This window comes from Ictalurus punctatus, chromosome 18, assembly GCF_001660625.3.
Source record: "Ictalurus punctatus breed USDA103 chromosome 18, Coco_2.0, whole genome shotgun sequence".
NCBI lineage: Eukaryota > Metazoa > Chordata > Actinopteri > Siluriformes > Ictaluridae > Ictalurus > Ictalurus punctatus.
Window position 1 is genome coordinate 18,960,503 of NC_030433.2, and position 63,396 is coordinate 19,023,898.

A 63,396-nucleotide genomic window follows, 5' to 3' on the forward strand; every position below is an offset into this window, starting at 1 on the left:
TGGTCTCATCTGACCTCAACACTTTCACCCAGTTGTCCGCTGAATCATTCAGATGTTCATTGGCAAACTTCAGACGGGCATGTATATGTGCTTTCTTGACCAGCGGACCTTGCGCGCGCTGCAGGATTTCAGTCCTTCACGGCGTAGTGTGTTACCAATTGTTTTCTTGGTGACTATGGTCCCAGCTGCCTTGAGATCATTGACAAGATCCTCCCGTGTAGTTCTGGGCTGATTCCTCACTGTTCTCATGATCAATGCAACTCCACGAGGTGAGATCTTGCATGGAGCCCCAGGCCGAGGGAGATTGACAGTTCTTTTGTGCTTCTTCCATTTGCGAATAATCGCACCAACTGTTGTCCCCTTCTCACCAAGCTGCTTGGCACTGGTTTTGTAGCCCATTCCAGACTTGTGTAGGTCTACAGTCTTGTCCCTGACATCCTTGGAGAGCTCTTTGGTCTTGGCCATGGTGGAGAGTTTGGAATCTGATTGATTGATTGCTTCTGTGGACAGGTGTCTTTTATACAGGTAACAAACTGATATTAGGAGCACTCCCTTTAAGAGTGTGCTCCTAATCTCAGCTCGTTACCTGTATAAAAGACACCTGGGAGCCAGAAATCTTTCTGATTGAGAGGGGGTCGAATACTTTTTTCCCTCATTAAAATGCAAATCAATTTATAAAATTTTTGACATGCGTTTTTCTGGATTTTTTTTTGTTATTCTGTCTCTCACTGTTCAAATACAACTACCATTAAAATTATAGACTGATCATTTCTTTGTCAGTGGGCAAAAGTACAAAATCAGCAGGGGATCAAATACTTTTTTCCCTCACTGTACACAGTAGAGAGTCAAGTGATCATCGATCAACAGATACAGTCCCCTCTGAAAGTGTTGGAACGACAAGGCCAATACTTTTGCATTTGCTATACACCGAAGACATTTGGTTTTGAAATCAAAAGATGAAAATGAGTTGGACTAATCAACTAACAACCTCCACAGGGCAGGGCTGAAAGTATCACAATCCACTATTAAAAGAAGACTTTTGGAGCAGAAATATCAAGGCCATACCACCAGATGCAAACCACTCTGAAGGCCAAACTGGAATTTACAAAGAAATACAGAGATGAAACACAAAAGTTCTGGAACCCAGATTAACCGAAAGTGACGGAAAGGCCAATGTGTGGAGAAAGAAAAGATCTGCTCATGATTCAAAACATAGAAGCTCATCAGTCAAGCACAGTGGAGGTAGAATCATGACTTGGGCTTGCATGGCTGCTTCTGAAATGGGCTCATTAATCTTTATTGATGGTGTAACTCATGATTGTAGCAGCGGAATAAATTCAGAAGGCTGCAGAAACATTGTGTTTGCCAGTTTCCAGAGAAATGCATCCAATATAATTAGGAGGAACTTCATCACGCAGCAAGACAATGAATTGCTTGGGGGCGGGGGGAAGGGTAGTGGAAGGTTTTAGACTTAATGGTCTGCACAAAGCCCTGATCTCAACCCTACTGAATATTTTTGGGATGAACTGGAATGCTGACTGAACCCCAGACCTGCTCACCCAACATCAGTGACTGACCTGACTAATGCTCTTGCTAATGCTAATAGGCACAAATCCTCACATCCACCCTCCAAAATCTAGCGGAAAGCCTTCCCAGGATAGTGGAGGTTATTATAACAGCAAAGTGGGGACTAAATCTAGACTGGGATGTTCAAAAAGAACATATGGGTGTTATGATCAAACTTTTGGCCATAGAGTGAATTTACTACAGGTTAGATAATCAAATAAGGACAAACTAGCATCATTTAAAGGATTTTGCTTTAATTCAGTTCAATTCCATTTTAATTGTGTAGCACTTTTTACAATGGTCATTGTCTTGAAGCAGCTTTAATGAAATATATAAACAATATTTTTTTTTTCTACACTAAAGTAGTATTTTAATTTATCATCTCTTGCGTTTGTATTTTAAACTGAAACTTTTGATGGTGTTCTGCTGCTTGGGCTCTCGTGAAATAAATTTGACATTGGCATTTTAGCAATGAACCAGAGCAACAGACACTATCTAACACCTGAAAACACAATAAAAACACAACAAAAAAAATCTTTTTTTGGCCTCAACAACAGTTTTGCAGCATTGTAATGGTGATTCAGGACACCCTAGATATGATGGCCACAAGAAATATGCCTATGTGTGTAACCATTAAAAGCTCAGACTTACTGGGGGTGTACTGTATACGGTTATGAGAGAGTTGTCCCATTGGTCATTTCATTTATCAACTACATTTTTCATGATTTCATGAAAAATTTCATGATTTCATGATTTGACAATGCTGTAGTAATATAACATATTTGAGGTTTAAAAAAAAAAAACAACCAAGTAAACAAAAGAAAAAACAGTTATTTTAAACATTGTTTTTGCCTGTGGAGTTTTTGATCTGTTCTTTATGAATCCCATAAAAGGCTGCAACTTTTTTTTTTAATAATTACTTTTTCTTTCTTTCTTTCTTTCTTTCTTTTTAGAGGGAGAAACCGTAAAAATATACCATGGTATTCTTAAAAATACACCTTAATGCATAGGATGATTATCATACAAGAAATTTATTACTATTACATCTCTAGTCTGTGTTTGTTCTTGTGTGTGTGTGTGTGAGACGGTGTGCCCTTCATTTTGAACTTGGCTTATTATGGACATTTGAAATTCTGCCGCAGTGCGAGGTTTGAGCAGGAGGGATTTACGCGTCTGAGATACGCCGCTCTCCGGAGCGAATTAATGAGAAACGAAGGGCTTTTGTTGTTGCGAAATTCTCTTTTCTTCTGCAGGAGCTCCTCTAACCGCTTCCTCCTGACTGAGAAAAAAATTAAAATAAATAAAAAAAAGGAATGACATCTAATACCTGAGGGCACTTTCTTATCTCCAACCTGTCAAAAACAGACATGCCTATCATTCAGCCGGGCTTTAGAGCGCAGGAAAACTCACAGAATAGGCAATAGCATGCAATGTTTCCCCATTGTAACTGTGCTACCATTTTATCAGAGGTTTTTTTTTTTTTTTTTGCCTTTTTCTCTCTGCTTAAAGGAAAGGAACTGACTGGGTTTCAGTCTTCTGCTGAGAAAAGCAACGCTAACAACTGGCTTCCAAACCACTGTTACCTGCTAGAATCTAAAGTTTGGTAGCTGTACATGCTTGGCTTTCCATGACCCTGACCCTAACCCTAACCCTAACCCCAACACCAGTCCCTCTAGATGTATTTAGTGCCTTTAATTATTTATTTATTTATTTATTTTACAAAATCATAAAAGTAGTCTCCACAAATACCAACCAACATCCAAACCTGATTGCATTTTTATCTGCTAGAATCTTCATTTTGGAAATTCTACATTCTTTGGTTTCCATACATACAAAAATGTTTTTAAAAAAATAAATAATGAAAGTAGTCTACACACACAAAAGAAAATCTGCTTCCAGAGTGTTTGCATCATCATTTGCTAGAATATTAAGCCTGGAAGCTGTTTCTGTAACCCTAACCAAAGCACCAACCCTTAAGTCTATAGGTATAATATATCCCAAAATTGTTAAAAATCATCAAAGTAGTCTACACAAAAAAAAACCCACTTGACTTCCAAATTTATTTGCTTTCTTATCAGCTAGCATTTTAAGTTTTGTAGCTGTATGTCCCAGCCCCAAAGCCCACCCACCCATCCATCCATCCATCTTCTGTATCGCTTATCCTGCACTGGGTTGTGGGGGAGTCTGGAGCCTATCCCAGTGAGCTTGGGGAACGAGGCGGGGGACACCCTGGACAGGGTGCCAACCCATCACAGGGCACAATCGCACACACATTCACACACCCATTCACACACAATGGGCATTTTAGAGATGCCAGTCAGCGGGAGGAGGCGGGAATCGAACCCTCAGCTCCAGAGATGTGAGGCAAACATGCTAATCACTATTCCTAAGCCTATAGTTTAGCTAATGTTAGAAGCTAGCTGGTCAACTTAGATATAAGCTTAAAGGGCTCTTACCTTTTCCTCTTTAAAAATCATATTTTTGTTTTTCATTTTCTTTATTTACACACACACACACACACAGCCCAGTGTATTTGTCTGGTTCTTATATAAAGGTTTTTTTTCTGTGTAAATAAATGTTCACGTGCTGCTCATATTCCAATAGGATAAAAGAATCGGTGCAGGTAATCCTCCTTGGATTAAGAGCTCCTTCTCTTCTTTTTTTTTATTACTTGCTGAGGCTCTGATGTCTCGCCACTGTGACGGAAAACACGCAGAATATTAATAATAAAAACCTGACAGAGAGGCTGGTGTGCCTGAACACTGATCTCAGAACAACTCCTGATTACGAAGGAGTCAGGAACTGCTCAGTTTATTGTTTAACTTCTATCATCATTTTTATTATTATCACGATTGTGTGAGGAAATCGCTCTGTTCTCAGCTCAGATCCAAACACAACTACACTATAGTAGCAGTGAGTAAGAAAAAAAGCAGAAAGCACTGTGCTTTTTGTCCTTCACGTCAAAGTCGGCCAGTGAAAAGGGAGAAAATCCAGTTTTCACCTTTTCCAGGTGACCACGCTCCAAGTTTTTCCTTTTCCCAGAGTTAGAAGTCTTTCAAAATGTTAAATTCTCTACACTATTCTCATTAAAGGCCTTTTCAGTTGTCCCTCTGGGGGGAACCCTCAAAGGTTCTATGTTTTACCCTACAACAGAGTGTTTCCCTATCTTACGAAGCTAAGAACTTTCTGGAAACATTCTTGTAAACCACATTTCAGTGTTTGCCACGTTCTTAGTTCCCAGTGTAAAGGTCCACTCACTGGTCCAACGACGGTATCCAATGAGGTGGTAGAAGGATTCCTGTGTGTTTCTGTCTTCCATCCATCCATCCATCTTCTACCGCTTACTCCTTTTCAGGGTCACGGGGAACCTGGAGCCTATTCCAGGGAGCATCGGGCACAAGGCGGGATAATACGACATAAGAAAGTCAAAACTTGCATACCTGGTAGGGAAAAAATACACACAGTAATCATGTGGGAGATCTGTCTACAGATTCCCAGAATCTTTGGCCAGCTCTCCACCAAATACCCAAATCTTCTGTGGGTCCACCAAATGGTGTTGTTTGTGATTATAATTTGATGTTTGTGGAAGGATGTACCGTATTTACATACAGGAGGTAAGAGTGAGGGACCCTGGGAGGGCATGCCTTTAACGGCATGCAATATTTTTTCTTTGAGCTGCTGTTGAGGGAATAAGACCATATTTTCCAGACGCACTGAGACCTTTTATATGATAGCAAACATGTATAGCCAACTTCTGATTCACATTAAAACATGTTATGTAATGCATATAGACCTTGGGTGTGTTTAAGGTGATCTTGTCACAGAGAGAGAAGGGTGTGAGGAGAGAGGAGGAGGGAAACAATGTAGTGACGATCTCCTAGTCTCCATTCAGCACGATGTGCTAATTCAGATAGAGATGCTAATTCTGTGAGAGAGAGATCGAGTGATCGTTCTAGTAGTAGTCCTTCGTCCTTAGAAAGTAGTTCTCTCTAGGTTCAGACATCTCTGTACCAGTCTTACACCAGTGTCCTTTTCTGATTATCTGCTGTTCACATTTCACTGCATGAAGATTTTATTAGGAACACTATGCTAATACTGGGTAGCGTCTTTGTTTGCTCTCAAAACATTCCACAAGATGGTGGAAATATTCCTTTGAGAATCTGGTCCATGTTGACGTGATCGCATCACACAATTACTGCAGATTTTTCAGGTGCGCGTTCATGCTGTGAATCCCCATTTCTACCAGATCCGGTGACTGGGAAGGCCATTGAAGAACACTGTTCATGAAATGTTCATGAAACCAGTTTGAGACGACTTTTGCTTTGTTATCATGGTGGAAGTAGCTATAAGAAGACGGGTGAATTATGGCAGTGAAGGAATGCACATGGTCAGCAACAATATTCCAATATGCTGTGGCATTCAAGTGATGATTGATTGGAATGAACTGGCCCAAAGCGTGCCAAGAAAACATTCCCCACAACATTACACCACCTCCACCAGCCTGGACTGACACAAGATAGGTTGGGTCCACGAGTTCATGCTGTTGGTGACAAATTCCGACCCTATCATCTGTGTGCGTCTGCAGAAATCAAGATTCATCAAACCAGGCTACATTTTTGGTGAGCCTGTGCCCACTGCGGCCTCATCTTTCTGTTCTTGGCTGACAGAAGTGGAACCCAACATGGTCTTCTGCTTTTGTAGCCCATCTGCATCAAGGTTCAACGTGTTGTGCATTCTGAGATGCAATTGTACAGAGTGGTTATGTCTTACTGTAGTCTTTCAGTCAGGTAGAACCAGTCTGGCCAATCTCCATTGACCTCTCTCATCAACAAGGCGTCTGTCTGCAAAACTGCCTCCTCACTGGGGTTTTTTTTTCTCCTTTACTGCACCATTCTGAGTAAATTGTAGAGAATGTTGTGCATGAAAATAATAGATCAGTGGTTATAGAAATGCTCAAATCTGCACATCTGGTAGCAACAATCATACCACGGTCAAAATCATAGATTCTGATGGTTGATGTGAACATTATTGAAACTGCTGGCCCGTATCTGCATGATTTTATGCACCGCGCTGCGTCCACATGATTGGCTGATTAGATCATTCCACGAATGAGTAAGTGTCCAGGTGTTCCTAATAAAGTGTTCGGTGAGTGTAAGCTGAATATACACTCATCAAACACTTCATTAGGAGCACCTGTACACCTACTCATTCATAGAATTATTTAATCAGCCAATCATGTGGAGGAAGCGCAGTGCATAAAATCATGTAGAAAAGGGCCAGCAGTTTCAATAATGTTCACAACTTTAAAAGTTCTAACTTTAATATTCCCAAACTATATATAACCCAAAATACAAACATAGTGTGATTTATAATCAATAAGCAGAGAGAGAGAGAGAGAGAGAGAGAGAGAGAGAGAGAGAGAGAGAGAGAGAGAGAGAGAGAGAGAGAGAGAGGAGAACAGTTTATCAGTGTGTTGATTCTCTGGAGAAAATGCTGCACTTGAATCAATTCAGGTCACTGTTGTCATATTAATGTCATCTCTCTGCCTGTCTGTCTCTCAGAGAACACTCTCTCTTTCTCTCTCTCTCCGCCTGTCTGTCTCTAAAGAACACTCACTCTCTCTCTCTCTCTGCCTGTCTGTCTCTCAAAGAACTCTCTCTCTCTCTCTGCCTGTCTGTCTCTCAAAGAACTCTCTCTCTCTCTGCCTGTCTGTCTCTCAAAGAACACTCTCTCTCTCTGCCTGTCTGTCTCTCAAAGAACACTCTCTCTCTCTCTCTGCCTGTCTGTCTCTCAAACACTCTCTCTCTCTCTCTCTGCCTGTCTGTCTCTCAAAGAACACTCTCTCTCTCTGCCTGTCTGTCTCTCAAAGAACACTCTCTCTCTCTCTCTGCCTGTCTGTCTCTCAAAGAACACTCTCTCTCTCTCTCTGCCTGTCTGTCTCTCAAAGAACTCTCTCTCTCTCTCTGCCTGTCTGTCTCTCAAAGAACACTCTCTCTCTCTCTCTGCCTGTCTGTCTCTCAAAGAACACTCTCTCTCTCTCTCTCTCTGCCTGTCTGTCTCTCAAAGAACTCTCTCTCTCTCTGCCTGTCTGTCTCTCAAAGAACACTCTCTCTCTCTGCCTGTCTGTCTCTCAAAGAACACTCTCTCTCTCTCTCTCTCTGCCTGTCTGTCTCTCAAAGAACTCTCTCTCTCTCTGCCTGTCTGTCTCTCAAAGAACTCTCTCTCTCTCTCTGCCTGTCTGTCTCTCAAAGAACACTCTCTGCCTGTCTGTCTCTCAAAGAACACTCTCTCTCTCTGCCTGTCTGTCTCTCGAAGAACACTCTCTCTCTCTCTCTGCCTGTCTGTCTCTCAAAGAACACTCTCTGCCTGTCTGTCTCTCAAAGAACACTCTCTCTCTCTGCCTGTCTCTCTCTCTCTCTGCCTGTATGTCTCTCAAAGAACACACTTTCTATCCACCTGTCTGTCTCTCAAAGAACACGCTCTCTCTCTCTACTATTATTAAAACTCTTACACACGTTGTCATTTATTATATTTATATTTATCTGATGGTGATTTGTTGTCTCAGTGTCACTTATAATGTGTGCAAAACAAAGACGACAGCTCTGGATGGTCACCGTGTGTGTGTATGTGTGTATGTGTATGCGTGCACGCGCTCTTTGTGTCTGTTTTGACGGCCGTTGTGTCATTCTGTGCGTTTGGCTCATACCATTCCTGTGGGAGACGGGGGTCAAACCACTGAGGAGTAAACAACCCCCCCTAGTGGGCAAAACACACGTACACACACACGCACGCGCACACACACAAACACAGGTTTTCTAGCTTCCTAGCTTGTTAGTTGGCTTGGTTTTAAACTTACAGTTACACACTTTCATATCTTCTAATGTCCATCATATATTATGAGTTGGTGTTGCTGTTTGTATTATTTGTATTAATTATTTATTCGTTTATTTTATTTTATGAGGTCATTATGGAATGTATTTCCTCATGGAGAGATAAATCTGCTGTAGAGACCTTAGTGACCACATGGCCATATTATTGGGTTTGACTCATAGTCTGACAGAAAAGCTGCAGCTAATTTTATTCAGTAAACAGATTTTAAACTGGAGGAAGAAATTATATTTCCATTCACATAGTATTTAACCCAGTGAAGGTTAGAATTAGAGTAAAATATTAATGTGAAAACTCTTTACATTGTTGTGTGTGATGTCGAAAAGGTGGCAATGGGTGAAAACGTGTCAAATAAAAATGCACAATAACACAAATGTAATCAATTTGAGTATATTTTCAATTAAATTATCTCAGGAATGCAGTCGAGCAGACAGAGCATTTCACATTAGCATAATCGTACAATATAAATAATATCAAATATAACTGTGAGAATAGATTTGGTTTATAAAATTATAATAGAAATATTTACAGATCCACATATCCAAATATACAAATAAAAGTTTTGGAAATAATTAATAAAGAATTTTCTACAAATACCCAGCAGTAATGTTATACCAAAGTCCGAAAAATCTACAGCTACATGTAGGAGTAAATACAATTTTCTCAGTTTTTACCCACATGCAATAATGGAGGGTTTTAGAAAAAGATCACAGTCGTGCGGAAAAAAGAAAGAAAAGGAGAAAAAAAGAAAAGCATTATTCTGTTTTTTTCTTGTCCTTCTCCGTGTCTTTGCATTGTTCTTGCGGAAGTGACGAGCCATTCGTGACACAGGAAGTGCTTCTGGCTTCTGAGCTGGAGCAAGAAGAAGCGATGTTGGAGTGGGAATGGCTCTGATTGGTCAGGGGAGAGCAGGTCATAGGTCGTGCAAACAGCACCTCATACAGAGCCGACTCAAACCCAGCGAACAGAGAGAAGGAGGAACCCATTAGCATCATCCTTGTCTGCAACACAAAGTATTATTATTATTATTATTATTATTATTATTATTACAGAGAAACTGTCAAATAAATAAATAAATAAATATTCTGCATCTTACACCAAACTGAACATTTTGTTGCTTTTATTGCACAGATGATGTGTAGAAGGTGTAAAAAGGTTATGTAAAAGATGTGTAGAAGAAAAGGTAAAAGTGTATAATAGGTGGGTAGAAAGGGTTAAGAAGGTGTGTAGAAGGTATGTAAAGGTATATAGTAAATCTGCTTTGTGATGATGTCCAGTTTTAAAAATCGCTATACAAATAAAATTTAATTGAATAGAATATAGATTGTGGGTAAAAGTGTGTAGAAGTTGTGTAATGGTGTACTGAAGTTGTGTAAATTAATGTAGGAGGTATGTTCAAGTGTGGAGAAGGTGGGTAAAGGTATATAGATGGTGGGTAAATGTGTGTAGAAGTTGTGTAAAGTTCTATAGTTGCTGTGTAAAAAAGGTATGTAGGAGGTGTGTGTTGTATAGAATGTGTGTAAATGTGTCTAAAAGGTGTGTAAGATGTGTAGAAGGTCTGTAAAAGTGTATAGACGGTGTGGAAAGGTGTGTAGAATGTATATAGAAGTTGTGGAGAGGGGTGTAAAAGTGTGTAAAGGTTTGCAGAAGATATGTAAAGGTGTGTAGAGGTGTAAAGGAGTGTAAAGGTATACAGAAGTTGGATAAAGGTGTATAAAATTGTGCGAAAGGGTAAAGGTGTGTAGAAGTGGTTTAGAAGGTGTGTAAAGTTGTGTAGAAGGTGTATAAAGGTGTGTAGAAGGTGTGTAAATGTATGTAGAAGGGGTTTAGAAGGTGTGTAGAAGGGGTTTAGAAGGTGTGTAGAAGGGGTTTAGAAGGTGCATAAAGATGTGAAGAAGATGTGTAGAAAGCGGGTAAAGGTGTGTAGGTGTGCAAATGTGTATACATGTATGTAGAAGGGGTTTAGAAGGTGCATAAACGTGCGTGGACGGTGTGTAAAGGTGTGTGGACGGTGTGTGGACGGTGTGTAAAGGTGTGTGGACGGTGTGTAAAGGTGCGTGGACGGTGTGTGGACGGTGTGTAAAGGTGCGTGGACGGTGTGTAAAGGTGCGTGGACGGTGTGTGGACGGTGTGTAAAGGTGCGTGGATGGTGTGTGGACGGTGTGTAAAGGTACGTGGACGGTGTGTGGACGGTGTGTAAAGGTGCGTGGACGGTGTGTAAAGGTGCGTGGACGGTGTGTAAAGGTGCGTGGACGGTGTGTAAAGGTGCGTGGACGGTGTGTGGACGGTGTGTAAAGGTGCGTGGACGGTGTGTGGACGGTGTGTAAAGGTGCGTGGACGGTGTGTAAAGGTGCGTGGACGGTGTGTAAAGGTGCGTGGACGGTGTGTGGACGGTGTGTAAAGGTGCGTGGACGGTGTGTAAAGGTGCGTGGACGGTGTGTAAAGGTGCGTGGACGGTGTGTAAAGGTGCGTGGACGGTGTGTAAAGGTGCGTGGACGGTGTGTGGACGGTGTGTAAAGGTGCGTGGACGGTGTGTAAAGGTGCGTGGACGGTGTGTGGACGGTGTGTAAAGGTGCGTGGACGGTGTGTAAAGGTGCGTGGACGGTGTGTGGACGGTGTGTAAAGGTGCGTGGACGGTGTGTAAAGGTGTGCAGGTGTGTAAATGTGTATAAAGGTGTGTAGAAGGTGTGTACATGAGAGGATGTATGGGTCACGGGTCTCTTGGCTAACAGTGAGACGGTGGTGTATAAATAGCAGCATGGGAGCGAGAGGTGAGCTAACAGCATTTTGAGTCTGCAGGAAGAAGAGAGTGATGCAATTAGAGGAAATGATGAGGCAAAAGACGAGAGAAAACGGAAAGAGCAATGCTGCTACAGCTCCCGATCAGATGGGATGAAGAGGAATAAAATACGAGACGGCAGATCATTAGCGGATCATCATCCAGCAGTTAATGACGCAATCAGGTTTAATAACAATCACATAGCCAAATAAGGAGGAAGCCTGCCGTGAACATCTACACAACAGAAGAGTGAACAACATCTACACAACAGGAGAGTGAACAACATCTACACAACAGGAGAGTGAACAACATCTACACAACAGAAGAGTAAACAACATCTACACAACAGAAGAGTGAACATCTACACAACAGGAGAGTGAACAACATCTACACAACAGGAGAGTGAACAACATCTACACAACAGGAGAGTGAACAACATCTACACAACAGGAGAGTGGACAACATCTACACAACAGAAGAGTGAACAACATCTACACAACAGAAGAGTGGACAACATCTACACAACAGAAGAGTGGACAACATCTACACAACAGGAGAGTGAACAACATCTACACAACAGGAGAGTGAACAACATCTACACAACAGAAGAGTGAACAACATCTACACAACAGAAGAGTGAACAACATCTACACAACAGGAGAGTGAACAACATCTACACAACAGGAGAGTGAACAACATCTACACAACAGAAGAGTGAACATCTACACAACAGGAAAGTGAACAACTACACAACAGGAGAGTGAACAACATCTACACAACAGGAGAGTGAACAACATCTACACAACAGGAGAGTGAACAACACCTACACAACTAAACACCATCTACAGAACAGTGAACAGCTTCTACACAACAGGAGGGTGAACATCTACACAACAGAAGAATGAACAACACCTACACAACAGAAGAGTGAACATCATCTACACAACAGAACAGTGAAATATTACTGACCTCACATAAAAGCATTAACATTATTACGATGTATGTTATAGAGAAATAACCCAGAATGAGATGTTTTATACGGTGCATTATATAGGTACCCCTTATATAGGGTTACAAACTATACCTGAAATAGACCTAATTATGTGTGTGTGTGTGTGTGTGTGTGTGTGTGTGTGTGTGTGTGTGTGTGTGTGTGTGTGTGTGTGTCATGCATCTACAGAAAATGGCCCATAATACTGATGGGAGAGGAAAATCAATAAAGTTCGCAAAACAGAACAGTTGTGATCGCATAAGAATTCACCCCCATTGAAGTGAACCCCCTAAATTTGTTTTGCTGCAATCAGTTACAGTGTGCACAATTAAAATTAAACACAAACTCAATATAAATACTTCTACCTGGAAGGCCTGGGAGTTTGTTAGAGAACAAACCTAAACAAACAGCAACATGAAGACCAAGGAGCTATCTCAACAATATAAAAAATATATATTCCAAATTGTTAATATCCAAGCACTGTTAAATCCATTATAAAAAACTGCAAAGAATACATCAACCGTGACTCTGCCTTGAGGAGGCTGTCCATCAAAATTCAGTGACTGGGTAATAAGGGGATTAACCAGAGAAGCAACAAAGAGGCTTCTGTATCATGTATCATCTGTTATGTATGTAGCTTCACTGCACTGAGGCTGGTTTTGTTATATAGCTTTAGAATTATAAAGTCAGACATCATCTAGTAGGTGGTTTGTTCAGTTTGACTGTTTACAGTGCTGTGAAAAAGTATTTGCCCCATCCTGATTTCTTCTGTTTTTGTGTATATCTCATATTAAATTGTTTCAGAAATTCTAATAAAATCTGAGATAAAACAAAGGCAACCTGAGTAAACACAAAACACAGCCTTTAAATGATAATGTTATTTATTGAAGTAACACCCTGTGCCAAAATTAAAAGAAATTCCAGAAATGATGAGGAAGAAGGTGATTGAAATACATCAGTCTGGGAAGGGTTACAAAACTATTTCAAAGGCCCTGGGACTCCAAAGAACCACAGTGAGAGCCGTTATCTCCAAATGGAAAAACTCAGCACTGTAGCGAACCTTCCCAGAAGAGGCCGCCCTTCCAAAATTCCTCCAAGAGCACAGCAACTACTCATGCAGCAAGTCACAAAAGAACCAAGGACAACATCAAAAGGACCTACAGGCCTCTTTTGCATCAATAAAGGTCACTGTTCATGACTCTGGGCAAGACACTGGGCAAAAATGGCATCCATGGAAGAATGGCGAGGTGAAAACCCCTGCTAACCCAGAAGAACATTAAGCCTCATCTGAATTTTGCCAAAACACACCTTGATGAATGTGGAACTGTTTAGAAGACAGGGGTCCAGTTATGTCTGGTGTAAACCAAACACAGAAATCCACAAAAAGAACATCAAACCTACAGTCAAGCATGGTGGGGGAAGTGTGATGGTGTGGGGATGCTGTGCTGCTTCAGGGCCTGGGCAACTTGAAATAATTGAGTAATACATGAATTCTGCTCTCTACCAGAAAATCCTAAAGGAGAACGTCCGGTCTTCAGTCCGTAAGTTGAAACTCAAGCGCAACTGGATAATGCAGCAAGACAATGATCCAAAGCATAGGAGTAAGTCCTAGTCCTAGATGTAAGTGAAAGACTGATCTCCAGTTATCAGAAGCGTTTGGTTGCAGTTATTGCCGCTAAAGGTGGCACACCCAGATTAGTTTTTCATGGGTGATAGGTGTTGGATAACTTTTTTCACATCAATAAAATAAATAAATAAATAAAAACTGTATTGTGTGTTTACTCAGGTTGCCTTTGTTTTGTGTTGTATTTCGTTTGAAGATTTAAAACTATTTAGTATGAGATGCACACAAAAACAGAAGAGATCAGTATACATACTTTTTCACAGCACTGTACATGATGTAATGTCCGTAGGAAGGTGTGCAAGGTATTTGTAATTCCCCTACATAGTGTGCTACATAGTAGTAGTGACTGGTGTAGGGTACAGGATGTAATGAGTGTTAATGATGTGACCTTGTTGATGACAATGAAGGCGGTGTAGAGGAGCATCAGCTGTGGCTTGTGTACAGGGAGATACTGACACTGCTGCAGAGAGAACAGTACTGAGCCAATCAGAGTCACCTTAGTGGGGCTGTAACACAAATACAAACACAAAAGTCACCGAATGAGCTTTATATAGGTCAAATCAATGAGACGAGGCGAAAATCAGCTCTCAGGTCAATAATAAAGATAGCTAATTGAGGCGACCTTGCCAGCAGTTAATATAACATGTTTACATCTCATTAAAGCTTAGTTCACATTGCACAGACAGACGCAGGTCAACGCAGACAGACACGTTTGTCGGGTTTTGTCGGATCAGTGTGTTAACCCTGTCTGCGTCTGTTGGAGTTGGTCGGAGTTTGTTTTCACCGACTGAACATGTTCAATCGGCGTCTGTCGGTCGTGGAATGTCTGAGCAGTGTGGTATAATTTTCCAACAAACTCTGATGTATTCTGTCCTGGGCACGAATCGTTGCCATGACGGAAAGGCAAGTGTCCCTGAAAACTCCATAGAAACTAAAGCCCATGCGCTAGGTGCTAGGCGTGCTAAATCGCAGTTGTGGGTAAAATGGCAGATATCTGGACGAATCAGAAAGAAAAGGATAAATTATTTATCGGTGTGTTGTTTAAATAAAATAGTTTATTTTGACCCCCGGTGAGGATCATCTACTCTTGTGTTCTGGTTTTATTTTCTGTATTCTGTTTCATGAAGTAAGAAGCGAAATCGCAACAAATGTTTAGAAGTTAGATTTGTGTAAAAATATTATTCACTATGGATAACCTAATAATGGTCTTAGCTTACCACATAGCCTAGCTTAAGATGACTTTCTCAGATTTGCTGAAACTGCCTGGGGGCAAACTGACCAATATTATGAAAGCTCCACACATCCTTTGTCTGCAGTTCTCTGCATGAAGTAAATTAAGCTCCCTGACTCACGATACAACAACCAAACGCTTCACCCACAACCTCTTTCTCACTCTTTGTCTTTTCAGGGAAAGAAAGACAAGTGAAGACATTTAATATATTAATACATATTAATAGTAACATTTTGATTGTGGTAAAAGGATCATCCATTTTTAAACCAGTCTGATTGTGCATTAAAAAAAAGTTTGTTGGTCTGTTGGAGCAGTGTGAACATGACAGTTGTGTTTCCCGACATTGTAAATCCAACAGTCAACTTTTAAATGTTGGTGATTGTCTGCGTTGGTCGGTGTCTGTCGGTGCAGTGTGAACTAGGCTTAAGAGTGCTTAGAGCTCATTACAGTGGGTGTAATACTCACTATGTCATCTTCAACAGCTCATTGGTTTCAGGTTTCCAAATACCTCGAACCAGCTGCTCAAAATTACTTATCAGACCTCCACCCGCACCTACGGAGAGGAAGAGAGAGAGAGAGAGAGAGAGAGAGAGAGAGAGAGAGAGAGAGAGAGAGATAGGTCATCTTTGGGCCTACTGTAACTACAGTATTTCATCCCAAGGTCAAATATCTTGACAGAGTGTAAAAACTTTTATTTGAGCAGGAATTTTTACAGTGTACCTGCATTAGCCCACCCATAACAAGTCTCTTTTGGATTCATTAAGCAAAGTAAATATCTTTTATACAGAACAAAGTAGATAAAACAAAGAACATGCCGTGATTTTAAACCAAAACCATATCCATTTTTCTCTTTCTTCTTACTATTATTATTATTATTATTATTATTATTACTACTGACTGCAGGTTTTACACTTCTAAACATACCAGATATTCTACCTATGAATCAGGAATATGACATGAAATATACAGTATCCTAACAAAAGTGAGTACACCCCTCACATTTTTGTAAATATTTGATTATATCTTTTCATGTGACAACACTGAAAAAATGACACTTAGCTACAATGTAAAGTAGTGAGTGTACAGCTTGTGTAACAGTGTAAATTTGCTGTCCCCTCAAAATAACTCAACACACAGCCATTAATGTCTAAACCGCTGGCAACAAAAGTGAGTACACCCCTAAGTGAAAATGTCCAAATTGGGCCCAGTTAGCCATTTCCCCTCCCCGGTGTTATGTGACTTGTTAGTGTTACAAGGTCTCAGGTGTGAATGGGGAGCAGGTGTGTTAAATTTGGTGTCATCGCTCTCACGCTCCCTCATACTGGTCACTGGAAGTTCAACATGGCACCTCATGGCAAAGAACTCTCTGAGGATCTGAAAAAAAGAATTGTTGCTCTACATAAAGATGGCCTAAGCTATAAGAAGATTGCCAAGACCCTGACACTGAACTGCAGCATGGTGGCCAAGACCATACAGCGGTTTTACAGGTCAGGTTCCACTCAGAACAGGCCTCGCCATGGTCGACCAAAGAAGTTGAGTGCATGTGCTCAGCGTCATATCCAGAGGTTGTCTTTGGGAAATAGACGTGTGAGTGCTGCCAGCATTGCTGCAGAGGTTGAAGGGGTGGGGGGTCAGCCTGTCAGTGCTCAGACCATACGCCGCACACTGCATCAAATTGGTCTGCATGGCTGTCGTCCCAGAAGGAAGCCTATTCTAAAGATGATGCACAAGAAAGCCCATAAACAGTTTGCTGAAGACAAGCAGACTAAGGACATGGATTACTGGAACCATGTCCTGTGGTCTGATGAGACCAAGATAAACTTATTTGGTTCAGATGGTGTCAAGCGTGTGTAGCAGCAACCAGGTGAGGAGTACAAAGACAAGTGTCTTGCCTACAGTCAAGCATGGTGGTGGGAGTGTCATGGTCTGGGGCTGCATGAGTGCTGCCGGCACTGGGGAGCTACAGTTCATTGACAGAGCCATGAATGCCAACATGTACTGTGACATACTGAAGCAGAGCATGATCCCCTCCCTTCGGAGACTGGACCGCAAGGCAGTATTCCAGCATGATAACAACCCCAAACACACCTCCAAGACAACCACTGCCTTGCTAAAGAAGCTGAGGGTGAAGGTGATTGACTGGCCAAGCATGTCTCCAGACCTAAACCCTATTGAGCATCTGTGAGGAATCCTCAAACGGAAGATGGAGGAGCACAAGGTCTCTAACATCCACCAGCTCCGTGATGTCGTCATGGAGGAGTGGAAGAGGACTCCAGTGGAACCTGTGAAGCTCTGGTGAACTCCATGCCCAAGAGGGTTAAGGCAGTGCTGGAAAATAATGGTGGCCACAAAAAATATTGACACTTTGGGCCCAATTTGTACATTTTCACTTAGGGGTGTACTCTCTTTTGTTGCCAGCGGTTTAGACATTAATGGCTGTGTGTTGAGTTATTTTGAGGGGACAGCAAATTTACACTGTTATACACGCTGTACACTCACTACTTTACATTGTAGCAAAGTGTCATTTCTTCAATGTTGTCAGATTAAAAGATATAATCAAATATTTCCAAAAATGTGAGGGGTGTAATACTGTATGTCAGAGAACACAGAAGTGGGGTATACTTTTTTAAATTATTATTTCTGTGCTTTGAGTCAGATATGTGTAAACTGGAATTAAGCTCATGTGTCATCCTGCACCCGATCCATTTTGTGCAATTTTGTCTAACGAGTGTCGACTCGAACTTCTGATATTTCACAACGTATCTCATCTCTGAGGTGAGACACGGAGCCATTTTAATAAAAGATGATGTGCCAGAAAAACCCGAACCTTTAAAAAAGGGAAAACAATTCACAAAATTAAAATAATTACATGAAATCATTTCCTAGTCTCTGCTGTCTACAGACACCGTAATGCATTGTGAGACTTTATGTGTGAATAATTTCTCAATTATAAAATGACCATGTAGCATGTAGTAAAAAGATACAGCCTGTATTCTTTAGTACAATATTTTTTGTCTGTCCTGTCCGTCTTACCTTTAGACCAGCCCACTGCAATCATAACAAACAGGCTGTCTTTGTACTTCCTGCTCGCTTGTGTAACACCACCCAAAACCTTCCATGTACGTGTCACTTCCTTCATAGCCGTGAGGACCAATCGGATGGGCAGGATGGTGGCGCAGGAGTACGCCACATCCTGAGGACAATAAAACACCAAGTACCTGCAGAGACACCGAGAACTTTAGGAACTGAAAGGACAAAATAGCATTCGTTCACTGTAGACAGCTGTAAATGTTACTTCCTGTGTTTTACTTCCTGCTGCATTTAATATAGGAATACTTGTTACTGTTTGGAAATCTTACAAATTACATATCATTGTGGTCTACCCATATCTTGCTGGCAATGTCTTGGAGATCAGGACTGGTGCTCTGATTGTGAAGTGAAGATTTCTCACCTCACTGTACAGTGTACGTGAGTGAGGCAGGATGCAAGTGTGTGAAATTAGGTACGATGCAGTAAAGCGACAAATCAAAACAAATGATTCCTCAGACTCATCCTATTGTGCACATGGGCCAACATTTCCTCAGTTCCCCACTCACTGTGAGCACGTCATGTTGCAGGAGGCCTAGAATCAGGATGTACTTTGTAAAAAGTACATGAGAACAGTTCCTGGTACAATAAATGCCTTAACCTAGTAGTTGCGAAGCTGGACAGGCCACGCCCATACGTGACAACAGTGCAGGCACTACATACCCACAAGAGAAATTACAAGTGACTTGTCACCTGCACACAGAGTGAGGTTTAGAAATGCTGATAGTGCAAGATCTCACTATTCCAGTGTCCAGGCACCTCAGTGGTGGAATGAGCTTCACCCTTCACACCTCTTGGTTCCCTGATCCTTCTGGAAAGCTCTAAAGACCTTCAGACAACGTGTACAACATCTCACTTTCCCAACACTGACCTTGTAACTGCACCGCCTTTCGGATGAGACGTTAAACCGAGGTCCTGACTCTCTGTGGTCATTAAAAATCCAAGGACACTTCTCGTAAAGAGCAGCGGTGTAACGCCGATGTCCTGGCGAAATTTCCCCATTGGCCCTTCTTTATCATGGCTCCCGAATAATCCCATCGCTGAATTGGCTATATCGCTCTCTTTCCTCTCCACCAATAGCTGGTGTGTGGTGGGCACTATGTTCTGGCGCAATATGGCTGCCGTCACACGCATACACGCACTCATGCACATGCAAAGCAGCAGCATGGCTAATTGCTTAATTGGCCATCTCCATCTCAGAGCCCAGAAAGTGGTCAATTAATCGTCCATTAGTGTAATTTTGCGCTTCATTATCATAGATGCTCGTGCAAAATGAGTGTCATTTTTTTTTTTTTTTTTTTTACTATAAAAGCAGAAAAGGTCTGCACCTCTAATGACATAATGAGATGTGGAAAAAAAAAAAGCATTTTAATAGTCTAATGACATCTAGATTTTTTTCTTTTTATCCAAGAAAAGGAGTCTTCAAATGTGACAAATGACGAGTTGAATACCTGCTATTTCATGACTATAAAAGACCTACAATGAATAAGAAATAATAATAGGTTTGACTCTGACACAGATAAAAAGCTTGTTTTTCATTTTTAGCTTTTAGCTTTTATTGCATGCTAATGACTCACTTTGCTAATTAGTCTCCTAATGTATAATAAAAACTTTTAAAAGCCCTTTTATAATATCTGCTATGAATAAAGGTCACATTGCCAAAAGTAGCAACAGTTTTGTTTGCGTGTAAAGAACGAAACAGAGGAAATCGTTTAACACACAATTCTGCTGCTGAATATCCTGTTCACAAACTTTTTAATGAACAGCAGCCATGCTAATCCTTCTCCATTTGTTTCCTGTTCCTACCTTGGGATGCCTATCCCAAGGTAATCATTGAATGTGCCAGCTCCAGTTCAGAACCGGACTCTACGAAGATTCCAGATGACGCCAACGCCTGCGAAGACTTTGGATGATACCAATGCTCGACACGTGTAGCTCCTGGGATAGCAGTGGGCCTGAACCGTTCTGCTCCCCGGGCCGTCCTGGTGCCTTGCTTCTGGAGTTCTCGTCGCTTGGAGGCCAGTCACTGTTGCTGAGGATGGCCCCACATGGACAGCCTAGGGACACTTGGAAGCCGTGGAGATTGCATTGGACTGCAACTGATGCGGGCAGTTTTGCTGCGGTGTCTTTTTGCGCCCGGGTTTCCGTCAGTGGACAGTGCATGGGTTCAGCAAAATAGACTTCATGTTGAGACTGTGGTGAATTTCCTGATTACACAGCTGCATTTTTGTTTTATTATGCAGCACACAGTTATAGAAGGGATTTATTTATAATTACACTATCCGTTGTTACCCAGATAAGAATGGGTTCCCTTTTGAGTCTGATTCCTCTCAAGGTTTCTTCTTCATATCATCTCCGGGAGTTTTTCCTTGCCACCGTCACCTCTGGCTTGCTCATTAGGGACAAATTAATCAATTTCAAATTTAGATTGGAAATTTATATGTTTCTGTAAAGCTGCTTTGAGTCAGTGTCAATTGTAAAAAAGCACTATTCAAATGAAACTGAATTGAACTTTTATTATTATTAAATAAATATATAATAATTATTGTTATTATTATTTTTAAATAATTTACAAATTCTTTTTTTTTTTTTTTTTACCTCTTGTACAGATTTGTGTGTGCTGTGTAACGCTCTCTCAACCCACCAGGGGGCACTACAGTGCCATAAAGAACTAAATAGAACTTTCCCTTTCACTTCTCTGCTTTTATTTTATTGGTGCGTTTAAGTCCTCCTGTGATGTTCGTATTTACGAGTTGGGAAGTCGTAATTACGACATCAGGTGCGTTCAAGTCTCTTTGGTCGGAGCAAGATGGCGGTGTACCTTCTCTTGATTAACTACAAAAAAAATACAGCAAGTTTTTTAACTCTACTTCTAGAAAAGGATGAAAAAAAAATAATGCCTTTCAGGTGTGTTTTACTTTTTTTATTTTAAATGTTTTTAATCAATTAATGAAGCCACTGTAAACGTTATCTTTACATGCTATCGTATTTTGTGCAGGAAATGAGCTTGTTTTATTGTAAATATAAAAGTACAGATTCAATTTCAACACATTTACCGTCAACTACAAACGTTGCATCCATTTATCCCGCCTTGTTTTCTTACTAACACGCCCCCTGACTCTGAAACTCCGGGCTCAAAGAAAATCCCGAGTTTACCCGCTCGTAAATACGACTTTGTGACTGTGTTCATGTGCCTTCGACTCGTAAATACGATCTTTCCGACATGACTTGAACGCACCATATTGCTTCTACTCAAAAGTTCAAAGTTCAAACACACATGCAAGCTGGACCCTGGATTACAGATCAACTTTGTTTAGAGGGAAAGCAAACACACTCTCTGTTGAGGTTTACACAAGATACACTCCCCCCTCGTCCACATTTCCCCGCATTACTTTTTCAGCTTAGCGTTAGATGCTTATTCTGACAGGTTAGGGTTAGGTTTATTCAGTAGAGAACAGAGGATAGAGTCGTTTACACTTTGTGGCTTCTCTGCAACATGAAAAGCTGTGTTTGTTTTGAATGATTTAACTTCGAGAGAGAGAGAGGACAAAATGGAGAGAAGCTGATGAGGGAATGACATAGCTGCTTGTAGCTGCTCTAACATCGCTGACAACTAACTTGTTTCACCAATGTTCCACAACATCAACTGTAACTATAACAAATCAATTTGAATTTCTGTGGTATAAGAGAAATGAAACACTTGGGGATGTACTGTTATAGGAAAATACCACTCTTCTGTGGTATTTTCCACTTAAAATACCATCACATTCGCCACTGTGGGTTATTTTCCAATAAAAGCATGTACGAGTATTGATTTTATTTTCCTTACTAAAGATAAGGCTGGTGTACTGACCACATTAATGAGGCGAGCAGGATGTTTGTGCTGTTGGCCAGCGGCTCGATCGGAGCTTCAGCCATGATGACTCCCGAGAGAACAGCCCCTCCGAAGCAGTACAGCATCGCACTGAACCAACATGCTAATGGACTGCGGCGGGACACTTCCAATGCTCCTGTAAACAACAAACAAACAGTAAAAAAATATCACCTTAAAACAACACGCAACCTGACTGTTCCGGGTGTGACACATCACACCCCCGCTCACACACGACCACATTTTAGAAATCCACTTAACAGTCCTAAAAAAACTTTTGTTTTGCTTGGACACAGCAGGAATGACACGGAGTTCAATCGGTATCAGGTTTTCGAACAGAAAGCTGCTTTATAATATCCTTTTATCTGGCAGATGTATTTACTTATTTATTTATTAAAGCATATTTGTTAAGAATGAAGTCTTCCATAAAAAAGTTTTTATTTGGAAATTGTTGCTGTGAATCAGAATATTTATAGCTTTCCTCAACAACACTTCATTCCACTCCGTGTGACAGACTGTATTGTTAGTGACCGTTAATTTACATCGATATGGAGACAATGGAGGGAAAAAAAAAAAGAACAAAACTCAAAGCCTGTTTCCTTACAGTTTCCTCGGCTGAGGAAGCTGCTTTCTATTTCAGGCACACCTTAACGTCACCAACATGACTCGACAAACTCGTATTATACTAGCGAGCTTCATTATCCTCACAAGACAAACGTCAGACACCGAACATGACTCGGACGATCAGCTATATTTCTGTCATCTACATCAGCAAAACAATTAAACATTTTTTTATCTAAACGTCATCGGGGTGAAAATAATCCATGTCATATGGCACAACATGAAGTAGAGGGTCCTTAACACCTCAAAAGTGGATTATTTTCATGTAATAGTACAGTCTAGAGTATGTTATTCCATTTTTATACCACAGCGCTGTTTAACACTTGGTTTGTACCTACTTTCACTACTCTTCCATGGATGCCAGTTTTGCCCAGTGTCTCTCTGATAGTGGAGTTGATGCAAGAGTTTATTGATGCAAGAGAGGCCTGTAGGTCATTTGATGTTGTCCTTGGTTCTTTTCTGACTTGCTGGATGAGTCGTTGCTGTGCTTTTGGAGGAATTTTCGAAGGTTTGGACACTTCTGAGAAAGTTCACTACAGTGCTGAGTTTTTCCATTTGGAGATAACGGCTCTCACTGTGGTTCTTTGGAGTCCCAGAGCCTTTGAAATAGTTCTTAACCCTTCCCAGACTGATGTATTTCAATCACCTTCTTCCTCATCATGGAATTTCATTTTTGGCACAGTGTGTTACTGGGTGAGATCTTTTAACCAACTCCATACTGTTGTAAAAGTTCTATTAAAGTGTTGATGTGATCGAACAGGGTTTGCAGTAATCAGGCCTGGTTGTGTCTAGTCCAGCTGAACCTCATTATGAATGCAGTTTCATAGATTTAGGAAATTAGTAACATACGGGGGCAAATACATTTTCACACAATCCCAGTTGGTATTGGATAACTTTTTTGCTCCAATAAATAACTTTTTAAAAACTGTATTGTGTGTTTACTCAGGTCGCCTTTGTTTTATCTTTGATTTCTTATAATTTCTAAACAGAATTTAGTATGAGATCTACACACAAAAAAAAAAAAAAAAAAAAATCAGAAGAAATATTTTTTCACAGCACTCTATGACGAGGTAAAACGAGAGGAAGAAACGATTAAATAAAACGTCGCAGTAAGTCAAATTAAACGAGACATCCCGTTCGAATAAATTCCTAAACGAATGAGAATTCTACATTTACATCCTCATGGTTCAGCTTGTAAAATTTATTTTGCCTTCATCCATTAATTAACTAAGAATAAAGAATAAAGATAATAAACTGAGTTTAGCTCAATGTGTTACCTTCAAACTGTTTGTCTGATAGAGAACTGCTCTGACTTTGGTAAACGGCACACTTATATAGCGCTTTTATCCAAAGCGCTTTACAATGCGTCTCAGTCACCCATTCACACACACACACCAATGGTAGCAGAGCTGCCATGCAAGGCGCTAACTTGCCATCGGGAGCAACTCAGGGTTCAGTGTCTTGCCCAAGGACACTTTGGCATGTGGAGTCACGTGGGCCGGGAATTGAACCGCCAACCCTACGATTAGTGGACGACCCGCTCTTCCACCTGCGCCACAGCCGCCCACTTTGTTTATATTAAGCATTTTAAAAGCCCAAAATGCCATTAAGAGGCATCTGATCCTGCGTGTATATATAAAGGACTACCAGCTTAGACGTTATGTTCCCTAATAACTAAAAGAACAATTATCAGTAGATTTAAAAGAAAAGAAAATTCCAGAACATGTTCGTACTCCGTATTTAGCCTGTGTTCAGACCCTGTGTTTATACGCCATGTTTAGAGCCTGCGTTCAGACTACAGGTTTAAGAGCTTAAAGAAGCACAAAAGCTAAACATCACACAAATGACACATTGCACCATAATTCTTATTTATTTCATTTAATTTCAATTTCCGCTACTGTTTGGATGCGAACTGCATTTCATTGCCTCTGTACTTGTACTCTGGCGACAATAAAGTTGCAAAATCTTGCCTGGAGGCTTATTCAGAGAAACACAGTAACACATAACATCATAATTATTGTATAAAACACACACACACACGGTTTTGTGAAGCTGGTTGGACGCGTCTTTCTTTTGATTCGTCTCAGCCAATCAGGTTTGAGTTCAGGTTTAAGGTCATGTGACTGGGCGGAGCTCGTGAAATCTCTCTCCAAACCTGGCCGATGTTAATCTCATTACAATTATATGATCCCAACTTCTTATTATAAAAGTGAAATGAATATTATTGAAAGGAGACACACCATGTAATGCACAAAATAGGGAAGCTTCAGCTTCGTTCACACACTCGTACCCGATGTCTGCGGAGTGTTTCTCTCCTCTTAAACACTGTATTATAATCAGAGCAAGCGCAGGTGGAGAAATGTTACTGCTGTGGCCGTGACCTTCTCTAAAACAATCTGTAATTGTACTGGGACACCGTTATTACACACTTATTTTTAGATCAGTATGAAGCACTGGCATGTTGTTTCTCTTCTCCTCCATCTCTCTGTTTACACCTCTCTCTGCTCCCTCGCTTCTCTCTCACCCAAAGAAAATCCCTTACCTCTCTCGAACACTACCCCGGATTTTCGATTAGCCAGTAAAAAATTATTTGTGTCCTATAAAACACACAGGATTACAGATAAACGTCATAAAAGCGTAAAATCCACCACTTCCTTTTACAACCCGTTACACCAAAATATAGCTTTCAGGTCAAAATGTCATTTTAAACATTAAACTAATTGCGCAATGCGTTCAAAACCAGTCCGTTTTTAGTTTAGATTTTCATTTCTTGAAATATGTTGTTTATTAACCGTTATAGTATGTTGACTTTTAGTACACTGTGATATTTTTGTCTATTTATCCAGTTGATATAGTGACGGGAGTTTTAAGAAAAGATGTATTCGGTCTGTTGTGGTTTTTATACTAGTAAATGATCCAGGTTTCATTCTGTTCATCAAATCTAGCTTTAAAAGATGAGCACTAAAAGATAGTCTGTCTTTATCCCCCCTGAGGAAACATTCCGTCCTGTTCTCTCAGGAAATCCTGACTATATTTGGTCTACGACTCCAGCTCATGCTTTTAATGGAAAAGTGCGGGGGTGCGTTCCCATTAACGTCCGACGACGATATAGAACCCACGGGACATTAGTGGCGTGTTTATAGAAATAATAGACCGTCTCTTTCCAAAACGTCTTAAACGTTAACCATCCTCTGCTTACATTTCTACATAAAATCTAAAAATAAATTCGTTACGTTTCTCTGTAACGTGCGTCACTGCAACGTGTTTCAAGGTTTCGTTTTACGTTTTTATTTCTGTATTTAAGTTCTACTTAAGTTTTGTACATTAAACACAAACGGTTAAAAATCCACAGGCTTGACGGATTTGTGGTGTTTTGTGTAACGGCGCTAGCTGCTACTAAACTAATGTTTATTTCAGCTGTTAACAAAACTGAGCACTGATTTATTAGTTAGTATTCAAATTAATTTAGCTTAATAACTAGTTATAGATTCACACACAGAAACATACTGTCCGTGCAGATAGTGCACAATTGAAATAGGACACAAAATAAAAAATAAAAAAAAATAAAAAAGCTTGTGAAAACTTAGTCATGGTCCACGAATTTGATTGGACAAGCGGCTTTCCACGATTGCTGATATTTACTCTAACAGCACTGGTACACGTCACTGTGTGTATCACTCCAGCTGTGTGTGTTCGCGGCATAAAATTTCAATCCTAGCAATAGTTCATTAAGTCGAAGCAGTTACTACACTTACTACATGCCATCATTCAACACGCTATCCAGCTGTGGGTTCTTTAGGAACCGGTTTTTGTTGACGGAGCAAAAATAAACAAAATATTTGGCCATATTGTATCTGAAATGGTGGTTACTCGATATGAATTTATTGTTAACAGAACGTTTGTATTGAAAGCAATATCACTCGTAATCGTGTTGTTGTAATGAACATCAGCATGGCTCCTGCAGTCTCGTGCTTGCGGCCTAATCGCAGCCATAGTGATATTCGGTACCAAAAAAAAAAAAAAAGTTCAATCTGTCCCGAATTTCTTCATTTTAGAACAACGCTGATATAAATAACTTTGCATGGATGCCATTATCTACTGATCCATGATCAGCGCTCTGTGTCCACAATGTTACTGTCGAGTTTTTTAGTAAAAGAACAGGACTGGTCTCGGATCAGTTTGAAACAATGTAATATGATGGGAATTGATATCAGTGCGTGATATTCGCCGATGTTTGTGAGGCTCTGTATAAAGGAGAGGGTGGTCATTCTGAACTCTGAATGTGTTCTGCTAAAAACACACACACACACACACACACACACACACACACACACACACACACATTTTACAATGCAAATTTCTTGGAAATGTTGATGGTCAGCCAAGAACACCACTGGGGGATGTGTGTAAGCGTGTGTGATTATTTGTATTTGTCTGACAAATCATCTCTAACCCATTTTTTTTTTTTTTTAAACACACATCATTCAAGACATACGTCTTTATATATATATCCCGAATGCCTACACGGGGTATTAAATACTGACTAGGAGTGCACTTTACTGTCCAGCAGTGAAGCTTTACTGTTATCATGGAGTCACTGTGTGTGTGTGTGGGGGGGGGGTTCGGTTAGGACGAGCAGATAATCAACAGTGTGTCGTTTTTGATCCGAGATAACTACAACTGTCTTCTAAAGTGGCGATCCCAAACCATTAGCAGTCCTCTGACTGTAAAATCATTTCCACAGAGCCCTGCAGCACAGACATATTTAATGAACATTATCTGAATACATGCAATAACATTTTGTATTTATCCATTAGAGCCATGAAGCTTTAGTTCCTGAACTTTCTGCCAACAGTACACATTAGGTCCACATTAAGCCGACTTGTTTTTGTGTAATTGAGGTTTGGATTCAGTTCATTCAGGCAACCAGTGGAACGGGATAATAACTATTAGAACTCAGTAATAAATACAATATCTTTGGAAGTGATAGACTGTCATTTTTCATCACTATAACAAAATGGAGTCCCGGCGGCACAGTGGCTTAGTGGTTAGCATGTTCGCATGGCACCTCCGGGGTTGGGGGCCACGTGTACGCGGAGTGTGCATGCTCGCCCCGTGCTTTAGGGGTTTCCTCCAGGTGCTCCAGTTTCCTCCCCTACTCCAAAGACATGCGCTGTAGGCTGACTGGCATTTCCAAATTGTCCATAGTGTGTGAGTGAGTGTGTGTGATTGTGCCCTGTGATGGGTGAGCACCATGCCCAGGGTGTCCCCTGGGATAGGCTCCAGGTTCCCCGCGACCCCGTGTAGGATCAGCGGTACAGAAAATGGTTGGTTGGACGTGGACCCCTGACTATGCTTCACAGACCCCACTTTGAGAAACACTGTTCTAAAGGGCCTTTATATTCTGTGTTTTCATAGTTTTGTTCACCAAACAAGATCCGAGCAAATCCTAAATCAGCAGGATCTGGCCATGATACATTTGAATCATATTTACAAACAAAACAATTGGATTTCTGCGTCCATCCTCGAATTATTTCATGCCTATAGTTTATAGTGAGTAGGGAGGTGGACCACACAATGGCTCATTATTGGAAATCTAGTGCAGCTATTCGTGTTTAAAACATTGTACCAAATCAAAACCCCTGGGTCAGTGGTTCAGATCTGGCTGTAACAGCCTGATTGTTTCTGCACGTGGTGCAGGTACACACGTCACTTGTGTGTAAAGTGGTGGTTCAAAGGTTAGTGGGTTAGAAGGTTGTGGGTTCAAATCCCTCACGTGATACAGCTGGGGCCTGAAACAAAACCTCCAGCCTCCTCTTAACACCTCCGATCACTCTGGATTTAAAAAAGTGTCTACAGAATAAGCAAACATATGTGCAAAAACGTGTTATACACAGCTGTCAAACTGCAGAATATCACTCACACACCAGGGGGAGATGGATGCTGAGAAACAGAGATAGATATATATATATATATATATATATATATATATATATATATCTATCTCAAGAGGACGTCTGGGTCAACGGCGGGATTGATAGTATAAATACTTTAAACAAACTCTTACTGTCATTAATCTGCCTTAACTTAAAGTCAAATAATCTGCACAAGGAGACAAATCCAAAAATGTGTTTCACAAGTACGTACCTAATTAATGTGGCATACATCATCAAACATTAATGCGATTTTAAATTATTTATTTGTAGGTTGTAATGAATAACTCAAACACCTTTCTCTGTTTAAATCCCTCCCTGATGGAAATTTACACCTCCCGTTGCCTCAGCAGAGGAAAAACCATTATTAAGGACAGTTCTCACCCTGGCTTTGATCTGTTCAATCTGTTGCCCTCAGGGAGACGTTACAGGTGCATCAAAACAAGGACTAATAGATTTAAGAATAGTTTTTTTTCCCAAAAGCTATTACCATTCTAAACACATACATGTACTGAGTTCACAGCATATGTATATAGTGTCTCAAAACTGTGCATTTCATAGTACCTCCCCCATCCGCCCCAATATCTTGTTTATTTATCTGTTTATTTATCTTATTTATCTGTTTATTCTTCTTGTTTATTCTATGTACATGTTGGCACGGAACAAAAAGAGGAGTGGCTCTTAATTTCATTGTACATGTGTATAGTGACAATAAAAGGCATTCATTCATTCATTAAGGATCTTGTTCCTAGTGTATTTCTAAAGTTTATTGATCTCATAAATGCATGAAACTGTAGGATTGTTTTTTTTTCTTGTTGTTGCTGCTGCTTTGTTTATATTAAAATGTCATTCAATTGCTCTGGAAAGGCCCTAAAATTCATTTTACCAAAGCAGTTTGATGTGTAAATTATACCTCATAAACATCTAAATGCACAGCCTGCATCATAACGACCTTATTAATGCAAGGTGGAGGGAGAGAATAAAAAAAAACGTTGATGGACTATTGTTATGTTTGTCTGTTCCCAGTTCAAGCTCTGATTTTAAACAAAACTAAAAACCTCCACGTTGCTTTTTCTGACTCTGTCCTGCGCTGTAAACAGAAACGAGGCATTTATAAAGAACAGAAATAAAGTCAAGTGTAAACTCGGGTCACTGGAATAAAGTTGGTGTGACGTTGGACGTTCGATATTCGCGGATGTGCGGAAATTAAGGGACCGTCTCTAAAGTTACATACAACATTGTTAAACACGTTTCTAACTTCAATAGCATTTGAAGGGGGTGACTTCCAGTCATATAACCAACTGTAAAGTGTTCATCTAGGTATCCGGTATAATGCACACCTCTTAGATTTTTGATATTTAATAACAAACTATTAAATCATTATTAAAATGGCCATGTATTTTATTACTGCATGGGCTCATACACAAAATATACCATAATTTAAAGCTCAATAGCATTTGAAGGGAATACATATATATATTATATTTATTAATGTTTCTTATATATATAGTCACTCCCTTCAAATCCTATTGAGCTTTAAATTATGATATATTTTGTGCATGGACCTATTCAGTAATAAAGTACATGGCAACGTTTATATATGATTTAATAGTTTATTTTGTTAAATATCAAAAATCTAAGAGGTGTGCATTATAGCTGACACCTAGGTGAACACTTTACAGTTGGTTATATGACTGGAAGCCATTCCCTTCAAATGCTATTGAAGTTAGAAACATGTATAACAATGTCGTATGTAACTTTAGAGACGGTCCCTTAATTTCCGCATATCCGCGAATATCGAACGTCCAACGCCAAACCAACTTTATTCCAGTCTGCACTGCTCTGTAAACAGAAACGAGGCGTTGATAAAAAAAACAGAAATAAAGTCACGTGTAAAGTGTAAACTCCGCGCTGCTCTGTACACAGAAACGAGGCGTTTATAAAGAAGATAAATAAATGAAAGTGTAAAGTGTAAACTCGGGTCAGGTTGCACGAAGAACTTAATCCCATCAGCACGCTACAGCCTGAGCTCAGGGGTGAGGAGGATTCAGTGGTCGGTGATGTATTTTGTGTGTGAATAAACACAAATTTGGACTTTTCATGAGTTTTCTTACCTGGTTGTTCCCGTAAAGACATGACTGACACGATGTAATGCGCGGCATCGAAATACGGAAACATGTTCATCTTGGACAGAGCAACAGCGAGCTCGTTTACATTCAGCAGCCTGAACAAATCCATTCTGCTCCGCTTCCTTTTCTTTTCTTTTCTTTCCTTTCCCTTCTCTCTCAGCACATCAGGGTGTCGTTTTTCGTTTTGTTTAACTCCTGGGTCTGCAGGCGAGCATCAGATGAGAGCTGCTGGTCAGTCTGTCAGCTGCAGCAGCTGGGAAGTGCTAGCACAGCGGCTAACAGCTGATCTCTATGGAACTCGGGTGGGCGGGGCCAACGGCTCGATCCGCGTCAAAAGAATGTCCGTCGCAGCCGCCGTAGCTCCTGCAGGACGTCAACGAGTCCGCCATATTGAAAAGGGGCGGATTTGACTGTACGCCCAAGGAGAGAACTGGGTCCTCACAGATCAAATCAGAAGTATTGTATACTTGTGTACTGTTTCAGCTCACGTGATGGTTTATGTTTGCTTTTAGAGAAGAACGCGTGTATTTTTGCTTATCTCAGGTGACGCAACTGTAACTTGTATGCACTCTTGATATTTTGGTTTAGCCAAAATATATATTTTGGATTATAGGTTAATGCAGGCTGGACAGAAATGATCATAATCCAAAGACGGCTTTGAGCAACTGTTTTAATGCTATTGACACACACTTATTAAAATGAACTATAATGATAGGGAATTCAATTTGTGCCAAAAGTATTGAACGTAACTTTTCAAGAATTAAAAAAAATATACAACGAGAAAGAAGAAAAACTCTCTGAAAGTGAAAACAACCTTTTATTTATTGCCAGACTCAAGGCCCATTAGAAAAGAAACACAACAAATAATGCAAAATTACATACAATACAAAACATTAAAAACATGCTGGCAGTGGTCTGGCACAAACCTCTCATGTGGGCGGGGTTTAACAGTGGTATACTCTCATTGGCTAGTGAGATTTGGATCGACAGCTTCCAGACCAGTAGGTAGAGACTTCAGTGTCGCAAATGTTGGAGAGTGTTCTGGATGCGGTTCTCTGTAGAGTTAGTGTTTTGTAATGGAAATTACTTATTTAGTTAGTCAGTATATTAGTTCATAATTGATATTTGAGTTTCGGGTAGTCTCGTACGACTATTTTTTTCGAGAGCTTTCAGAAGCGGCACAGAATGTCAACGTCATCACATTACACCTCAACTGTCGATCCAAATCTCACTAGCCAATGAGAGTGAATCACTGTTAAGCCCCACCCACACGTACGATTTGTGCCAAATTTGCGGAAACGAAAATTTTGAAAGCATAAATTAAAACTCTGTCAGCGATTCACGAAAAGGATGTTTCCGAAACTGTTAACAAAGAATGTTGTTTATGTGAAGACCATGTTACATTTTTGCCATCGAGTTCATTGTTTTCAGTTTCAGAGAGTTTTCTTTTTTCTCATTGTATATTTTTGTTCGTTTCTTGAGAAGTTACGTTCAATATTTTTGGCACAAATTTAATTCCATATAATAACAGCAACATAATAGTAATAATTCAGACAACAGGTCCCAAGACATTTGATTTTATTTACATAGCAGCAATATTGGCAGTATCTTGGTGCAGCGGAGAGTGTTGCTGCCTCACAGCTCCAGGATCCCCAGCTTGATCCTGAGTTTGAGTTACTATATGTGTACTACATATTACACACAAACAAATTTATATATAGAAACATAAAATGACATAGTCGGTTCTTCTGATTATGTACAAAAGTTACCTACATTGCATAAGATCTGATGTTGAGTTAAAGAGAAGATAAATAGTAATGTTTACATGCAGAGTTAAAAAGAGAGAAAATAATCATGTTTACATTAATACATTGTAAAGTCCAAATGGAAATAAAAACAACATTACACATTTTAGTCTGCGATTCTTACGGCGTAAATTCTAAATCCTGCACCTTCCGTCAATATTTTTTTGTAGAAAATTTTAATTGACGCTCTAATTACCATTTAAGTCAATGCGCTCAGAGTGACGAGTTGCCCTCTTCAAGATGGTGGCCCCTTTGACATGTCCACTCAGCCCAACTAGAATTTCCCCGGTTCTGTTTTTTTTTTTAAGCATAGATCCCCCTGCAGCTGAGGACGACGCGATTTGAAGCCAAGTGATTGGTGGAGAGAAATAGGCGTAACCAATCAGGTCTGTGCATGTGGCCATTCCTCACAATAATGAGCAGGGGTTCTTTTGTGAGAACTTTGTAAAATCGTACTTTATGTTAATGGTCTCTTTTTGGTTTTTTTCCTTGTTTGTTTTGTTCATAGCGATTCTCCTTTTACTCTGTACCGTTTAGCTCTAACTTTATATAGTATTATAAGGCTCTGTTATAAATCACGTAATATTATTGGCTAAATTTCATAGACATAGATTTGTCATTTGTAACACAAAACCATCTTTAAACCAAAGTGTAGACAAACAAGGTTACAAACTATTTCTGTCAAAGAATAAAAAGGGACGATTAAAACTGTGAAACACTGAACCCCAAATAAATCTGTTTCTCATCTTTATTTGTTCTACCAGTTCATGATACCGTGGTATAAAATGAAAAAGAAAATTAATGTTTGTTTGTTTTATCAGTAATATCCATGGGTCAGAAGAAAGAATCAGGTAAAAAAAAAAAAAAATCACATGAATAAAATTAAACGAATGATATTTGAAACATATCAAATGATAATAAAAGCATGGCCCACAATGAAGATGTAGCTGTGTTAATGTTTAAAAGAAAATAAAGGTAAATTGTTAACGTCCCCACAAAGGTAAAATATATATATAAATACAATAAAAAAATAAAAAGCATAATTAATAACTGTTAGATGTGTGTATGACCAGTCTTTTTAAAACTGTATGGTATAGGTCTGAAGGTAGTTGAACAAACTCAGGGTTACAGGATTGGTTTCAAGTTGACAAAACCAAACCGATCCAATCAGGATTTATCGGTACCATGACACTGGTTATCAACTTTTTCTGTCAACTCAGTAGTCTTTGATCCTTTAAGCTATGATTAGTCCACCGGCGCATACACATAAAAGCGTGATGTCGGCACCGAACAACCAATCGTGTTCAACATGGGGGGGGATTGGGGGACAGCTTTTTTTTCTGCTTCCAGTTGAAGAGCAGGAAATTATTATGCAGGATGATGAGGAATTTAAATCTTCACTAACAGCAAAAAGCAACACCGTTGTGTTGTGGCTGCCAAAACTCAGAAAAATTGCTGGAGGAACATTGCTGATTTTGTAAATGTTTAAATGTAAAAGTTTACTTTTATAGGTTCACAATGAGAATAAACGGATTGAAAACTTATCACCCGCCTAAAACCCTGGCTTGGCACAAACTAAACTGAAACTTACCTAGCTAGCTACCTAAACTAGCTTCATGGTACAGGCCCCTGGTGGAGGCTATTCTTAAAACAGCTCTGAAATGTGCAATTATTTATACCTGAATTTATTTGTATTGTTCATTTTTTTTAACACACAACTTATTTCCATGTTAGCTGAAGACCTACCCAGCTGATTTGTTTTCTGCTGCATTACCATCTATACAAAAGGAGACTTACTCGGAATGATTTTTAGGTAAACAATCGCCAGGAGACACCAGCAACATATTTTTATTGTTAGTACTGTCTGCAAACTTCTATGAGCATTACTGCCTTCTAGATACTGCAGCATTGGGCCAAGCACAAACAGACTCAGAGACAGTTTCTTCCCACAGGGCAAAAGACTGCTGAATAACTGCAATTCACACTAGTCAGTTATCAACTGTACATTGCACATTATTATTTTTTGAACTGTTCTGTGTAGATGGCTCTAAACTACTGCAGTCTGCACTTTAGTTATCACCAAACTGTTCCCATATAGGCTACTACTATGCATATTTAAATGACTGTTTCTTTGTGTGTGTGTGTGTATAAGTGCTATCTGCCCCCTTCTGCATGTATTATCTCACAGACACAGTGCCCGGAGATATAGTATAGGTAGCTAGGTCTGCCATGTCCAGGTGCTTAAATGTGCATCAGAGAGTTGCTTTAAGCCATGTACAGTGCAAACTCTCAGAATAGTCACGGAGGAAAAGCCTTTTGCTTCAGCACAATCATGCGATATAATCTCTGATATGGTTGTATGCCACTCTGGAAAGTGCTGATGCTTATCTGTGTGCAAAGATTATGATACACTAGCCTTGAAATGTTGGTTGGTTTCTTTAAAGTAGCATCACCAAACAGGAATGTCCATTTGATGTCTGAGTTTCAGTGCCAGTGGAATGCTGGGATTGCCGAGACACTCAGCAGCAAATCAAACCTAGAGAGTGAATAAGAAGGGAAAAAAAATGAAAGAGAGCCTGGAGAACATACACTGGAAAAAAAAAAAACTAAATTAAAGCCTAATCAGGCTTAAGCCTTCATGAATTATAATCTTGTATTCTCATGATAATTGGATTTATTCTGTTGATGAACTTAAGCAGCCAGAACTGATCCTGAATCAGTCATGTGTTTATTAGCAGGCAGAACTGATCCTGAATCAGTCATGTGTTTATTAGCAGGCAGAACTGATCTTGAATTAGTCATGAATTCTCACCTGATTAGTTCTCACCTGGTTCAGGGCAACAGAACAGCTGTTGATTTTCCTGTTGATTTGCCAGACCAGGTTAAAGGTGATCTACAAAGGGTAAAAGGAGATCTTGTAGATCTACACAGGTTCAAAGGTAGAGAGCACACCCCACTGAAAAGGCCTGAATACAACATACACTCTAAAAGATTTTCATTTTGCACTAATTTAATATTGAATGTCTAGTTACAGTATTCACCTGCGTTGAACTTTTTATAGTGTTACAACCAGGAATAGAAGTGGATTTAATCAGTATTATTACAATTTGATTTATACAATAGGGGGTTTCCTCCGGGTACTCCGGTTTCCTCCCCCAGTCGAAAGACATGCATGGTAGGCTGATTGGCGTGTCTAAAGTGTTCGTAGTGTATGAATGGGTGTGTGAGTGTGTATGTGATTGTGCCCTGTGATGGACTGGCACCCTGTCCAGGGTGTACCCAGCCTTGTGCCCGATGCTCCCTGGGATAGGCTCCAGGTTCCCCGTGACCATGAAAAGGATAAAGCGGTAAAGAAGATGGATGGATGGATGGATTTATACAATACCTCTAAATATTATAAGGGGTAAAATATTTTTTATTGTGATTTTTTTTTTTCAACAATAGCTTTCTTCTCAGCACTCTTCCATAAAGCCCAGCTTTTCTATCCTGTGAACAGCTTCTCCTATGTGAGCGGTGGATCTCTCCAGCTTTTTCAGAGTTAGTCTTGGCCTCGTGGGTGCTTCTCAGACTTATGCTTTCCTTACTCTGTCACTGACTTTTGTTGGTCAGCCTCTTCTAGGCAGTGTCATGGTTTAATAATGGATTTAATGGTGCTCCGTGGCATGGTTAAAGTTTGGGATTTTTTTTTTTATAACCAAACCCTGATTGATACTTTTCCAGTACTTTGCTCTGGATTTGTTGGATGGCTTCTTGTCCATCAGGATGCAGTTTGTTTAGGTATGTTCTGTAATAAACAGGTGTATTTACACTACGATCACTTTAATTGCATATTAGTGTCCTCCATTCAACTAATTATGTGACATCTGATGGTAACTGGTTGCACCAGAGCTAATTTAGGGGTTTCACATTAATAGGGGTGAACATCTCCCTCGCACCTCTAGGGTCAGGGGTTCGATTCCTGAGTTTGCATGTTCTCCCTGTGCTTCTGGGGTTTCCTCTGGTTATTCCAGTTTCCTCCTCTAGTCCAAAGACATGTGTTGTATGCTGATTGGTATTTCCAAATGGTCCGAAGTGTGTGAATGGGTGTGCGATTGTGCCCTAGGATGGATTGGCACCCCGTACATGGATGGATGGATGGGGGGGTATTTATGCAATGACAACCTTATTTGTAAATGATTTTGCAGGCTTTATTGATCCCCCTCCTGCTTTCGATGTCAAGGGTTACTTTATTGCAGTTAAGTCCATTTATGTTCCAGGTTGTACAAAATGGGGAATACTTACGCAAGGCACTGTACAGCATATTTTACACCCTTTTCAACAATTTTCGGCTGACAAGACTCGGTTCATATTGCAATCACAAACAAAGGTGTGAAAAGCATTTCAGATCATCGCAAAAAGGGAACATCTCCTAACTTTTTATCCATCCGGAGCCGTGCCGTGCAACTGAATGAGCAGCAACATATAGGCCAGCTAATGCATTCATTTAAATCATATAGCAAAACTGTGATTCAAATGCCTTTGATGTGATTATATTTTTATTTGCTTTTGTAGAAGTATTGCACGTCTATGTGCATGATGTTCCCCATCAGAATGTCTGTGCAGCTACATTATGGAAAACAGTTCAAATGGAACTCAGTGAAAATTGAGTTTTTCAATTTCTTCTGCCGTTCTCTGCCATCCAGACTTTCAGTTGTGAACCCCTGGCTTATGAGACCAAGTAATGATCACACCACACCAGACAGAAGCGCTCTGGGTTTTTTTTCTTGTTGTTGAATGTGGGGACAAACGTACTTTAGCAGTTTGATGTGAATTCTCAGGCTGGGAAATGATAAAACTGGTCTTTCCACACGAAATTAAAAGGAGTCTGGCTGAAAGTCTTACGGACTGTGATTAATGGCCGTGCAGTCTTAAGACAGCAGAATAAATCCTCTCTACAGGCCAAACTGAGATAGAGCTTTACTGATTTGGTGTTTTGGTTTTGATTAGAAAAGGTTTCTATTTAGTAATTTCACTGCAACGAGGCCAAAATGATGATATCAGATCATTTCTTTCTGCTTGCACCATGAAGTGTGAACTGACTCCAGGACAGTGCTGAGACTTCATATCATCTCATCTCATATCATATCAAGCCAGTGCAGTCTAACTGATAAGACTAAACTAAGGCTTCAAGCTGTCAGAACAGGAAATAGCACTATGCTATTGCATTAGCAGTAGTCAACCCAAGACCCTCAAGAACAGAGCTTCCTCCGTATTTGTGTGCCACAGCTAACTCCCGGATGTGGTGGCTCTTGATTATGCCAACATCAATTTAGGAGTTTCACAGCACTAATTTTGCATATGATGTTGATTCCCAGGAGGGCATGATGGCTTAGTGGTTAGCATGTTTGCCTCGCACCTCCGGAGTTCGAATCCTACCTCTGCCCTGTGTGTGCAAAGTTTGCATGTTCTTCCCGTGCTTCGGGGGTTTCCTCTGGGTACTCCAGTTTCTTCTGTCAGTCCAAAGGCCTGCACTGTAGGCTCATAGTGTGTGAATGGGCATTGCTAATGAATTGCTGTTTATTCATGTGCTGTGTATTTGCATTTAGAATTTACTTTGTAGGTAATCACTGATTAGTGACCTGTCACTAAACTGATTTTTTCCCCTCTGGCCCATTTGACATTCGACTAACTATAGTGTGGCCCGTTATCTAAAATGAGTTTGACACCCCAGCCTTAACATAAAAATTATAATAATCTTTTAGTGCCACCTTGTGTTGAGTTCAAGGAAAAACATCTCCCTGCTGTAATTATGGCCTTTGTGATAATGTGTGTTCCAGCCACAAGGTGGCAGCACTAACTGCGATTGTTTTAGCCTATATCTACCTATCTATCTGTGTGTGTGTGTGTGTGTGTGTGTGTGTGTGTGTGTGTGTGTGAAATAAAAAAATAAAAAGCAGTAACCGTGAGACACACTTCTTTGAATAAAGTGAGTTTTACTGAGGAAGTGTTGTTTTTGTTATATTCTTACAGTATCACAAGGTCATGGCTCAGCTAGCTAACGCTTTCACGTCAACACTTACCTCACAGGAAAGTCTATTATACCTTCGCAACACACACACACACACACACACACATACACACACACACAAGTTTGCCTGAAGGTTATTTTAGGAGTGTTTTTCATGCTGTTTGTTCAGTCTAAGAGTCACATTTTCAGGCTACACCAAGCTCAGGAGTCATTACTGTGGAATTTCACCTGCAATACTTTTATTATAGCTGAATATTATAGCCTAAGGCAGATTTGACTGTATTGTAAATGTAATAAAAACACACACCACCAGGCACAGTGCTGTAGTGGAGCTACTGCAGTCAATTTTCATAATTCAGAAAAGGTTGCTGGTAAATACTGAGGTACTTTCTTATTGTGTTTTCAAAAAATTGTGCTCGAGTATAAAATATAAATTCATAGAATACATACATATGAGTTTGTTTAGTTTGGTTTCAGCATTATTTGTGGGGTCATCTACAATGCTGGTGGTCTTACAGATGCAGTGCTCACTGGAAGAGGCATGGATAGTGGGTATGCCTCTTCAGAATATGATAGAAAATCTTTTTTCTTCACATGTAGACAGTGACACTTTGAGGATTCCAGAAATGTATCATGTGTTGGGATTTTTATTTATTTTATTTTTTTATGGCAAGAAAGCTTACACTTTAAAAAACACTGGGTTAAAAGCAAACCAAGTTGGGTTCTTTTTAGACCATCAGCTGGGTAAATATAGGACAGAACACATTTTGGGCTAAACTAACCCATCAAGTTTGGTTGTTAATTTTAACCCAAAAAAATGGGTTGGTTTTTCAACCTAAATGTTGGTTTCATTTTTACAAAAACGCTGGGTTAATTTTATTTCATGAATGGGTTAATATTTTCCGGTTGAATTTTACCCTTTGAAAATGTCAAATATTCTACATAATAAACAAATATGTCAGCATGGTATCTCTTGTATTTATACACAAGAAGGTGTTCAGAAATGTATTGCTAGAGCTGCTAAAGTAGTGTTTATATACAGACTTTGAAGTAAAGGACTCAAATAAGTCATGTATTTAAGACGAAAACATCATATTTTGATCAAAACATTTAAAAAAAAACAAAAAAAAAAAACTGAGCAACCAACATACGATCCAGAGGGCATTACAAACAAGTAAGCCAAAGCCAACGAAGACATCTGTGCATTTAATATCATGTAAACTGGATTTTTATCACACGTTTTGCTTTTTTTTACTGTACACTAATGGTTTTATGGATAAATATATGGATACAAAAGTTGTTTCTCCAAATAAATCTAACAGTCTGTCCGTGTGAAGCCCACTACCTTCACCTGAGTCCGTGCTGAGTTGATTTGACCCAAGGATCTGGGCTGGGGTGTCAGAATGGGGGAGGAGTGCATTGCTTCAACTGTCAATGAAAATGACCCAGCCACTAACCCAGCGGTTGGGTTACACAAAACTACCCAAGACTGAGAAAATAACCCAATTAAATGACCCAAAAGGCTCAAGCTAGCGTTTGGGTAGAAAAAATAACCCAGTATTTTTTAGAGTGGAATTGCAAAAATGTTTTGCCAAAAATACACTTGCCAGTGTGAAATTCTTGCCAATTGCAGAAGTAACGCGGCAGTCAAGCAAAACTAATGAATCTGAACAGCGTTCCTCTGCCGCACCGCGTTACTGAAGCACACAAAGGAGGAAATTCCTCTAAAACGCTGAACTGAGACCGGCTTCCTCTGCTCCGGCCTTTACCACAGATTAGACTGTGTGTTTCATCCACCTGCTGCTCATGCTGACTTTGTACTTTAAGAAAGCTGAATGAAAAATATAATAAAATAAAGCATAAAAATAGCATAAAAAGCATAAATATCACAGTAAAGTTTATTACTCATGTCTGAGGTGCAGCAGGTTTGTGGATAAATAGAAGATGTGATGAAGGGGGATAGAAACAGAGGGCTCCATGTGTGTTCCTGTGTGTCTCTCCAACGAGACCTGCTGCTTCTGGGATCGGTTAAAGCAAGTGTCCATGACTTCACATTTCATACAGCGGTTTTTACACATCGTCTAGAATAGTGCCGAAACATGCGATTTTAAGATACGTCCAGTTTAGACTGGCATTAACATGGTCAAACAGGACTGACTGTGAGAAACACTGCTGTATTAAAATGGATTTTAATTTTAAGTGCACGAGTTATACATGAGGGGGCTTAGTGATTAGCAAGTTTGTCTTGCACCTCCAGGGTTGGGGGTTTGAATCCTGCCTGTGTCCTGTGTCCAGGGAGTTTGCATGTTCTCCCCGTGCTTCGGCTGTTTCATCCGGTTACGCTGGTTTCCTTCCCCCATCCAAAGACATGCACTGTACGCTGATTGGCATTTCCAAATTGTCCATAGTCTGTAAATGGATGTGTGAATGTGTGTGCGATTGTGCCCTGCGATGGGTTGGCACTCCGTCCAGGGTGTCCCTCACCTTGTGCCCCGAGCGCCCTGGGATAGGCTCCAGGCTCCCCTGTGTAGGATAAGCGGTTAGGAAAATGGATGGATGGATGGGTGGAGTTATACATGATCATATGGATCACATATGGATCGTATAAGAGTTATATCATTGATCACTGACATTATGTGTGAATAATCTCAAACTGAAAGTACTGGTCTTCAGTGAGATCCTCATTATGATACAAGGAGATCACTGATGCTGAAATCTAGTGACAATTTATATAATCAGAAAGGAGTATATCTGTAGCGAAAAATAATAAATCTATATACAGCTGGTAGACACATATATGTGAGTGTGTATGTGGGTGTATGTGTATGTAAGAGAGGGAAAGAGTAACATATGTGCATTTCCAATCATCAGTTTTTTCCAGTTGCCAGAACTAAGCAAAAAATGAAAAGAAAAGAAAGAAAGAAGTGCATTAAATTCTTTTCATAAGAACATTTTTGGGAAAACCGAAATTGGTAAGAGAGAGAGAGAGAGAGAGAGAGAGAGAGAGAGAGAGAGCAAACATAAATGAATGGAAGGAAAAACAGCCTCACTCAGACTGGATGAAATGTGGATGTGGAGGAAAATATAACATGGAATAAAATGATTAAAAGGCGCACTGAGGGATGTGAACAATGGAAGGAAGAGCGAGAGAGAGAGAGAGAGAGAGAGAGAGGGAGTGTTACCGCAGCACTTTGCCAACAATTACAATTAGTTATTCATTAAAGAATTACTGTTTATCCATTTATAGTTACATTTAATTTTGTGGAACATACACAATTTAAGGAGCTGTTATGGCTTCCATTATAGCCTCTTTTTCTCTCTCTTTCTCCCTCTAAATTTAATAAGACCGAAAAATGCAGTTTGTCATGTTATAGGAAATTCATTAGAATTCATCATTCAACAGTGATGTGCTTTATAAAATTATATAATGTACTTTGGTGCGTCTGGATTTCTATGTAAAACCCTTGCCCTTTTAAGAAGCTAAGAACCCTTAACTTTATATTCACACATGTCTCCTGTATTTGTGTAGCAACCATTAGTGTTGTAGCTTGTGGGCTTGGCTTGTCTAGCATTCCAGTGAGAATAATACTAGCTATGTATAGCTTCTAAACCTTTTTTTCCTTAAGATTATATTAACAAATTTTTAGCTTTTTAACGTTTTTTTTGAACAGCCATTTAAGACTTCCTTTCACACTCACACATACACACACACACTTCAAACACAAACGCCGTGTTGTAATGATAACAATTAATGCACAAGAAATCCATTGCTTTAATGACTGAGCATATGAAGTGTGGTGTTGACTCAGCGGAACAGACAGATTCGGTTTCAGAAAGGGACAAGTGAGAGAAGGAATTACCATATGACCTTGAGATCACCGTCCACATGTGTTATTTGATCCTCAGACAGATCCTCAGGGGGGTCAGAAGTCAATCAACTGAGAGGGGGGATTTTACCATTGTCTAGAGTGATGTTCCCTTCTTCCTCCCTCATCTGTTTCATCTTTTTGTACAATATGTGGCCCTGAATGTTTAAATCTTCCACTTTGTTGTTATAAAGCTTGAGTACCATGTACTTTATTGCAGTGAAACTGATTTATTTTTGTAACTTTTGTTATAGTCTTTTTGTCATGCTGCTATATCACACAACGGTTACTCTATGATGATAAGGTTGTATATGTGTATAGGACGACATTGTTGATGTGCATTTAATGTTTCTCCACCTGCAGCTGTAATTATGTCAGCCATTTTTAATAGATCCCAGAGTTTAGTATGATAACAGAGGTTTTTTTTGTTTGACTCTTGAGTAATACAGTGTTGATGAATGTCATCACCATAGCAACACTAGAAATCTTGTACTGACAACCATAGACCTATATAGACGCTGCATTGGCTGCTTTGGCCCGTTGCTGCAATATGCCAGTGTGTCCGCCATTTTGATCTGGGCAAAACTGTCCTCTAAACAAATAGGACTAAACGGGGGAGCTGTAGTTTTTCTCGATAAAAACCATAATAACGTTTACATTTCTCTTAACTGCACTGTCATGTTTTGTTGAGATTCTGTGCTGTGTTATTTGTGTCTGCTTTCTAATTGTAAAGCGACCTTGAGTTTGTAGAAAGGTGCTATAAAAATAGACTTATTATTATTATTATTATTATTATTATTCATATGATCAGATTCCCACAGGACCACCTCTGACGAGATATTAGAAACTTTAAATGTGCTGCAGTTTAAATGTACTGCTTCCAGTCACTGTAACCTGACAATCTACACTCAAACGTTCTTCATGTGGTTCTTTACATTTGCTGTATCATACTTACCTCTGAAACAGGAAGTCAGAACAACTGTGTGGTCAAACCTACGTTTGTTTTGTTAGCAGAAATCTAGCAAGCTAACGGTGGTGAGTGAGGTATCCTCAATGTATCCTCCTCAAAACAGCATCTCGAGCCAAGGTTATAGATTTAACAAGCTAATATATGTGTATGTTGATTAATCTCAAGCAAATACTATTATGTACAGCACAACTCATTGATAACAAAGAAGAGCTAGTTTGTTTACTGTTAATACTGTAAGCAGCCATGCTGATTTGACATCACTTGCTGAACTCTGGGTTAAGGAAACCTTTCCAACTTTTTGAGTAGGAATTTCAAGTTGAGGGGGTGATTTGTGTTAGTCGGAGGTCGAAGTTTTCGTTTTGGTACCACAGCAATAGATAAAGTCTCAATGGAATGGCATCTTAGTTGTGATTTGATTCTGTATGTTAACGTATTTCTTTCTGAAACAGGAAGTCTGAATGGCGTTGTGTTGAACTGATTTACACAACAGCCAATAGCATTCGGGATTCGCCACCCCCTGCCGAATCTAAACAAACCTGACAGTAGTTTAACACGATAGCTAAATATGGAAAACATAGAATTGGTTAAAAAGAGCCTTCAACTTACCCTTACTGACATAGAAGCCCCAGCAGTGTATAAACATGGAATTGCGTTCTCCATCATTATGAAGAAGTGGTATTTCAGTTTTGAACAGCCCCAAATTGGTAAAAACACACAGACAAAACATGTTTCCTGCTAACAATTTAATGATCTACTACTGCAGAGCAAGACTCTCCTCCAGGGCAGGATAAAATATATGGTTTTAGAAAGCATATACTTGGACTATCGTAAAGTTTATAGTTATGTTATAAGTTACAAGCCTAATTATGAATCATCACAATTTTTTAGCATTATCACGGAAATGATGACTGAGGTTTAGTCATTAATCATTGCTATAGAATGCGAAGGCGGCCGTCCTGAGTGTGCAGAACAGTATTAGGGAGTGTGTTTAGTAAGAGATAGTGTGCAAGCTGTTGTGCTTTGCAAGCACACAAAGCTATTCAGGAGCATGGTGAGCCGAGCTTGCAGAGAAGTTTCCAGATGCAAATGCATTCTGTTCTGCGTGCACTCAGCAGTGACACACACCACACGTTGCTGTTGCTCGCTCACAGGCTACACTCTGCTCATGCATCAAGTTGAATTTTGAGACTTTGGGGGCAGGAATAAAAAGTATGTACCCATACTTGTTGATCACGCTCAACCAGTCCCCAGTTTTGTTCATGTGTGTATAAAAATGTACAGTATTCATAAGAAAAGTCATAGGTAATGTGGCAGTGCGTGTGGAAGATTGTGCAGTGACCTTATGGAAAAATTGTTGTGCAATATGCAGTGTAGTAGATGTGTAGGGTATGCAATATCAGTAGACATGTCCATCGTCTTCAATGTCCACATAGCTCCCCAACCTTATTGTAGAGTCGGAGAGCAGCGTGGCATCCATGATCCTCTTAATTTTGTCCACCTTTCCACCACCACTTCCAGGGCCACTTTCACTATATACAATATATGGGCAAAAGTATGTGGACACCTGATCATCACACTCATATGTGAGTCTTCCCAAAACTGTTCCCAAAACGTTGCAAGCACACAATTGTATATGATGTCTTTGTATGCTGTAGCATTACAATTTCCTTTTACTTGATCTAAGAGACCCAAACCTGTTCCAGCATGACAGTGCCCCCGTGCACAAAGCGAGCTCCATGAAGACATGGTTTGACAAGGTTGGAGTGGAAGAACTCGAGTGGTCTGCACAGAGCCCTGACCTCAACCCAAGTGAACACCTTTGGGATGAACGGGAACGCTGACTGTGCACCAGGCCTCCTCACGCAACATCAGTGCCTGACTTCACTAATTCTCTTGTGGCTGAATGAGCACGATTCCTCACAGCCACACTCCAAAATCTTGCACAAAGCCTTCCCAGAAAAATGGAGGTTATTCTAACAGCAAATGTGGACTAAATCCTGAATGGGATGTTCAAAAATGCAATTAAGGGTGATATGATGAGTTGGCCATATAGTGTAGTATCTTGTTAGTATCCATAACACTACAGAACAGATACAAAAACCTCTGAAACATCAATTGTGATTTCAGGGGCAGTTAAAGGGTTCTAAGGCTCTTGTTTTACTTGGAGCCCTGTCACATAGAGAAACACTGTGTTGTTGAGTACGTAGAACTTTTAATGGTTTCTCTAGGCCAGTGGTCACCAACCCTGTTCCTTGAGATCTACATTCCTGAAGACTCTAGCTCCAACCATAATCGTGCCCACCTGACCATCTAATCATTGCCTTAAAAAGTTCTGGAACAACTAAAACAGGTGTGTTAGATGTTGGTTGGAGATTAAACCCGCAGGAAAGTAGATCTCCAGGAACAGGGTTGGTGACCACTGGTCTAGAATGACAGCAAGAAGTTTCTAGATTCTTTGTAAGAGTGTAGGAATTCAGAAACCCCGAGCGCCACCGAGTCAGTACAACCAAAGATTCAGGAAAGGTAATTGTTGTGCTTTTATTGTGTTTTGAAAGAACATTTTGTGGCAATTTAAACTGTCCAGTGCGTTATAATTACTGCTTCTCCATACACATAATATCTGCTCAGCAGTGATCTTACAGCGACCCAAAAATGTTATTTTTAATCTTACTTAAATTACAAAATGTAATCCGTCCTGACTTTATTCCTTTATGAGTAATTAGAAGGTATTTCCGCTCATGAAAAGTCAACATTTATTGCTAGACCAACAGCTTTTCAATCGAATTCCTTTTTGCTAGCTGGCAGTGTTTTATCGTGTCCTCAGCAAAATTCTAAGCACTGCTGCTCCATAATGAAACGCATCATGTGTTTTTCCTGCATCTGTAATAAGAGTAGAAATATTGATCCTGGTTGATTTCGGTGTAGATTGCTGTATCGGGGTTTTTCAGGCTGAACATCTGAATCTAAATTAAGAGCTTTAAAAAAACCACAGGAAACTGAACAGAGAGCATGTGAGTTGTTCAGCTGTTGAGTCACGCTTTGAGCTGTAAATTCTCAGCTTCCTGCGGATACAGATGATATCTCTGTACTGAATATTACACATGCTATCTAATACTTATAGAAGTTTGGGACATTTAATATCCCCCCCCACCCCCCTCGCTCTCTCTCGCTCAGTCTTTCCACATTACACATTGCCTTATCTAACGGACATCTTTTCTTTTGTCCATCGTCCTTGCGGAATGTTATACGGAAACCCTGTCTTTAGAGAACAGTTCTTTAATGGGAAGTGACAGATGGATGCCAGGAAGTGACTCTGCATTGTTCTGTGACCTGTCAGTGTTAACTGTTGGTGCCTGTTAATGACCAGCACCTGATATTGACTCAGTTTCTGTGTGTTTCTCTGTTGCTTTAGGTCACAGTGCCATGATGCTCACAGGAAACAGGAAACAGGAAGTGAGCCAAAGCAGTGGCACTTGTGGTTCTACTGTGAGAAACAATCAGAGACCGTATCACTGAAGATTTTTTCCCCTCCTGATCCCCTCCTCACCCACACATTTCCTTCTTTTCCCCTCCAGTTGGTTTTGAAGATCTTGCCTACTTTGAGGAGTAATGCATGTTCACATTGAGCAGCTCCAGGATCTAACTTTATTTTAAATTCACGAGTATCTGACTTACACACTTCCCCGGATTCTTAACCGAATTGTCGTAATTTGTGGATTTTATTTTTGAATGTTTTTTCGTTATTTGTTTGTTATTTTTTTCGTTATTTTCACGAGTACCATAGTTCTTGTGTAAATTTACGAATAAATCCGTTCGTATCCAGCTTGATCAATAAGGCCCATTGTTTTTCAGACTTCAGATGCTATTCAGATAGTTATGTGAGAGTTATGTACGCAGGATGGAGTTTGTCTGAAACAGAAGCGTGTCTCAGTACCATGCGATTTTGAACTTTAAAGTTAAGCCCATCTTTCTTGCGTGATATCGACTTAAACGAGGAGCACTATTCGATACAGTGCCAATATTTATTGCTTATCTTAAGGACTGAATTTTTAATGGATCAAATTATGAATGAAACTTAAAGTGAGCTGTAAGCATATCAGATGAGTGCTCAGTCAGCTTATCCTTCAAACTGTTGCCATGTTTTCTTTACAGGAGAACACAACAAAAACAATGGCATTTTCAAATTAGCAAACTAAAAATGGGATAAAATCCCCTACATCCTGCGCACACGTTATATACATTACAATTTCATGTCCACGATTTTGCATCTCGTGGCTACATTAAGTTGTACACCATGAACTGTTGGAGATTTGTCACTAGGTTTGTTTTTTAAGTGAAAGTCGGCAACACCGAGTGCAATGAGGTATAAGTTCATATATCTTTAAATAAATAAATGATTACTTTTTGGAGACCCCAGCAGAGATATGCTGTCCTATGCACAGCTTGTGGTCTGTGTGAGCTATATGCAGGATATATTTGAATTTCAGTTCAATTTGTACAGAAATATGGTAGAAATATGGGTGTTTTTTTTTCCCTTTGGACTTTAGGTCAGGCTACTGGAGTGAATCACTGATGATAGACAGTAAAAAAAAAAATGAATAATGCACCTCTTATTCGTATCTGTTTAAAACGTATCGTCTGTTCATTCCACACACACCATCTGGCTTTGCTGTTAGTGATTGTAGAACGTGTCAGGAGTGTAACTGGACTGCTAATGGCTTTAACACACTCACCGTCATACTCTAAACCTAAGAAGAGTGACAATTACTCTATCCTCTACCTCAGTGAGATTAAAACTAACCTCCATGCACTCAGCTGAACATATACACCACCAACCTGGACTGCCAACATGAAAATATGTGTCAAGTTGAAATATTATCTGTTTAATGCTTCAAGGAACCGTATTTCTCTCTCTCTCTCTCTCTCTCTCTCTCTCTCTCTCTCTCTCTCTCTCTCTCTCTCTCTCTCTCTTTCTCACACACACACACACACACACACACACCTGAGTGTAATTTAGTGTGTGATGTGATCTGTAGTTTCAGTAACTCCGAATCTGCAGAACAGTCACACAAAAGATGATGAGTCACTCTGTGTGTGTGTGTGTGTGTGTGTGTGTGTGTGTGTGTGTGTGTGTGTGTTAAAACCAGATGTTATCATTGTGTTGTTGTATCATCCTTCCCGGTGTTTAGTTGTGTTCTTCTCATTCTGTTTCGACATGTCATTTTTACTGTCATCACCTTTGCTCACTGAATAAAACATGCCTCTGTACAGTATCGTCAGCTCCATAAGTATTGGCGCCCTTGGTAAAGGTGAGGCGAAAAAGACATGTCTTTGTTTAAATCTAACTTTGAATTAGAGCACACTTATGTTAAGTAAAAGAGGGGGGGGAAATGGCAAAATTTGATTTTTGACAAAACCACACAGATACACACTCATGCATAAAGATCATAAATAACAAATGACCTTGAAAATTGTCTCACACTCACCCACATATACACACACACACTGAGTAATCTATCACACAGCATGACATACACACACCTGCTGAGATCAGTGTAGAGGAATAAGAATAAGGCATAAGAAGCTTATTATTATTATTAGTGTTGCCACCTCACAGCTTCAGGGTTCCCTGTTCGATCCTCAGCTCGGGTTACTGTCTGTGTTTCTGAGTTTTGCATGTTTTAGCTAAGTCTGAGTGGGTTTCCTCCAGGTTCTCCAGTTTGCTCCCACCCCACAAAAATATTAAGGTAGGCAGATTGGCGGCATTAAATGCCCCTAGGTGTGAAGCAGTGTGTGAATGTGTGTGTCTGTGTGTGTGTGTTGGTGCCATGCAATGAACTGGCGTCCCATCTATTGTTCCCAGGATAGACTCCAAAACGACTGAGACCTTGACCAGGAAGGTCTCAGTGAATTTGTTTGAACGACTATTATAGTCAGTAATATTAATAAATCCTCATGCTAAGGCCTTTATCATGTGTATGTCAGATTAAATACATAAGGAGCACTCCTTAAGCTGTTATAGGAAAAGAATCAGCAACAGAGTGTGATGAAGCAGTTACTGTTTTCCACCCTGATGTTTATTATCTTCCTATAACAGCACATCCTCAAGTGATTTATTCTTCTTATACCACTTATACCAATTTGCCAACGATTACAACTTTGTATTCATTAAAGAATGACACATCGTGCTTTTTATCCGTTTATTTTTGTATTTAATGTTGTGGAACCTCAGTGAAACAAGTTAGCTCCTGTTATCGCTTATAATGGATATAATTAGTCTACACACCCCTAATAAAATGGCAGGTTTTTTTTTTTAAAGTAAAAGAATGGCACTACGATAAATCATGTCAGATCTTTTCTCGCCTTTAATGTGAAATTGCAAAGTATACAAATGAAATGAAAAACAATCAGAAACTTCAATGGGAAAAAAACTTACAATAACCTAGATGCATAAGTTGAATCCCCTTTTGATTTTAATACTCCACTCAGTCTTTTTGGATAAGAGTCTATGAGTGCAGCGCATCTTGACTTCTTGGCAGCATTTTCCCACTCTTTCTTGTAAAAACAAGACAAAAGGAGCAATCAGTACTTGTCAGATATTCCTGCAGCGCCTTTAAAGTTGCTGTAGGTCTCTTGGCAGCCTCCCTGGTAAGTTTTTGTTTTGTCCTTTTGTAAATTTTGGAGGGACGTCCTGTTTTTAGTAATGTCATTGTGGTGCTTCATTTTCTCCACTTGTCGATGATGACCTTCATGGTGTTCCATGGTACATATAATTCTTGGAAATTTTTTGTACCCCTCTCCTAATCGATATCTTTTGACAGTGAGACCCTGTATAGACTTTGTCAGCTGTTTGCGGACCATGGCTTCAGCAGTCAGATGAAACCAAGATGTGAGAAACTACAGAAACACCTGGTCTTTATTTGGGATTAATCAGAAGAAGTACATTGATGACAGCTGTATAATAATTACTTTTGATCATGAGATTGAATGTGATTGGTTCATTTTGAACGCAGCCACATCCCCAGTTATAAAAGGATTAGCACACTTGTGCAACAAGGTAACTAAAATGTTTCTGATTGTTTACCAATTCATTTTTATACATTGTAATTTCACATTGAAGGTTGGAAAAGTTCTGACATAATTTATCTTGGTTTCATTTTTTCATCCCAAAAAAAAACAAAAAAACAACTGCCATTTTAACAGCGGTGTGTAGACTTTTTTTTATATCCACTGTACACTATAACATAAAACAGTCATACCATCACCAGCCTCTCTTTTATTCTCTCTCCAGGAAGTTAGTTAGACCAAAAAAAGCATCTTGTCATGTTACAGAGAAATCGCAAAGCATAAACTACAGACTTTCCCGTGGTTGAAAACTTCCAGTTACAGCTTTACCTCTGACTGTTACAAAGCTCTGACACTGTAGAGTTCTTCCATAAATGTTAAATAAGCATATCCTATCAGAAATATCACCATGTCAGTTATTTGATGTTTTTCTTTCTATATGCCATACAAGTACCTGTGAATGAGTTGCTGCTATAGAAACAACAACGTATTAGAACAAGTGCATTGATATAAATTATCTATATATAAATAAATATAATAAATAAATACAAATTATAATATATTGATTTGTAGCTGCACTACTGTCAGAGCCGCTAAATATAGAAAATTCATCAAACACTTCAGATTCGAGAATTCAACATCACTGGAGTATAGCAAAGTATAAATCGATTAGGAATGTAACTAAAAGCATAAAGCAATAGTTTAGTATTATTCTCACAATTTTTTTTTCTTTCTGAATGTTTTCTTTTGCCAAGCAGTTGACCCTGCTGGAAAAAAAACAACAATAGAAACCATAACAGAAATTCTAATGGTTTCCAATTAAACCATTGCCATTATTGGTCCTTAATGGTATCCACTAGACATAACACCAATAGAAGGCAACAAATTACCAGTAGAGACCCATTACAGTTTAAATTAAAACCAATACAATTCCCATTATAACCATTAAAAACATTACAAATTCTATGAGGGTTTCTGTTGGTATCTTTTTTTTTCAGCAGGAGAGGCATTTTTCATATACTTAATTTTCATGAACTTAAAAATATCTTTTTTTTAGTTGTATGGGGTGTTCTCACTAATTTACAAACACGTATGAGGGAAATGATGTTCCAGATGATTCTGACATTTTCACCATTTCACCATCTCTTTTTCCCGTCCGTATAAAAGGCTTAATGTCTAAATGATAGCTAGCGAAGATATTACCCTGCTGGAAAAAATCCAAAAGAAACCCTTATAGAATTTGTAATGGTTTTAATGGCTATGAAGGGAATTGTATTGGTTTTAATGGAAACTGTAATGGTGTAAGGCTCCCTGTAGGTCTCTACTGGTAATTTGTTGCCTTATATTGGTGGCATGTTATATCTAGTGGATACCATTAAGGACCAATAAAGGAAATGGTAATAGTTTAAATGGTTAGCTAATGGTTTTTGCAGTTGAATCCATTAAAATTTCTGTTACAGTTTCTATTGTTTTGTTTTGTTTTTCAGTATGATAGTTTCAGTCATTAGCTAGTTAATGCTCTGTGTCCATGTTTCTCAGTTGCTTAGCAACAGTGGTCCCATGACTTGTGTGTTCTCACATCAAAAGCATATTCAAGGTTTACCAAAGTATCTTCACTCCACCAGACCTGTATATAAATATAATGTTCATAATTTATACTCAATATGTAAAAAATAATAATAAATAAATAAATAAATAAATAAATGGATCTGTAAGTTATGAAATGTGCTCTTGAATGATGAGTGTGTGTTTTTGCTTTTCCCCTGTTATAACAGAGGACACACTGTTCACAAATCCCTCACAATTACAGTTAAGTCTTTCAAAACATTAGTTAAACACATTGTTTCATAATCTGAGTGATATGGAGCCTGCTACAGCCTGTTCTAGTGAATGAAAAGTGGTGTGTGTGTGTGTGTGTGTATGTGTGTGTGTGTGTGTGTGTGTGTGTGTGTGTGTGCGTGTGTGTGTGTGTGTGTTTGGTGTTTTGCACTGACACTATGAGGCTTGAAACACAAAGTCTTCTTTAAAAATAATGATAGATCGAGCTAACTAGCTCCACTAACCATTTAACCATCCATCCTCTCTACTGCTTATCCTACACAGGGTTGCGGGGAGTTTATTCATGAATTATTATTATTAATCTTGTGGAAAATGACTGCTAATCATTTGAATTCATAACACAGCCATATTGTAGGCTTATACACACAAATACAAACTACAGCTAGTCAAGCATAGTTGAGTGTAGCTCTACTCAGAAAAAATCAACAAAATGTCTGATCACAAATTAAGATTTGCAGTTTGCTTTACTGCAGTGATGTTTTACAACAAGTGTGAAGGACATATATGAATATCTGAGCATGTGTTTACAGAACAGAGTTTGAGTGAAACAGACTTCCATTACCTGCTAGCTACATTAGCATAATAGCAAAGATTTAGCCTCATAACTAAATAAGCGAACAACACACACTGACACAGCTACATTTAGGGGATTTTTTTTTTTTTTTTTACTAAACTATTTCTATAACACCAAAACCAACTTCTGGGAAAGAGCTCTGAAACTGACACCCACTTCTCTCTTACGCACACACACACGCGCGCACACACACACACACACACACACACACACACACACAAGGAAGATGCTCCCTCTTTGCTCTTTAAATCGTGTTTCACACCCATAGGCATACAGTTACACATACCTCAGTGTGTGTGTGTGTGTGTGTGGGTGTGTGTGTGTGTGTGTGTGTGTGGAGGGAGAGAGAGAAATTTCAGGACATGTTTTGTCCATTATCTTGCACAAACACAGCAGGACTCTGAACTCTAATCTCTGCCTTTTGGTGACATATATATGTGTGTGTGTGTGTGTGTGTGTGTGTGTGTGTGTGTGTGTGTGTGTGTGTGTTTAGGGAGGAGGAGGAGCACACATATGGAATGCAGTACATATAATAATACTGTTAAAGAAGTTAGGAGAAGTTGTGTGAAATAATTCCAGCTGTGTCCCAAATGCTAGTATTTGTGAGAAGTGTTCTTATTAGAGTTCTGTACTGTACATTATTCATGTATATTTACATGTCATTTCAGGGCATAATGTGATGAAATCGTGTTCACATATTTATGTATATGATTTTTCTATAAGGGAATCAAATGGAATATATAGATAATAATAACTGGGTTTTGGAGACACATTCAAAAGTGGATTTCTGTGCGATTTACACTTCAATTACACGCATGAGTGAAAAAAAAAAATAGTGGTGTTAATCAGCCTGAATAGAGCCAGAATCCCACATTAACATCTCCTCAATACTGTATGAACAATTGAATCACTCAAAGACTCAAAGACTAACAGACCACACAATTCTTTCATATTTGGAGAGTTTCAAATGCTTTGAATAATTGTATGGGTTTTGTCCTTTTATTTCCACTTTCTTTATTAAAGTAATATGCAGTTTGTTTTAAACATTGACACTTTCGTGTCTTTTCGCTACAGAATGCAAAATGACTTCAAGATGAACAACATGTCACAAAGGAAGCACTGGCACTTATTTTTAAACCACTTCGACCACCTTCTCTACCATTTCCTTTTACTGATCTTCCCTTTTGAAACTGGAGCCTTCTAGGGAGAAAAAAATGAAGACCTCGAAGTTCCTGTGTGCTGCATTCCTCAGAGCATTCAAGCCAAAGATGTGTTATAGTTACAGGTCTGTATATAATATAATCATTCACAAAAGATTTGTAGTTCGAATATGGAGTGAGAAATTATGTTTTTAATGTACCACTGAAATTTTCAGAGCTTTTGCTCCCAGTAGATTGTATTGTGTACACAAATGTGAGGAGGTAGTGGTTAGCATATTTGCTTCACACATCTAGGGTTGGGGGTTCAAGTCAGACCTCCGCCCTGTGTGTGTGGAGTTTGAATGTTCTCCCCGTGCTTCGGGGGTTTCCTCCGGGTACACCGGTTTCCTCACCCAGTCCAAAGACTTGCGTTGTAGGCTGATAGGCATTTCCAAATTGTCTGTAGTGTGTGAATGGGTGTGTGAGTGTGCCCTGCGATGGGTTGGCACCCCGTCCAGGGTGTCCCCCACCTTGTGCCCCAACTCTCCTGGGATAGGCTCCAGGCTCCCTGTGACCCTATGTAGGATAAGCGGTACAGAAAATTGATGGATGGATTAATCCTGAACTAGACTTCTGTTCGTCCGGTTAAATGCTTTATAGAATGTATGACCCCCCCGCCACCCCCCCACCCCCGGGGCCTGTCTTGCTCTATAGAACCATCTCATTAAACAGTAAATATGTTTTTTTTTTTTCACTGTGTATTGTCTACGACTCTGATATGTCAGATGCTTCCCAGTGATGACCCTGCAACTCTCTGTCAGTATAAGCACAGCTTATGGTCAACCTCATCTCAAATATACAGCGTAACAAGAAAATCACACACATTTTCTCGTCCTGGTTAAAATAGACAGGCATAGGTGAAGATAGCAGTGAGAAATCCTCCACAACTGAAAAAGTCTCTCATGAAATACTTCACTGTTCTCTATATTTACCTAGTTCACTAAGCTACTGTGAGGTTTGTTTAGATTCAGCATGGGTGTGGTATATCTCAAACACTATTGGCCGTTACGCTATTGATGGGCTTTAATGGTGGGCTGTTGGTAGGCTTTAAATTGCATGAGGGCTTTAATGTTGTCATTAATGCTGTGAGCACTAACTCCAACCCTCAGCATCATTTTAAATATTTAAACACATGCACTGGTGCATCCATCCATTTTCCGTACCGCTTATCCTACACAGGGTCATGGGGGAGTCTGGAGCCTATCACAGGGAACTCAGGACACAAGGCATGGGACACCTTGGACCAGGTGCCAACCCATCGCAGGGCACAATCACACACCCATTCACACTCACACACTATGGTCAATTTGGAAATGCCAATCAGTCTTGTCAGTCTTACCAATCAAGCATGTTTTTGGACTGCGGGAGGAAACCGGAGTGCCTGAAAGAAACCCCTGAAGCACGGGGAGAACATGCAAACTCCGTGCACACAGGGCGGAGGTGGGATTCAAACCCCCAACTCTGGAGGTGTGAGGCAAACGTGCTAACCACTAAGGACTGCTCCCCCTGGACTGGAGCAGAAACTCCTAATACTGATTTACAACTGTGACACGATTCATGTCTCACATTCTCAGTTCTAACTTCCCCTAAGTCTACTTCCCCTTGTCCACTTCCTCAGTCATCCTAAGAACAGTTCTGCATCAGCTTGAGTCAAGTGCTTCAGTACAGTGGCCCATAAGTTCCAAACACTTTAGCACCTAACATATCTATCAATCTATCTATCTATCTGTCTATCTATCTATCTATCTATCTATCTATCTATCTATCTATCTATCTATCAGCTTTAACATTTCTGAATCACTGACTCGTTCCTACTTTTATCTTTTTTTCACCTAAACACGTGACTCTGCACACTCATCCTTCACTCTGAGAGCAAAGAAAAGGAAAGGTAGACTTACTGAATTATTAACTCCAAATGTCAAAGGTCAGAGTGCCATGTCAAAAGAACATCTAACAAAAAAAGTGCTGATGAGAAAAAGCAGGTTTTAAGCTCATGGAAGAAAAATGAGTGAACAAAGGAAGCAAATTCATTTGTGTGAGGTGTTATATCATGTCCCAACAGGATAAACTTGTACATTAAGCAGTTATACGTTGTACGTAAATATGGAAATAAGAAATTGAATTAATTTAGGAATTTAGGAAATTTCAAAGTTTTCCTCTTTAGCGTTCAAAGTTCCAAATGACCTCAACATTATCACTGCAACAGCAATTTACATTTAGAATTTAAATAAATCAGTGGGGAAATGAGACTTGAGACTTTGATGATGAAATCCCACTGAATAATGTAAACTAGTTTACTATCAGTTCGCTAACCACCTAAGCTAGCTGATGCTATTAATATTAGGTAATTAGCAATGGCAAATGGATATGGACGGTTTCCAAACTTGTATATTCATGTATTTTAAGAGATCCCAGTATTTTCAGTGAGGCTAATTAATTAGAGCTCTTTCTCAGACATTGTAATCGTTTTTAGGCCATTAATACACATTGTAATAAATCATTAATGAAACATTGACCTGAGCATGAAATGTTTCATGATAAAAATTGCTACTAAACATTTCAAGTAGTTAATTTTCCAGAACGGATTAGAACTGTTTTGGATCCAAACATCAGCCATCCAAATATACTAAAACTTGGCATGTCAGTCAGTATGTTATGTGCCTTTTTTTCCTGATTGAAGAGGCATGCCCAGTCAAAAATACAGAGTGAAATGAGGAGGAGGAGCAGTGCATGCTTTCTCACTGACTTTCCCACGTCTCTGTGTCTCCTGAAGTATTCATCAGTGGAATCTGACATGCTGAAGCACGTTCTTTATTTTCCTTTTTCATGCCCGCTTTTGCAGAACCTCCTGGTACTTTCCGTACGAGTGATTGCTACGAATTTCTGGTCATGTTTTTCTATTACACATGGTTCTGTTAAAGATTCTGAGTAAGAAGACATCAACAGATATGCATCGTCAGACACATGTCAAACTCTCTCTCACACACACACACACACACTTGTCTTACTTTAGGATTCTGAGGATTATCCCAGCAACACAGGGCACCACAAACACACACACACATATATTAACACGGTCATTCACACTTAGGCAAGCCCACCAGTGTGAGGACCTTCCATCCAAACATTTTCTGTACTGCTTATCCTACAAAGTGTCTCGGGGAGCCTGGAGCCCATTCCAGGGGACATCAGGACAGGGTGCCAACCCATCGAAAGGACAATCCTGCACACACTCACATACCCATTCCCACACTAAGGACAATTTGGAAATGCCAATCAGCCTACAATGCATGTAGGCTGTAAAAAACAAAACACCTTTTGTTTTTTTTTAATGATAGCTAAATGTCCCCACAAGGTCAAAACTGTGAGATATTTGGTCCCCACCAAGATATAAAAACATGCACAGTAATAAAGTGGTGGGATACACAATATCTATGTCCTGACATGTTGATTTTTTTTCTTTACTTTGTGAGATGTTTCACAAAATAAGATCCCATAAAGTGGGAGCATACAGCGTGGTACAAACATGAAAACAAACACGAAAAGAAACGAAATGTGACAGATGTAATACACAAAAAGGCAGGATGAAAAGAAAAAAAATCATTAAAATTTGTTTTTATAAAAGTGAAATATAATCATTACAAATACAAATACAGATAATAAAGTAGTGGAACTATTAATAGTAATAAGAATAGCAAACCAAAACACCATCATTTTGTTTGTGTGTGTGCGTGCGGCTGCTTGTATAATTTAGATACTCGTCCTGTCTTGCTGTTGTCGGTCGTCCTGATATATGTCAGTGATATATGTAAGTGATGAGTTGTTTCCAGATAGAATCAACTTCAGCGTGTTTTATTTATATTGAGGCAGATAGTGGTTGATTTTTTCCCCCAATACCTCAGAATGGTTTTCTTGGTAATGAGAGCAAGGTGGTATGGTGATCTCATCCAGGATGCAGGCCACCATGCTCACACACATTCACACCTAGGGACAATGTATTTAGCATAGCCAGTCCACCTAGATACATGTTTTTGGACAGTAAGAGGAAACTATAAAACCTGGAGGAAACCTACGCAAACATGGGGAGAACATGTGAAACTCACAGACCTGAGCTCACAGCATCCTGAGCTCAGGGTTGAACACAGGACGCTGGAGCTGTGAGTTGGCAGTGCTACCCAGTATGCCACTCTGCCACCTACTATACCATGTATAATTTCTGGACCTCTCATACTTTACTGTATTACACTATAGCTACTGTATTATACTATAACCTGTTGTATACTACACATTATTATACTACTGTACTGTACTATTTCATTGTATAATATATCTACTAGGGATGTAACCGACATGAACATTAACATGAGCATTAACATGAATGTGCGGTTCTGCTTAATGGATTTACAGTGTTGATTCATTCATCAGAGTCACTGTGTTTTAAATTAGGCTACTAAATAAATCTGTTAGTAATTATCACAGGCAGGTAACAATATATCGAGAAAAAAGTCATAACTCTATAACAAAATGGTACATATGGTGCATACACAGCTATGCTTGGTGAGTATGTGTGTGTAATATATACTGAGCAAAAAAAAACAACAAAAAAAAAACATCCTCTCATTTGAAAACATCCTCAGTTGAAAACATTCAACTGTTTTTATTTCCAGAAAATTTCGTAACGTGTATATATTTGTATTAACATAAAAACATTCAACAACTGAGACATAAATTGAACAAGTTTCACAGACGTTTGACAAACACAAATGGAATAATGAATCCCTGGAAAAAAAGGGGGGGGGGGGGGGTAATATTAAAAGTAACAGTCAGTATCTGGTGGTCACCAGCTGCTTTAAGTACTACAGTGCATCTCCTCCTCATGGACTGCAGCAGATTGGTCAGTTCTTGCTGTGAGATATTACTCCACTCTTCCACCAAGGCATCTGCTGCAAGTTCTTGATCACGTCTTTGGAGACACACGGTTACATGTAATTTTCCACTGCAAGAACGATCAGCTGTCCTTCCTCTCTCCCTGTAGCACCGTCTTAGGCGTCTTACATTACAGACATTGCAGTTTATTGCTCTGGCCACATCTGCAGTCCTCATGCCTCCTGCAGCAGGCCTATGGCATGTTCACGCAGGTGAGCAGGAACCCTAGGCATGTTTCGTCTGGTGTTTTTCAGAGACAGTAGAAAGGTCTCTTTAGTGTCCTAAGTTATTGTAACTGTGACCTTAATCGCCTAGCGCCTGTAAACTGTTAGTGTTTTAAGGACTGTTCAACAGGTGCATGTGCAATAATTGTTTATGGTTCATTGAGCAAGCCTGAAAAACATCGTTTAAACCCTTTCCAGTAAAGATCTGTAAAGCTTATTTGGATTGTACAAAATTATCTTTAAAATACAGTCTCCTGAAAAAGGGCCTTTTTTTGAAGTATATATACCTTCACCAAGCACACACAAGTGTGTGTGTGTCTGTATGTGTGACAAAACTGATATACAGATACATAGATAGATAGAAAGACATAGATATATAGTGAATTAGGGAATTGAGAATATATCAGCTCCAATCTGGCAACATGTCCCTCCTGCGGATTAGTTAGCCACACCCCTTCCCTCTAGGCCCCGCCCCTTTGCTCGCGGTCTCTTCAGTCTGACTGATCCTGCGGAGACTGTAAGACATCAGAGGACTCGCGTGCTTCACATGTTCTCTCCTTCTGCAACTTGTCGCGTGAGGATTTTTAAATCCGAAACAGAAAAATAACCGTTAAGGATTTAAATTGTAACGGAAATCCGGTGGAGGCTGTGAGGGGTGTGGAGAGACCCGCGATGTTTAACTGAGGTAAAGCCTGGCTGTTTAATGTCTACCATCAAAATAACACCCCTAAAACCTGTCACGCGCGTTTGCGGTCGTTTTTGTTGTTGTTGTTTTTGGTGTTGTTGTTTTTTCTCTCTCAAACGGGTGTAGATTTTTGGGGTGTTTTTTTTTTTTTTAACCACATACGGGGAAATTTCACGTTAAACCACGTCTCATTAACATTCCTTTTGAGTTATGAAGTGCTCTTTGAGCAAAACGTGTTTTTCTGTTCGAGTTTATAAATTGATTAAAGTTGATAATGAGATGGATTGGGCCACATGGGTTAAATATAGTGTAGGGGTGCATTCATTCACATGTCCTACTCAGTAAACTTCTTCGAGGTGGAGTAGGAAGCTGAAAATCGCCTGGTTCCCTGTTGAACATGTGCATGAATGTAGGAAACGGAATCTCAAATGACATCCAGTGCAGGAGATACGGTGTAGGATCCATTATCTCACATTATTTCACACCATCTCACACCGCATGGAGGAAACTTTCCAGGAAGCTGAGTGTCGAGTGTCTGCATATTGAACCTGCATACATTTACACCTTTTATATAGTGTTCTTGTATGGGGAGTACCTAATCCCAAATATCAGTTATAAAGTGCACTAGACATGTTAAAGAACCAATTTGATCCTATCACAAACGTGATTTGAAGGAGGAACTTATGTCTTGCATAGCTCCATACTGGATTAGAGCTTTTACTTCATACCCTAGGTACTGTATAGTGCAGTATATAGGGTGTAGGAGCCAATATTTTACCAGTGACTGTGTTTGTACACAGCCTGTGTAGTGTCCCTGAGTAGGAAGCTGGATGCTAAAATGGTTCCCTTTTTTGTCAGCACTGTGAAGGAAGGAAGTTGGAGATTTGATGTAGTGCATTTATCAGGTGTAACTGTGTGTGTTAGCATTGACATTATGAAACTACAGAGTTGAGGAACTGGCCTAAAGCAGAGCTTCAGTTCCTGGATGAGTTCCTGTTCCTGCAGGAACCATGCCGGTTATTGTCTATAAAGGAAATGATGCAGAAGTGTGTCATCTTTTCTTTTTCTCTACGCTTTTTCAACTGGAGCTGCTCAGGAGCCCAGGGAAGCCTTTTTGAGAACCGCTCTAATTAGCATGAGGATTAGCAGTGACATTTGACATATTTGTTAATCCAGTTGTTGTTTTTTCTTGGACCACATTGTTAAGTTAGCTATTTAAAACAAAAACAATGATCGTAATTTGTTTTTAGTAATGTTAGTTTTTTGTTCCTGGCAACAAAATCACTCCATACACTATTCTTTGATACATTTTAGTACAGCAGTTTAGCAGAAACTGCTAGCTAGCTAGCTAATAATGCCCAAAATATGGATTATTAATGCCAGTATTTGGTTAGTGTTACACAGAGGTGATGTCATGGAGTTAGCCCCATGACCTTTAGTCAGTTAAGTAATCAATAAAATAGGTAATAACTAAGGGGGTGTGACTCGGAGTAGCTTTACTACAGGATATTAAAATCACGTACACGACTGAGACGAACACTAGAAGGTTGATTTTGTACGTATGGCGTCAAGAGAGACTGGGTTACACACTGAATAAATGCAGGAAATGAGAATTCAGCTTCTTTTCTTGAACACTGGAGCAGTTTCTACAGTATAATGTAAAAATATATATACGAGTCATGTACTATTCGTATTCATAGTTGCTGACTTAAATCCAAAGACTTGGTGTGAATATTAATGCAGGAAAAATTCCTCATATTCAGACACAGGTTATGCAGCTGCTTAGGTTTTTGGATCTTTTGGGGCTGTTAAAATCACCTGTATATTGTTCATGTCTCCAAGATTGCCAGACTTTCACTGAGTAGGTGTATCAGAGACTGGGTTTTTCCATAGTGTCTAGAACAAGCGTTTTCTTTTCATTTTCCTTTCATTTTTTTTTTTTTAATAGTAAATGTATAATTTCTGCATTTATTATTTATGCATTTCATATAGGCTATTTTATAGCACTTTTTATTTGCCATTTGATTTTTTGAATTAATAAAATAATACCAGTTTATTTATTTATTTATTTTTAAACTCAAACTCCCTCTCCTGTAATGATAAACATGCACCCAGTTTGAAAGATAAGCTGACCCAGCACTCATCTGCTGTGCTTGCAGCTCCCTTCATAATTTTATCAGGGAAAAAAATCAGTCGTTGAATTAATCAATGATTAAGATGTCTCCTCTGATGTCCTCCTTTTCATGGACTTTAAAGGTGACTAATTAATTAATTGCGTCATATTTATGCATTTAATATTGCTCTCGAATGGCATTCCACAGTATTTTCAGCATATATACCTCCTAAACCATACATTTCAGCGTGACATTTTGTGGTTACATCAAACTGTCTGACAGTTCAAGGAGTTCAAGGTCAGAATTGAGACACGCCTCTATCTTAGACAAACTCCTCCACCCCTTATATGTAACTCTCGTGCAACTCCTGAATAGTGCTTAAGCCAGTAGTTACGCCTGACGCCTGAATAATGATGTGCGCAATTACAGTATTAAGCTCTCGCTACACTCGCTTAACAATGAATATAGCTGTATATGCATTATACGCTATAAATCTATATAACGGAAACGTTTGGAATCAGTGGTTTATATAAAATAAAGTCTGTTTTTGGTTTGGATACAGCTCTGTAATGATTCGATTATGCTGTGTTTGGGGTGTGGCTCTGTAGGATGCTGATGTGCAGATGATTCCAGACTAAAGCTGCACATCATCACTATATCGTAGGAGTTAAGAGCAGAAGTGTGTTTAGTGAATTAAATAATGAGCGTTGACTAAAATGACAGGTGATTACACATCGGTCCCGGCTGTTACTGTGTATACACACACACAACCTTGGTGATTGGTTAAGTGAAACCCACTCTGACGCCGTAACTTAAGCCAAGTCTTTGTCTCGTCTTGTTGGTTATTGACGTGTTGGACCTGTGCGCCTGGAGTCTTAACGTCAGGATGTTCAGCTGCATTCCTCTCCGTCTCCTGAACAAACACTGTCTCAGCCCTCAGGGACAGATTTCCTTATGTACAGGACACGCTTTAACCGAACTTTATATAATAATGCAGTAGGGCTGGGCAATATTGCAAAAAAAAAAAAAAAAAAATCGTGATTTTATTATTTTTTTCAACTTTATGAACGAATCTCGATTACGATTAAAATTTTTTTGTTCTTAAATAACGCAATTGGGAGATTACGCGATTTGTTTATAGAGATTTTTATATTTTATAATGGATTTTGTAGCTGGAAAATGTAATGCAAAAATAGTAACAGCACCATGTATCGCAAATATCCCTTCTTTAAATAAAGGATATTTAAAGAAGATATATTTTTTGAGAAAAACATTTGCATATTGTTCACTGTTTGACGAAGAAGAAACATTTCAGTCGTCCCAGTTAGCTGTCTAGCTTGTTACTAACAAGATACGAACACGGGGTGTCCATTTTCCCACTTCGTCTGGCAAATGTGCCAAG

At 39.6% G+C, this 63,396-nt stretch overlaps 3 protein-coding genes across 4 annotated transcripts in view; 1 reads left to right on the plus strand and 2 right to left on the minus strand.

The window, feature by feature from the left end:
* Nucleotides 1-8,828: 8,828 nt before the first annotated feature.
* Nucleotides 8,829-31,023, minus strand: tmem38b (transmembrane protein 38B). The gene is made up of 6 exons (XM_017493627.3): nucleotides 30,706-31,023; nucleotides 22,020-22,176; nucleotides 18,113-18,297; nucleotides 15,545-15,632; nucleotides 14,237-14,354; nucleotides 8,829-9,455 (listed from the first exon to the last, which is right to left on the minus strand). The coding sequence occupies exons 1-6, from the start codon at nucleotides 30,827-30,829 to the stop codon at nucleotides 9,210-9,212; spliced, it is 918 nt and encodes a 305-aa protein (XP_017349116.1). The 5' UTR covers nucleotides 30,830-31,023; the 3' UTR covers nucleotides 8,829-9,209.
* Nucleotides 9,462-12,413, minus strand: LOC128635342 (putative proline-rich protein 21). The gene is made up of 2 exons (XM_053687885.1): nucleotides 12,057-12,413; nucleotides 9,462-12,004 (listed from the first exon to the last, which is right to left on the minus strand). Exon 2 carries the CDS (start codon nucleotides 11,238-11,240, stop codon nucleotides 10,281-10,283), a length of 960 nt encoding a protein of 319 aa, XP_053543860.1. The 5' UTR covers nucleotides 11,241-12,004; nucleotides 12,057-12,413; the 3' UTR covers nucleotides 9,462-10,280.
* Nucleotides 31,024-59,681: 28,658 nt separating the features above from the next.
* LOC108279361 (inactive tyrosine-protein kinase PRAG1) overlaps nucleotides 59,682-63,396 on the plus strand; it is a 24,696-nt gene continuing 20,981 nt past the window's right edge. For both annotated transcript variants that reach the window (XM_053687813.1, XM_017493567.3), the window contains exon 1: nucleotides 59,682-59,880. The gene's annotated coding sequence lies outside the window, so the exon portion shown is untranslated. The remainder of the gene's footprint in view (nucleotides 59,881-63,396) is intronic.

Coding starts and splice junctions, on each gene's coding strand:
- tmem38b (XM_017493627.3), bottom strand. CDS start 30,829: ATGGATTTGTTCAGGCTGCTGAATGTAAACGAGCTCGCTGTTGCTCTG. Junction 15,633..18,112: donor TGCAGTGGGCTGGTCTAAAG/GTAAGACGGACA, acceptor TCCTCTCCGTAG/GTGCGGGTGGAGGTCTGATA. Junction 9,456..14,236: donor CCTTCATTGTCATCAACAAG/GTCACATCATTA, acceptor TTTGTGTTGCAG/ACAAGGATGATGCTAATGGG.
- LOC128635342 (XM_053687885.1), bottom strand. CDS start 11,240: ATGCTGTTAGCTCACCTCTCGCTCCCATGCTGCTATTTATACACCACC.